The 72,089-nt window shown below is 39.5% G+C and overlaps 3 protein-coding genes and 2 long non-coding RNA genes across 5 annotated transcripts; 3 read left to right on the forward strand and 2 right to left on the reverse strand.

The window, feature by feature from the left end:
- The first annotated feature begins 15,746 nt into the window (after positions 1-15,746).
- LOC131322277 (probable envelope ADP,ATP carrier protein, chloroplastic) lies at positions 15,747-34,330 on the forward strand. Its single transcript, XM_058353543.1, has 10 exons — positions 15,747-16,251; positions 18,705-18,761; positions 20,122-20,184; positions 20,295-20,351; positions 20,448-20,531; positions 20,648-20,716; positions 20,793-20,905; positions 20,990-21,159; positions 33,199-33,277; positions 33,830-34,330. Exons 1-10 carry the CDS (start codon positions 15,877-15,879, stop codon positions 33,951-33,953), a joined length of 1,191 nt encoding a protein of 396 aa, XP_058209526.1. The 5' UTR covers positions 15,747-15,876; the 3' UTR covers positions 33,954-34,330.
- LOC131322280 (uncharacterized) lies at positions 32,290-32,910 on the reverse strand. The gene is made up of 2 exons (XR_009198796.1): positions 32,794-32,910; positions 32,290-32,728 (listed from the first exon to the last, which is right to left on the reverse strand). It is a non-coding gene; the product is annotated as an uncharacterized LOC131322280 (long non-coding RNA).
- A 1,789-nt stretch (positions 34,331-36,119) lies between the features above and the next one.
- Positions 36,120-38,915, forward strand: LOC131322279 (uncharacterized). The gene is made up of 2 exons (XR_009198795.1): positions 36,120-36,347; positions 38,625-38,915. It is a non-coding gene; the product is annotated as an uncharacterized LOC131322279 (long non-coding RNA).
- Positions 38,916-45,057: 6,142 nt separating this feature from the next.
- LOC131323840 (uncharacterized) lies at positions 45,058-45,924 on the forward strand. The gene has a single exon (XM_058355679.1). It carries the CDS (start codon positions 45,058-45,060, stop codon positions 45,922-45,924), a length of 867 nt encoding a protein of 288 aa, XP_058211662.1.
- Positions 45,925-46,301: 377 nt separating this feature from the next.
- Positions 46,302-47,759, reverse strand: LOC131322278 (glutathione S-transferase T2-like). The gene is made up of 2 exons (XM_058353544.1): positions 47,133-47,759; positions 46,302-47,057 (listed from the first exon to the last, which is right to left on the reverse strand). Exons 1-2 carry the CDS (start codon positions 47,598-47,600, stop codon positions 46,626-46,628), a joined length of 900 nt encoding a protein of 299 aa, XP_058209527.1. The 5' UTR covers positions 47,601-47,759; the 3' UTR covers positions 46,302-46,625.
- Positions 47,760-72,089: the final 24,330 nt, after the last annotated feature.

Consider the following 72,089-nt stretch of genomic DNA (forward strand, 5'->3'; position numbering starts at 1 on the left):
ATCAGCATCAAGTATAGGCATATTTCTAGACATGTGATTCATGTTCATATTCATGATGGATCTGCTCTAGAAAAATAAATTCTAACAGAACGAGCAGCCCGCTCTGATACCAATTGAAAAAACAGGGTTCCCTAACAATCCGTAAAAACCCTAACAATATGAATGCGAATCACAAAATAATACTACCAGCAAAAACTACGTAAGCATTCAAACCCGCAACGCAGAGATATACGTGGAAAACCCCAAAACGGGTAAAAACCACGGGAAGGAATCAAATCACTATCATCATTGTGCAGTTACAGATATACCTATCCAAACGTAGTAAATCCTCACAACATTCTAAGTACTACCTGCCGAGTCACATGTACACCGCACCCAGTGATCTTGATTGCCAACGGCCTTGAGTCCACAAGCCTTCTGAAAACTTAACAAAAATCTCCTTTGGAATATCAAATAAAACGTTGCTTCAACGTCATCACCTCCAGCCGCCGCATATATATAAACCTTGTATATAGTCTGTAGTCCTCTCTATTTTTCTTGCTGTGCATTTTCTTTTATAATGCTGTAGCTGTAGTCCAAAACCTAGGAGGTCAAATAAGGCAACTAATTGTATTAGTTATCATGTGTACACCTACCCATCAATACGCCTTAGTAGTCGGTAGTATTCGATGGATATCCGTTCCGATTTAGCTCCTTTCCATTCGTGAAGTCATTCTGCCTTTAGACGTTTGATTCACTCTCACTCAATTACAAATAAATAGATTCCTTCCACTTTAATCCTATACAGACTCACTAGCCAATTAAAAATAATAAAATTACAACTCAATAAAAATTATGTGTTTTGTCAAACGGAATTGCCAATACACAAAGACTCAGAAATTGGTCCTTACATAGAAGGTTAGCCTTCTTTTTTTTTTGGGAGGGAGGGAAGGAAATCACAGAGGACTACAATGTAAATAAATCTAAATTCAAAACAAAATTGCAAAATTAAATCTTGACCCAAAGTTAAACAATCCCGTGATAGATTGGACAATGGTGGAAGCTTTGCAATTGAAATAACCATTTAAGTTGAGAAAAATAATGGAGTCAACCTGGTTTCAAATTAGTTGCGATTGATAGTGTGTGTAGAGAGAGAGGAGGAGGAGGAGTCATTAATCTACCATTGGATTTGTGACCAAAACAGATCTAGAGAGAGTATTCATTCTCGAAGAAAATCATAGGGCTAATGAGGGGTGTTGGCTTCGGGAGCAGAGAGCCAGAAAGGGAACGTAGAAGAGAGAGAGAGAGAGAGAGAGAGAGAGAGAGAGAGATCTCAATTTTGAACGTAAGATCTGATTAGTAGCAATTGTGCAATTACCACTGTTTGATAGAGAGAAGGAGAAGGAGAGCCGTAGGATTTATGAGACGACGCGTTTTTGAACACGACTAAAATGAATGGTGTATAGGCTGAGTGGTGTCTCCGAACGATTGTTTCAATGGGAGAGATTCAGATTTGACATCATATCCGTTTTCCTAATAGCTAAAGCAGTAATCAAATCTTACCACTACACAAATAGCTATTAGGAGCTATAGACCATAATTTTTTAGTTCTAAAATCCAAAAAAGGAGCTATTAGCCTTGAACCCATTAATAATAAATCAAAAACCAGTTATTCAGATACCCATACCCAGCAATAAAAATTATGAGAAAACTAGTGCTTGCCCGTGCCTGAAGGGACAGCGCAACGCTTTCTAAACACAATTTAAATGAAGTATCAAACAACGGTTGTTTTTGGATAAAAAAATCACTTTTTTCGATTTTTTTTAGATACAACGGTTGTTTTTAACTCCATCTCATATTTCTATGTATATTTATGTTCCAACCCATATGAGAGGACGTTACAAATAACCGTTAAATGAAAACCTTTGATCTGGTTTCTCTCTTTGTAACATTAAAAATTTAAAAATAGCACAAAGAATGTAGAAGGTTGGTCTTTCTTTTTCTTTTTCTTTTTCTTTTTTTTTCGGGCGGGGGGGGGGGGGGGGGGGGGGGGGGGGAGAGGAGGAAATCACAGAGGACTACAATGTAAATAGATCTAAAATCAAAACAAAATTGCAAAATTAAACCTTGACCCAAAGTTAAACAATCCCGTGATAGATTGGACAATGGTGGAAGCTTTGCAATTGAAATAGCCATTTAAATTGAGAAAAAAAAATGTAGTAACCTGGTTTCAAATTGGTTGCATTGAGAGTGTGTGTAGAGAGAGAGAGGAGGAGGAGGAGTCATTAATCTACCATTGGATTTGTGACTAAAACTGATCTAGAGAGAGTATTCATTCTCGATGGAAATCATAGGGCTGATGGGGGGTGTTGGCTTTGGGAGTGGAGAGCCAGAAAGGGAACGTAGAAGAGAGAGAGAGAGAGAGATCTCAATTTTGAACGTAAGATCTGATTAGTGGCAATTGTGCAATTACCACTATTTGAGAGAGAGAGGGAGAAGGAGAGGGAGAGGGAGAGCCGTAGGATTTATGGGGCAATGCGTTTTTGAACACGACTAAAATGAATGGTGTCTGGGCTGAGTGGTGTCTCTGAACGATTGTTTCAATGGGAGAGATTCAGATTTTACATCATATCCGTTTTCCTAATAGCTAAAGCACTAATCAAATCTTACCACTACACAAATAGCTGTTAGGAGCTATAGACCTTAATTTTTCCATTCTAAAATCCAAAAAAGGAGCTATTAGCCCTGAACCCATTAATAAGAAATCGAAAACCAGCTATTCATATACCCATACCCAGCAATAAAAATTATGAGAAAATGTGGAAAATTGCTTGTGTATTGACCAATTCCAATTACAATCCAATCGCGTATAGGTACAGGTATATTAGCACTTTAGATTTTTTTTGAAAGAATGACTTCCCAAAAAATGGTCAACCGCTACAATCCAAACGCATTAAGTATTGTTCAATACTTTCGATACCGTTAGGTCGCGACCATTGTAGTTACATGTCTTAATACTGTTATTTAAAACCTTGCTCATAACGAAAACATTAATAAGAATCAATCATTTGGCTAATTGAAAATGCATAAGGTGAATGAAAAAGCGAACAAATCACAGTGATTTATCTTATCACAAAAAAGAACATAACATCTATTTACCCGATTTTCAAGTTCACTAAAAGAAAGAAAAGTAGAATTGTACCCCAAAGGAATTGCAGGTCGGACCTCTACGGAGTTGTTGCAGCCACTAAATAAGTGAAAATAAATTTTGGAATCATAACATAAGAAATTGATCACGTTGCTCATCCAATGGGACAACTAATATAAAACCCTAGATGCTTCAAGTTTCAAGAAACCCAATAAAACTAAATAAACCCTAAAAGTTCAAACCAAACAATAAAAATCAAACCAAAATACACTAGGGCTTTTCAACACCTGTAGTCAAGTAGTCAAGATTCCGAGAGAAATGTCAAATTTAAAAATACACATAATAATTAGCAAATCCCCAAATCGATGGAATAGATGGTTAGGATTTTTCAAAAGCCCCAAAAATAAAGACCAAAAGAAACACCTATACCCCGTCAATGATTTCACAAGATCTCTTCGAGAAGAGAGAGAGAGAGAGAGAGCCTATGATGGAAAAGGGGTGGCGTCAACGGTGGCATGGCGGGCGTTGTTGCCTTTGGTTTTCGAATCCGAAGTGTGAGAGAGAATCCGAAGTGTTACTGCAAAGGGAGAGACGTTTGGATTTGGGATGTGGGAGAGAGAGAATTGGCAGAGGAGAGCACTATTTGAGAGATAGAGGGAGAGCCATAAGATTTAAGAGGCAAATCAATAGTTAGAATTTATAGAGATGATAGAATTTAAAAACCCTTCTCTCTTATTATGAGGATATTCATTTGACTTCAGATTCTATCCACTCTTTCAGTTTTAATTGAAAGAAAATTATTTCTGGTTCTCACTAACCAGTACTAATAAGACCATTTGTGAGCTCTTTTAAGACGATAATCAAAAAAAAAAAAAAATTGGACCGAAGCATTCGCGAATTGTTCTAGACTCAAGTTGATAAAGACTCATATTGGATGCACATATTGAGCAACCAAAAATATATAAACGAGTCCCACAGGAAACTAATCCAATCCTCCTTCAATATATATATAGCGATGGAACATGTCCAAAGTGTATATCATACTAATCTTTGTAAATTTACGGGGATGGATAAGAGAAAAACCTAGAGGCAGATTCCAGCTTTCCACTCAAAACATAAGTATATTGCCTTGCGGTTAGGGGTGTAAAGAATCGAGCAACTCGGAAGCTTAGCTTGGCTCGGCTCATTTAGTAAACGAGCCGAGCTCGAGTTTTCGGCTCGTTTGACAAAAGCTTAATTCGTTAAGGGTGGTTTGGCTCAATTAAAGAGGCTCGTTTAGTAAATGACTCAACTCGGCTCGTTAAGGCTCGAGCTCGAATTTTGAGCTCATTTAGTAAACAAGCCGAGCTCGAGCTCGACAAAGCTCAGCTCATTTACGACCCTACTTGTGGTGGATGCATTGTTCGGAATCTTCTGTTGTACTACAATTATTGTATGAGTGATTTTAAAACTAGTGGCCTATCTTTGTGTAATGGTGTTGTTAGGAGACCACGTCGTTCCATGTAAAAAAAAAATTTATAAAAAATTGGAGTTAATTATTACTACGTAGAATAGTGGTCAAGACCGAGTGTCGATCCACTGGGACAGATTGGCTAAGTTGCTATAATTTCGATTACCTTCTAAATTAATTCGAAAAAGAAAAGATTGATTGATTGGATTATTTTGAAGAGCTAATTAAACTAAGAACAATTTAATTAAAAGATTTGGAAACAATGGAGAAAAGTATCTAAGATTTAGAATCCACTCCGACCGCATAACGACGACATGCATAGGCTAATTTAAATATTCGAATCAGGGGGATAATCACTAGGACTTGCAAATCCTTTCGATAATCATCAAGAAAATAAATGAGTTGTTAAAAGGTATAGATTACCCGCTCGTCTACCGGCACCGTCGGCACGATCTGTCTTATGAGCATAATATATCTCAGAACTCTAACCACAATCGAGCAAAACAATTGTGTAACTTGTATTTGAAAGCATGCATGCAAATACTCAATAGATTAAAACTATTAAAAATCATTCCATTCGATCGAAACAGAACGGGTTCTTAGTCATACAATCGATTCAAACAATAAACCAAAAACCTATGCATAAACAAAGTTACTTGATAAGGAGTTTCATTCTCCCCCTAGACAAGGGGTTTAGCCGGCCATCGAAGCCAAAGTCCTTCTTCGTTCACAGCACTGTTCCTGAATCGCACTCTGCTACGGAACCAGACGGGAGCCACCGACAGCTACGCGGGGCCCACTCCGGTCCCCGCATGGATGATCCGAACCATTCAAAAAAATTTAAAATAAATTTCGAGTGGGCCCCCCAGAGCTCAGCTCCATCTGATGTGTGTAGGTGCTCGATCCAATCATCCCATTTTTCAAAAATTAGAATGAGCATCGAAAAACAGGATGATTGGATCGAGCACTTACACACATCGGATGGAGCTGAGCTCTCACAGTCCCACTCGGAATTTTTTTTGAAAATTTTTAAACGGCTCTGATCATCTGTGCGGGGCCCACTCCAAGCCCCGCGTGCCATTTGTGGCCGTGGTCGGTGGCTCCGGTCGGTTTCTTTAGAGTTACCGATTTTTTATAGGGTTTTAACTTTTAAGGCATGAATTATACATAAAGGCCCTTTGAACTTTGGGTAATCATAGATTAACCATGCAACTTTGAGACAATCAGTACTTTGAACCCAAACTCCTTTTAACTCTTGTTTTTATCCCAAATTTTGGACAATTAGCTCGAACACCCTATAAGCAAAATAGAAGCAAATGAATATCAAGTAACAAATATAAATGACTAACAAGTGTAGTTTGGAGGGCCAAAATATCAATATTTTGGCATTTATCGTATGGAGAAGTAGGTGGAGATAATCCGAGCTAAAATTTAATTGCTGTTGAGGAAGTGTTATGTTGACTGTTGAGCTCTACTAGCTGTCTATTATTTTTCTTGTTTCCCCACCTTCTGTATGTATTATTCCTCGTTTTATTCATATTGACCTGGGTTTCTCGAATAATGTATGTGGTAAGCATGTCTAGTGCATGTGTCCTTGATATGATGTATCTATATGGCAAATGGGAATGACAAATTTCTTTAGGGTGTGTTTGGTAACCTTTTCAGTTTTTTATTTTTTATTTTTAAGAAACTAAAAGTCGAATCAGGTTTATGTTCTTATAAAAATAAAAACAAGAAACATGTTTGGTAATATTTTTTTGTAAACAGTAAAAAATGAAACCCTTTTTTTTTTTTTTTTTTGAAAAGGGAGAATAATCAGGGTAAAAGAAAAAAAAAAAGAGAAGGGGCAAGCTGTAAAATAATATGAAAAATGAGTTATGTCGTTCATTGATTTGGTAAATGTGTATATTGAGCCATCAAATTCAAACAGAAAGATAGATTTAAGAAGCTTGTTTTGAAAGGTGGAGTTTTATAACCCTGCCCATCTATGGGCTGAGTATATATAGTCACCTCCTATGACGACCACCTATCTTCCTAAGCACATCAAAAACCACAGGAAGGAAGGAGGGAGAGAGAGAGAGAGAGAGAGAGAGAGAGAGAGAGAGAGAGAGAGAGAGAGAGAGAGAGAGAGAGAGAGGAGCGTACTGGTACTGGAGAAGGAAATGATCAGGACAGGATGAAATAAAAATGATCGAGATCTCCTTGTTATGTTTGTGTTTCTCCAAAAAAAGAAAAGGGGAAAACACATTTTTATAGTTTCCATAATTTACAAAAACTCTAAAAATATTTATGAAAAACAAAAAAGTAGAAACATGTTACCAAACAAGTTTTCTTCATTAATTTTCAAAATAGTAAAAATAAAAACTGAAAATAAAATGGCTACCAAATACCCCCTTAGCAACCAGGTTTTGTTCATGATGATTGCATGAGTTGAGGTACCTCTGGCTAGATTAATTGGCTTTGGAGACTTCGACGAAGATGTTGGATATTTATAGTTGGTACTGTTGCCTCAACACTCGTGCACATCAAGGGTTATATATCATTTGAGCGATTTGTGTACGACTCGAGGCTTGGTTCATTTTCGATTCGGATTGGCTAGTTTGTTTAGCAAACCAGCCAAGTTCGAATATAATTTTTGGTTCATTAAGTAAACGAGTCAAGCTTGAGCTAGCTGTAGCTTGGCTCATGACTCAAGTAAATAAGCTTGGTTCATATGTATGGACTCCACACCTTTATTGAGGCTTGTTTATTACTCGAACTGAGCTTAAACTTTCAAATACTAATCAAGCTCAAGCTCAAGCTCAAACATATCGGCTCTATGCAAGCTTCAGCTTGAGCTAACTGAATTTCAAATAATTAAGCCAAGCTCGAACACTCTAAATCTTGGCTCTTTAAGTTCTAAGGAAAACAAAAAGAATAGTTTTGTTCACCCTCCTTTAGAGGGAGCAAATATTACCTTCCCTGTGATTGGTGAAAATTTTGTGGATCTTACCACAAACTAACTCATTATTATCAAAAAATATATTGATTTTGTGGACTCTACACAATTTTCACCAATCACAGGGATGGTCACCCTCTTTAAAAGACGGCGAACAAAATTATTCTCGGATTCATAGCATTCACAGTACACGTCTCAAAAAGTTGAAATACTAAAGCTATCTCCAATGACATAACCAAATTTGGACAATCAAAAGTTGCCACATCAGTTTTTAATTATCCATTTAAGAGATTGCTATGTTCTATGTTCATACTCTCTCCGTCCCTTTTTAAGTGTCCTGCTTCGTAATTCCAACTTATTAAAAAGACATCATCATTATTCCTTTCACATCAACTTTTTCTTCCACTTTCCCTACTTACCCATCATCATTACACTTTTACTCACTTACTTTTTAAAAAGAAATCTACTTTTAGGGATAAAATAGATAATACACCAACTTTTACCCACTAACTTTACAAAATTGACACTTATTAAGGGACAGCCCAAAATGGAATACTGAACTCTAAAAAAAGGACGGAGGGAGTAGTTTTTAGGGTTTTTTTTTTTTTTTTTTTGCAATTTGAAAAGGTGATGTGACAAGTTTGGCTATCCAATTTTGATTATGTCATTGTGGACCCCTACATTGCTAAGGGTATCCACAATGCTATAATCAAAAATTGATAACCAAAAGTTGCTACATCAGCTTTTGATTATTCATTTAAGAGATTGCTAAGGTTAGCGTTGTAAATGTCTACAATGGCATAATCAAAATTGAATAGCCAAAACTTGTCACATTATCTTTTCAAACTACAAAAAATAAAAAATTGTGAACAGTAGAAAATAGTTTTGAAACTAATAAAAACTATTTACTAGAAATAGAAAATAGTTTTCGAAATTTTTTTTTGGAAAAAAACTATTTCTTACAAAAAACAATTTTTTAGTAAAATATTTTTTTTTGAAAATATTGTTTGAAAAGAAAGAGAAAGAGATAGGAAAATAGAAGAGAGATAGAACATTTTTTTTATAATGATTGGTGTATTTGATTGAGAATATGTATGGTCTATTAAATTTGGTTATTATCAAAAGGTTGCTAGTTTTGATTATCTAAATCCCAAAATTTGATTATTTCTAAGGAGGTTGTTAAGTTTGATTATAGCATTGTGAGCCATATTTTGCACTATATTGTTAACTTTAAGGACCTTTTACTCTTTTTTTTTTTTGATAGGCAAAGAAGATATATTAGAAACTCGATAATGGGTACATCGAAAAGGATAGGGCAAGCATCATTGAAAGGAAAAACCAATCCAATCATGTGCTAGCCAACAATCCAAAAAGAAAACAAGAAAAGACCAACCAAGAGCTAGGAAAAAGAAGAAGAAGAGAATTACAAAAGGACTCAGATTTTATGTTTTCTAATGCCATCCAAATGGCTTCTGAAGTCTTCAACAGAATAGACTGTAAGATTGCATCTCCCTTTAACCCAAAAAGCCACTCTTAGTTAGATAAGGTCAACCACTTCCTCAACAGTAGGAATTGAATTGTTGAAGACAAGTTCATTTCTTGCTTTCCAAATAGACCAAAGACGGCATAAAGTGTGGATACTCTAACTGTAACGACCCGGATTTTTGACCCAATTTTTTTTTCCTAAATATAATATTATTTAGAATTATTTTCCTTAATGCAATTTTTTTTTTTAAATACAATCATGCATGTAATATATACATGTATTTTTTTTTAAATTTTCCTACACACAAATTACATGCATTCACAAATACAAACTCCTTCCGTCTCTCCGTCTCCTACTCAGTCTCTACTTCCTCCCTAACCCTAAAACCAAGCCAAATTCGTCCATTCTAAATCCCATGAACCCAACCCCATTAAATTCACTCTTATTCTCTTCCACCAAAATTCTCCTATAAATACCCCACCCCATTGATCCACGAAATTTACACCACAATATTCCCCACGCCTCACCAGTCCAAAAGAGAGAAAAACCAGAGAAAACCAAGTTTCAATCCATGGAGTTTTAGAGAGAGAAAGAGAGAGAGAAAAGTGGATTTTGTACCAAGACCCGACCGAAATCTAATTCGATCGTTCCAAACTCTTCCCACAACTCCTAGCATCACCAAGCATATGCGAATAGAGTTCACTTAGACGATGCTAGGTAATGGATGAATTGGAAACTTTTGTTTTCTTTAGAATGCCTGCAGGCAGGATTTTGAGATGTGATGAGTTGGATGTGATGGTTTGAAACTGGCAAAGTAAGCCCAGTGTTGATTGATGAATGATGATTGGCAAAGTAAGCCCAATGATGAATGATGTATTGATACTGGCAAAGTAAGCCCAGTGATGATTGTGAAGTGGTATATAAGATAAGCGAACCCTAGTTATGATTCGGGCATGATAAGCTTTCTTTTGTTGTAATGAGAGGGATACACGCTAGGTACATAACTGAAGTGCAATCCGCGACAACAAAAGAAAGTGAGCTCATGGGACAGGGCATAGCTAGCGGTTGGGAAGGAAAGATCTCGCGGAGAGATCTTAGATTTCATATTAGGTTATGGATAGTAATGAATTGGCTTATGTGGAGAATATTTGTTTGGCTTCTTCGATTCAATATTATCTTATTACCTGCTAATTGTAAAGTAAGAGGGGTGGTTGAGTTGGATTATTCTACTGGGTGATTTGTCACTCACGGATACGTCTGTATCCTGACAAATCGTTTGCTTCGGCGATCAATTTGCCAGCGGGCGCAGGATTCAATGGAAAGGATTCAAAGATGTTGCAGTTCAACACGGAAAGAATATCAAGAACGAAGATCGAGTATGTTTCGGATTTGTATCAAGCCTAGAGTCAGCTCTGAGATTAATGTATTTTGAATCAGTAAATTTATACTGTGACTGTAATAGCTAAACTTTATTTTCAAAAATTGTATTTATTTAGCAAATTTTCTTAAAATTTTATTTCTTTTTGCTTCCGAAAAGTCGGGGCGTTACACTAACCTTATGGTCCGTTTGATTAATGAGATAATGGTAGAAAGTGCAAGAAAGAAAGAAAAAATACTTTTTTGGTGCTCACTTAGCAAGAAAATCCTAGAAAGTGGTAGAAAATAAATTTTCCTGTACAATCCTCTAAAGCTAGAGAGCTTATTTTGCTTTTTCTCACAAAAATTGCAGGAAAATTTTATTTTTATTTTCTTGTGAGAATCAACAACAATTACTCTAATTACCTTATTATCTTGCAAAACGTTCATCCTAATCAAACAGATGCGAGTAAAAATATACATTTTCTTTTACTTCACTTTCTCTTATTTTTACTTTTCATTATATTTTTCTCGCTAATCAAACGAACTCTTAGCAATATCTTAAATGGATAATAGAAAGCTGATGTTCTAACTTTTGGTTATCCATTTTTTATTATAACATTGCGGATAGTGGATACCCTAATCTATCTATCTATTAATTAATTAATATCATATATAAATGTGTTTAAGCCTCACAAGCTTCCAAACTCTCATTCCTAATCTCTTAGATTTTTTATTTTCTTTTAATTTTTTAAAACTGGGAGAGAAAATGAGAGGGAGAGGGAGAGGGAGAGAGAGAGAGAGAGAGAGAGAGAGAGTGAGGGAGGACGTGTGTGTGTGTGTGAGAGAGAGAATATGTGTGTGAGAGAGATGGAGAATACCTTTTGCTTCACATTTGACCCCTATGTATCTTCGGCTTAGTATTTATTTTGCTTATATGTTTATGTCATGACTCCTTTGTATATGCCATGTGTGCATATAGTAGAATATAATGTTGGATAAAATGGAGTTTTAATTATTAAATTAAAAAAATCATTTGGGAGTGAATTAAAATTGACTCCATTACAATCACATGATATTTGGTTGAAGTTGGAAAGGTCTCACGTTGTTGATTAATATGGGAAATTAAGAATATATATATCCTAAGTGTGACTAAGGAAATTGGGCTTGTCCTATTAGAGCTATATTCTATTTATGGGAAATGATTTTGTATCAAATCATTAGTTCCTAATGGTAAAGAGGTGTGTCTACTCAAAGGGGTATACAACTTCAAAGTGGAAAAAAATGAGTCTTTTCACAGCCGGTTTTTCCGGAAGAATTGTTTATTCGAGTTGCAATGGTTGGCCATTCAGTGCCACCATTTCATCTTTAAGAGTCACCTCTTTTCTGTTTGGTTTCTCCGAACAGTTTCCATCCTTTCCGAATGGTCACATTGTGCACTATTTATAGGATTCAAGTGCATTCTTATTAACACCAGAAAAATTACAGAGCATACACATTGCATTCATATTGAGTTTGAGAGAGAGTACTGCACAAGTTTGCGTTTGCCCGTTGAACAGATTGTAGTGCTACTTCTGTTCTTTGAAAATCGGGTAGTCCTGGGAGGCAAACGTTCAAGAGACCCAAGAGCACCGGTGTGGGGGACGAATTTGCTTTAAGGATATAGTATTATTCATAAAAATACTAGCCTCGATTGCCAATTTTCGGACGCCTGAAATTGGTCCAGTAAGTTTCTAGTCTTGTTTAATTATTATTCTTTGATGTGTAGCGAATTTCCAGTGATAAACAAATCCAATTTTCCAACATATATATGCAATATGAATCAAAATCCGAGAAAATTACCAGCGTGTGCTTCCAAACCCCATTCCTAATTTTTTAGATTTTTCATTTTCTTTCAATTTTTTAAAATTGGGGGGGGGGGGGGGGGGAAGAGAGAGAGAGAGAGAGAGAGAGAGAGAGAGAGAGATTTTAGGTGAATATATAGCTTCCAAACCCCATTCCTAATTTCTTAGATTTTTCTTTTTCTTTTAATTTTTTAAAATTGGGAGAGAGAGAGAGAGAGAGAGAGAGAGAGAGAGAGAGAGAGAGAGAGAGAGAGAGAGAGAGAGATTTTAAGAAAATACTGTAGCTTCCAAACCCCATTCCTAATTTTTCAGATTTTTCATTTTCTTTCAATTTCTTAAAATTGGGAGAGAGAATGAGAGGGAGAGGGAGGGAGGACATGAGTGAAGGAAAAAGAACGTGTGTGAGGGACTCGGGGGAGGTGCTAGCCCTTCTGTGTTAGCCTCCGTGTTGTGCCCCAAAACGACGCCGTTGTGGGGCTGTTTTGAACACATCCTTTTAGTCCCCAAGGCCCCTGTTTGCCGCAAGCTTAATTCACGTTTCAGATTTTTTACTGATTCTGCAGAGAACAGAGAACATCTCTCCCTAATTAAGAGCAAAAAATACTAATAAACAGTACATATTTTAAGTAAATGATGAAAATTCAAAAAATATGGTTAAAAAAATTAAGTGTTCCAATTTTTTATCCATTTGAAATGGTGCGAAAATCTTATTTTTTTGATTATTTTATCCTAAAAAGTCATAATTAATATTTGTCTTTAGGGCTCTCATAATTAAGTTTCTACTCTAAAAGGTCCCAAATAAAGATCAAATACATAATTATAAGAGCTCTAGAGACAATTATTAATTATGACCCTTTAGAATAATAGGATTAGAAAAATAAGATTTTCGCATCAGTTCAAACGGATTAAAAACTGAAGTACTAATTTTTAGGGAGACTTAAATATTCATCCTTAGATCTCATCCCACTTAAGAATTCATTCCGGTCATTTTGAACAATTATGTTTTCATTCTTTCAGATGGTAAATTACCTATTTTACCCTTTTAATAATATATTCATATATATTTTATTAAATTGACATCCTAAATTAGTGAGATTCAACCATTTTTTAATTTAGTAGGATTCAACCATTTCTTAATTTAGTGGGATTCAATCTCAATAATTACAGGAGATAATTATGAAAGATGATTTCAAAACTTAAAAGATTCGTAATAACCAAATTTCATCGATTTACATTCGAAAACCATATTTTTTTTTCATTTATACCACGTATTATCATGAAATATTTTCGAACATGGTGGATTGACCTTTTTTTTTTTGCAAAATTCTCATAAAATATATTCAAAACATATACAATATTCGTACTGGACATATTTTTTATGGTTAATTTGTCATGAAAACAATAAACCAAAATCATGATTTCTCGATAGAACTTGAAAACCTATAACATTCCGGGAAAATAGCCCTTTTTTGAAACATGGTGGATTGACCATGTTTTTATTTTTTGCAAAATGATCTTAAGAAATATTTTGGAACATACACAATATTCAAACTGACCATGTTTTTCATGGTTAATTTATCATGAAAAACAATAAACCAAAATCATGATTTTCTGGGCGAAACTTGAAAACCCATAACATTTTGAAAAAATAGCATGAAAAACATGAATATAAAATGTTTTATTCATGAATATACACCACGAAAAAATATGAATATACAATGTTTTATTCATGAAAACTCAACAATATGAAAAATACATCATGTTTGAAACAAAAAACATAATGAAACGAAAAAGGTACAAAACTAAGCGGAGCTAACCAGCAAAGATGTCGAACACCACTCCAGATCTTTGCACCACTCTGTTTGCAATACTACCTGAACCCATTTTTCTTTATCCCAAACGCATCGTTTCTGAACCCGCCAATTCGGGCAGAAGCGAAGTTGAACGGCAACGACAATGGAGTGCCGTTCGTCGGCACGGAAGGCAACGAAAGGAGGTCGACGGGGGGAGAAGGGGATCTATTCAAAGCTCCTGAAGCTATTATTGAAGAACCAACAGTAGGCTTTGAGCCCATGACAGCTGCCATTTCAATGATCTCGTGCAAAAATGGACAAAAATGAAAATGGTGTTTCAAATTTTGGTAGGCTTTGATCCCATAATTACGGGATTTGGTTTATGGGGCAAACAAATTCCATTAATTATGGCATTTGATTTTTTGGTTGGTATCTCTAATAACGGTTAAAACCCTAGCTTTAAGATTTCATCCCAAATTATTTACTAATATATATATATATATATATATATATATAAGGGTAGTTTTGGAATTATTTTAAGAGGGGATGAAATCATAACTGTTTAAATTGCGTGAGATGAATTTTTACATGGCATGGATAAAGAGGATGGATATTTAAATATTAACCATATTTTTTGAGTTCTCATCATTTATAGCTTGAGACTTAAAAATATGTACCGTTAATTAGCAATTTTTGCTCTTAATAAAGGAGAGATGTTCGAGCAGAGTCGAAAAAAATCTGAAATGTGAATTAAGCTTGCAGCAAATAAGGCCCTTGAGGCTAAAAGGATGTGCCCAAAATAGCCCCAAAATAGCGTCGTTTTGGAGCACAACACGAAGGCTATCATGGAAGGACTAGCACCACCCTGAATCCGTGTATGAGAGAATAAGGAGAATATGGGTCAATACTTTTTTTATTTGCTTTGTTTATCTGATACAGTATGCTTTGTATTTGCATTTTAATTTGAACACCACGAGGCTCCTAATACGAAACTTCATTTCTAATTCTATGTTTTTTTTCTTAAATTATATTTTTCTGTCAACTAGCATTGTACTTGTTTTGATGCATGAGATTAAAAAATTTCACAATTTTTTCTTCTTAAGCTATATTTTCTATCAACTAGCATGCTTGTTTGATACACAAAAATGAAAAAACACTAATGTAATTTTTTGATCTCGTGCATCGAACAAGTACAATGGTGTAGGTGGTCTTTGGAACTGTAAAATGACAGACGACTTTTGGACCATGTTCGTTTTGGAATTTTGGAATTTGATTTGTAGGTAATGATTGTAGCAATAAATAGAGTAATGATTGGATATATGGGTAATGATTGTGGAGAGATAAAGAAAAAAATGAGAGTAATGATCAGAAATATGAGTAATGAGTGGAAAGAGAAATAGAATAATACTTCCTCCGGATTTAATAGTCCGTAGTTCAATTCCAACCGGATAAAAAATGAGTTATATCCATATTTGATAGTTCCTAGTTCAATTCTAACTGAATAAAAAATGAGTTATATCTTTCAATTAGTGATGAATTTTATATTCAATATGGATCTTGTAAGATAGATTTCAATTAATTTTATAAGATAATATTTTCAAAATTACATAATATATTATTTCAAAATTATATAAACATTATAAATTATAAAATATAATCGATCGAAAAATGACATGAATTCCTAAAAAAAACTAATAAATCCGGATGAAGGAGTAATTAGAATTCAAAATCCAAAACTCCCCGCAACAAGGTCTCACAGTTCTCGCATCCCGTGCGTGAGCACCTACGGAAACAGTATCACAGCTCCAATCTCGCCAACTACTTGCCATTTTTCACCTTATCTACTTCCCCAACAAACTGCACAGAAGGAAAGAAAGAAGCCATGGAGCTTCTCTCTGTTCAAATGCACCAAAGGAAAATCACTCTCCACACACCCGCTCTAGTGTTCCGAGACATTCCGGATCTCGAACCTTCTCATCCTCACAGTTGTGACTTAGTCGAACCAACCAACGCCCGACAACTATGGCGAAACAGGTGGCTCAGCAGTGGCGGCGGTTTCGCCTGCGTCTCGATGGAGGCGGCGGAGAGGAGAGAGGACAGAGAGTTCCTGCCGACGACTGCGCAGCTGTTGAAGCACCCGCTGGCCCTTGCCGGTTTGGTGCCCCGAGACGCCGCCCTCTTCACCGCCGGTGCTATTGCCGGAGCCGCCGCCAAAACCGTCACGGCGCCTCTTGACCGTATCAAGCTTCTTATGCAGGTGATGTTGTTTGTTTGCCTTCATAATATTATTTTCTACTTGAAATTTGGAATTAGGTCGCGACTTGTTTGCCTCATATAGTAGATCTTTGTATTGTAGGGATTGCCTTGTATCTTTGGGGTTTTCTGGAATTAGCGGCCGGTATGGAGTTGGGGAGCATGATTGTGGATGTGGTGATTTAGCCCTGAGAACGCATTATGCAAAAGAGGGCAATAAGAAAATCTTCAATTCAGATTAATCTCTCATGAAATCTGAGATGTGAAAGTAGAAATATTAGATGTTAAAGTAGAAAAGAGAGAAGAAAATTAGGATGACTGTTTTTATTTTTAATTTTATTGGCAGGGCCGCAGGTTCTTTAAACAGTTCAAAAGGTAGTTTAGGAAATTAAAATGTGAGCCAACCACAAACTGACGTTCACACCAAAAGCCAAAAGGGGTGTACCTTTTATTATAGTAAGTAATGGGTTGTTTGGATTGGTGTTTGAAATTTTTTTTGAAATAATAAGTGGAGAGAGAGATGTTGAAAGTAGGGTTAGGGGGAATTTTTTGAAAAATTCTTTTCGAAAAGGGAAGAGAACAAGGCATAAAGTATCTAACTCAAAACCAATTGGCAATGAGTGAAAAGGCCGTTCAGGCTCATATACTAGTTTAGTTTTGGAGGAGATAATTAACCTATGTGGGACGAACTCCAACACTCCCCCACACATGCGACCCTGACTTGCACGTGGTGAGGTAAACAAACCATCCAACACATACGACAACGATCAACGACAAACGAAGGGTGAACCAACCATCAACGACATAGAGTCTTGTCCAAAAGCCTTTGAAAGCCTAGCTCTGATAGAGCATGTTAAAGCATCCAACTCAAAAATAATTGACAATGAGTGAAGAGGCCGTCCAGGCTAATATACTAGTTTTGGAGGAGATAATTAACCGATGTGAGACAAACTCCAATACATATTATCGTACGGCAACCTTTCTATGTATGTGCAGTGGACAGAGTGGGGGGAGCCAAAATTTGGGTAAGTGGCTTAAATCTTGATGTGTGCAATATTTAGTACAGAATAGAAGGTCACACATATACTTACATGTGATTGTATACATTGAATGGGTATGGTTGAAGGGTTCTTAATTAAGCAAAAGTGATGGGCTAACATGAAATTAATGGCTAAAATATTGGGACAAAGACCAAATTTTAACGGGGGGGGGGGGGGGGGGGGGGGGTGGGGGGGGGGGGGGGGGGGGTTGGAGGGGCAAATAGGTAATGTTAGTGATCGACGAGAGCTGTTGCATGTTGTTGCAATCCGACCTCCTTATTGAGTCTAAAATGCTACGCCATGCAACCTTTTATTATGTGAGACAATTAACAGTATTAACCTTTGAAGTTGTGTACTTCATGATCTTTAACGCTCAAAGGTTATTATTTATATAACAAGCCCTAAATTAATTACTCTGGAAAGCGTATTATACCAAAAGAATTGTATACATTGGTTCATGCGAGGAACTTCATAGTTTGGAATTCTCTAGTGTTGAAGGGATACTTAACTACTATTTTATATTCCTAATTCCTTTATTAAAACTCTAGAGGTGACGATGCTATGTATACATTGGTTCATGCGAGGAACTTCATAGTTTGGAATTCTCTAGTGTTGAAGGGATACTTAACTACTATTTTATATTCCTAATTCCTTTATTAAAACTCTAGAGGTGATGATGCTATGTAGTTTGGCAGTAAATAAGAAAATACTATTAGAGTAATGGAGTTTCCCAATATAATTGTAGTGGTGGCCGTCACCACTATTTTTTGCTCCATCCTTTATATATGATCTTAGAGGGGTAAATTGATAGGTATTTTAAAAATCATAAAGTAAGCTATAATCACTGAAAAGTTTATTCTAGTTATGACACCCAATACTGGGGGTTTAACTGCTCGAAACTATTTTTTGCAGGCTGGGTAAAGGTGTATATTTGAATTGTGGTATGAGGTTACTGTCTAGCTCATCTTGAATATTGAGAAAACTGGCAATTTACTGCTGCTGTTTGCGTGCTAGATGAATTGTGAGTGAGCTTGCTCATACTTTTGGATTTCATGTTTTCTCTTGAAATAAAAGTTTTGTTGAACAGTTACTGAATTGCAGAAATTTGAGCGAGAGTGAAATGCATAAGTTTTGATGGTGGGGAGTCCAGAGAATCCTGCACTTTTTTCCCCTTTTCTCTGTTGAGAAGCTTGTTTTATCACTAGAGTACTGCTACTCTGGCTGCCTTTTTGGCTCCATAATATCAAAATTGTGACATTGGAGTTAAATGCACATGTTTGAGAGGTGGCCAGTACAGAGAATATTAGTTTGCTTTTATCCTTTTGCTAGAGACTTGTGTAATCAACAGGGTATCAGCTGCTTTGATTAGTGGTTGAGGTCCAATTCCATAGTCCTAATTAGTCTAATCTGTTTGCAGACTCATGGATTACGAGCTGGACAAGAAGGTGCTAAGAAAGCAATTGGGTTCGTTGAGGTTTGTTGTTGTCCCACTTACCACTTATGAGTTATGAGCACCACCTATTTGATTCGGTAATTGCTCCACATATGACCAGCTATGTTTGCTACTACATATGCTTCTGGTCATTTATGAGGATTCTAATGTAGTTGACATTATCAATACTGAAGCCTTTTTTACTCATTTCTCACATTCGTCGTCCAGACATTACCCCTTGTCAAGTTTGTAATTCATACTCATCTTTCTTGTGTTATAATGTGTGGAAAGGCAATTCCATAGGATGGAACGAGATGGAAGCCTGTTAGTTAGCAGGTATCGAATATTATTAAGATTGCTGTCATCAAATTTATAGGAGTCAATGTCCTAGCCGACCCCAAGTGATTGGGACATAAGGCTTGGTTTCGTTTGGTACTGTCCTATCTGTCTTATGGTGCTGGGATTTCCTCATATGCCTGTTCCGATGCTTAATGCCTTGTTTGGATCATAACTTGAAAATTTTTTCCAACTCAAAAAACACTTATTACCCCTACTTCCGATCATTACTCTCATTTCTCTCTCTACTCATTACTCCTATTTCCAATCATTTCTCTCATTTCTTTCTCTATCTCTCTCCACTCATTATCCCAAAAATTCTTTTCAAATTTTCCAAAGTTGTCATCCAAACACAGCATAATATATACTCACTCTGCTGCTTGTTTGCTTCAACATCCATGACAGCTAGCCTATTAGCTTTAGTATTCCATTAGCTTATTAGGTTAATCACTTTTCCTTTTCTAGCCTGTGATTCCTAGTATCCTCAATGAAGGAGCTTAGCCTCAATTTTCTACTATATGGCGCTCTAATGTCGTTGTCATAGCTGCTATTTGCATAACAGTATGACTTAATTTATATGGTCCGTGCTAGGCTTCTTCTCTCCATTTTTGCATCCACTTCTTCTCTGTTTCATCTATGGGCCACTGAAGAGAAGGGTAGTTTAGAAGATTGTTGTCCTTTGCGGAATCCCATGGAGGAGGAACACTTTAAATTCGATTATCTGCTACTTGAGTGCAAGATAAATCCACAAGATCGTTGAGATCTGGGGAAGCAAATATGCATAGCCACCTGTGGGTGAGAGAACACGCTTCAGTAGTATCGTGCTTCTAGTAAAGAGTCTAAAAGAATTTGTTCTTGCTCTTGTCAGCTAAATCAAACAATATTACAGGATCATTTGTCATTGCATTTACATGCAATGGATTGCTGCCATACCTTTCAAGTTAAGCAACTTATTTGTATGATGTATCATGTACCTGGCTGATGTAGAACAATCTGTGATGACTTATCTTTCATATGTTAATTTCCTAGTATTTGGTAATGGTGCCTATCTGGACATGAATTACAGGCTTTTGCATTGATAGGGAAGCAAGAAGGGGTTAAAGGGTACTGGAAAGGCAACCTTCCTCAGGTCCTTTGCATCTTTTGCTTTGAATTTGTTCATGGATAAGGTTTTTCTTATTAGGAAAATGCATTTTCTCCTTTTGTTAAGTCCACTTAACGTTTGCTTTCAAATTTCAGGTCATACGTGTCATACCTTATAGTGCAGTCCAGCTGTTTGCTTATGACACATACAAGGTAATAGAAAAAGTATTTTGAAAGAAAATAGGAAGTCTTAACTGGCTTAGATATATCTATAATTTTCATTGTCCAGTTTACCTCTTGCCTTTCTAGAAACTTTTTAGCGGGAAAGATGGCGAGCTCTCTGTTATTGGCAGACTCGCTGCTGGTGCTTGTGCTGGCATGACTTCAACTTTTGTAAGTAATATAGCAAATGAAATCGCTTATGATGGGTGATTATCTGCATTAGACTTTTTTTTTGTGGGTCTCTCCACGGATTAGATCTTAATGATTGACTATTTGTTTCTTTGTAGGTAACATACCCTCTAGATGTCTTAAGGTTAAGATTAGCTGTTGAGCCTGGGTGTAAAACGATGTCTGAGGTACTTTTGACCAGCTCTGTTTCATTGCCTTTTTTATGGCCGGAAGATCTCTTTGCGATTTTATTGGATTTTGCAGGTTGCCTTAAACATGCTAAGAGAGGAAGGAGTTGCATCATTTTATAAGGGTCTTGGACCTTCTCTTATTGGAATAGCACCTTATATTGCTGTGAACTTCTGCATTTTTGATTTGTGAGCCTACTCTTTAGCAATATTTCTTCTGCCACTTCTGGAGGCCAAGTAATATTTTCTCTCAAGGTTGGATCTATCTGTTAGGTTGAAGAAGTCTTTACCAGAGAAGTATCAAAAGAGGACAGAAACATCTCTAGTAACAGCTTTGGTATCAGCTACTCTCTCCACGCTTATGTGCTATCCTTTGGATACAACAAGAAGGCAAATGCAAATGAAGGGTACACCTTACAAGACTGTTTTGGATGCTCTTCCAGGTAACTCTATGCTTTTATTACCAACAGTTTTTGTAACACCCCGATTTTCCAAAGAATTTCGGAAGCATTAATTAGTGATTTCTTAGGAAAATATTAATTTAATCAAACATGATTCCATTAATCATGTACGAATATCTCAAAATAGGAATTCAATTTATTACAAACCCGAAATAAAAATACTAAGTTTTGACAAAATATTAAAGTATCTGTCACTTTATTTGACCAAAAATAGAGAAGACTCTAGTTCTAATATGAATCCCAAGCAAACTCTGGGTCGATCTCCACAGCCGAGTTCTCTCCTAGAAAATACTACTCACATCCGGGTCCTTACGCCCTCCTGGTTCTTTGCAAAATCTGGCATGGATGTCGGGTACTCTGTACCGTGAGTGATGAGGTTCACTCAATAGAGTAATCCCAACCCTACCAACCCCTTACTTTACAGCTTACAGTCATTCAATATAATAGTTGATATCAAAAGTAATGCAGCAGAAATACACCTCATTATTTTCTTACTATCTATTAATCTTATGTGTATTCTAAGATCTTTCTCTGCAAGATCCATTCCTCCCCAACCACTAGTTATGATTGTCCAATGGGTTAGCTCCCTCTTGTTTGTCCTGCACCGGTGTTCTAAGTGAATACACCAAAGTTACGTACCTAGCATGGATTCATCTACAACCATAACAACGGGGTAGCTTACCATACCATTCCATGACTAGTGCTCACGTAGCAATACTAATGTTCTCAATCTCATAGGGTACTGTACCGTATCCAAGGCCTTTTACCGTTCCCTAGATACTATACCCGGGGTCCTTTATCGTCCCCCAACACTTCAATCATCTCACACAGGGTACTGTACCGTATTTGAGGCCTTTTACCGTTCCGTAAATACTGTACCCGGGGTCCTTTACCGTCCCCCAACACACCAACCTATTTTACCAATTTATCCTTTACTTATCATAGTCTATGTGATCGCTACTCACAACCAACCCATGAACCTAAGTTCAATCCAGCACATACAATCGTAGCATAAAATCTCATAATTCAACAGTTCATGATCGTAGCATAATAATCAGGATAAAACATTGCATTTGATATGTACGATAAAGTAATCATGCAATGTAATCATAATTAAACAAATTCTAATGTAATCAAGTAACTTCACGTTGTGACCTTTAAATACTTTAAAGGTATTTTAGAATCTTATTAATTAGGTTTTAGCAAATTCATTCACTATTTGTTCTAAAATTTATAAACAATTATCTCATTAGAATTCATAAGGTGAAATAATAGTTGTAGATTTTAAGGACCTTTTAGTCTTTACTCAACATAGTATAATGCTTACTATATTTTTAAATAGATCAAGTAGTTTTTGGTAAATAAACTTTACTTTAACTTAAACAAACTAAACAACATAAACCTTTACTGTGGATATTAGTATGCTAAAAAGTAAATAACATTTTTTTTTATCAAAGGTAAGAAGTCTTTTGTCACACTAACTACTATTGTTAAAAATATATTTATTGATGTTATTCTAAGGTACCAACTGTTGGGAAACTGAATCCCCAAGACCCAGTAATGACGCGTACAGATTAGACAACAAAAATTGTAAAACCCTATAAAGCGGAATTAGGGTTCTACCTCAACTCCCTGCGACACGAACGCTGGTTGAACTTGTTATAGCACGTCTTGCTATAAACCACGAATACTGCTCGACCATACCTTACGATCTTCTATCGTATTCCCTGCACGTCTAGAGCACGAACCAAGTGTGGACTCTTTCGTGATCTGTTTGCTCTCTCTAAGCCTGCCTCTATTTACTGAATAATAGAAAAACATCATCCTGACCTAAAGAGCATAACGTGTATATATAAGGCTACGATAGGGACCTAAGGAGTAATAAGTCTGGGCTCCCAGTGTAAATAAGAAAACTTAATCCCACCAGGATTCTATTTCTTATTTCACTAATTATAATTCACCCCACTACAGAATTATAATTGTACTCCCGTCCTTATCTCAATTATATTACGAGCTCCATGATATTAAATACTCATTAATCTCCCCACGTTAAGATTACAGATACCTGTTGATTAAAATAAATTACTAACAATCTCCCACTTAATCAACATCTTAACTTGAGACTATCCGCTTAACTTATTCGATATGTCGGATACAAATATCCACCTGCAGGGTTTGACATAATCGAAACTTATAAGCTTACTCAAGGGGTATCATCAATCCCTATCGGGACGTGGATTCCATTAATAATTAATAGTTGTCATATACATAATGTTGCTACCCAATTCACCGAGACTATTGACCGTACAAAGATCTCACTATTTAATGAATCAAAGTCAACAACATTAAATATATACTTCTAATAATTATCTTTGAATTAAGAGCATAAGTATTCATAATAACCATGAGATTCCAATTGTCTTATAAAGTTAGTATAAAGACAATTACCTCAATACGGTCCCGTTCAATACACACAAAGTATACTAGCACAATGAGTTGGAATTAACACCATTCCCTGTAGTCAAGAAAAACCTACTAAAATATTGTGCTACAGTCCTACCGATGGTGTGTCAAATTCCATCTAAGACTGTGAACCATAACTTATATTCCACAAGAACCGATAATCCAATCTTCTGTGTGTAAGCCGTACTCTACACACTGGATTATCTACTATGTAGAATAAAAGACACACATGCACAACATACAAAATTATCATGCAAATATTGCCCATAAAAGATTCTCATCAAAAATGGATAAAACTGATTAATAATTAAATATTAATCCATCATATAAAAACATAACTTTTACATAATCTCCTAACAAACTCCCACTAAGACTCAAAACCATACTGCCATGCATCTCACTCCCATTCCTTCTACGTGACTATCAAAAGTCTTAGCTGGTAAGCTCTTAGAAAAAGGATCTGCCAGGTTATTCGCTGATGCAATCTTGGTCACAGCAACATCACCTCTCTGTACGATCTCTTGAATCAGATGATACTTACGCTCAATGTGTTTGCCCTTCTTGTGAGTCCTTGGCTCCTTCGAATTAGCAACTGCACCGCTATTGTCACAATAGAGTGTAATGGCTGATTGCACTGAAGGGACCACTTCCAGATCCAACAAAAAGTTTCTAAGCCAAACAGCCTCCTTGGCTGCTTCAGAAGCTGCCACATACTCTGCCTCCATGGTAGAATCAGCAATGCAAGATTGTTTGATACTCCTCCAACTTATAGCTCCACCTCCCAAGGTAAACACATATCCTGAGGTAGACTTTCTGGAATCCCTATCTGACATGAAGTCTGAGTCTGTGTACCCATGAGGTACCAGACTATCTGACTGGAACACCAACATATGATCTCTAGTTCTTTTCAGATACTTGAGTATATGTTTCACTGCAGTCCAATGTTCTTGCCCTGGATTAGACTGAAATCTGCTAACCATGCCAACGGCAAAGCAAATATCAGGTCTAGTACACAACATAGCATACATAAGGCTTCCTACTGCCGAGGCATAAGGAACTGCCTTCATTTTCTCCATCTCTTCAGGTGTTTTAGGACACTGATTCTTGGATAGATTGATTCCATGTCTAAAAGGGAGGAACCCTTTCTTGGAATCTTGCATGCTAAAACGGGCTAAAATGACATCGATATAAGTAGCTTGTGATAAGCCCAACATCCTATTCTTGCGATCTCGTATATGCTTAATCCCTAGGATGTGACCAGCTTCTCCCAAGTCCTTCATTTCGAATTGGCCGGATAACCACACTTTCACTGAAGATAACACTCCCACATCGTTTCTGATGAGCAGGATATCATCGACATATAGTACTAAAAACACTACAACTTTTCCGTTGCGCTTCTTGTACACACATGACTCATCCGGACATTGATCAAAACCAAAAAACTTGATTGCTTGATCAAAACGAATGTTCCAAGATCTAGATGCCTGCTTAAGCCCATAAATAGACTTCTTAAGCTTGCACAACATGTGCTCCTGACCTTTTGCTATGAATCCATCTGGTTGCACCATATAGATACACTCATCTAGATTTCCATTAAGGAACGCGGTCTTTACATCCATTTGCCAAATCTCGTAATCGAGATGAGCCGCAATGGATAAGAGAATCCGAATGGACTTAAGCATGGCTACTGGCGAAAAAGTTTCCTCATAATCGATCCCTTCTTTCTGAGTATACCCTTTCGCAACAAGCCTAGCTTTGAAGGTATGCACCTTCCCGTCCGCCCCTCTCTTCTTCTTATAGATCCACTTGCACCCAATGGGTTTAATCCCTTCAGGTGGTTCTACAAGATCCCAGACCCGATTAGAGTACATAGACTCCATCTCCGATTTCATAGCCTTTTGCCAAAGTTCCACATCTTTATCTTGAAGTGCCTCATTGTAGTTACAGGGTTCAGCATGTTGATCATCAGGGATCATTTCAAAAAACTCTCCCAACAACGTATACCGACTGGGTGGAACAGTAACCCTCCCACTACGACGAGGTACCGATGTGTCAATAGGTGCCTCTACAAATATCTCTTGTGGCATTTCCTCCTGCACTATTGGTGGTAAAGAAGTTTGTGCCGGTCTCTCTCCTCTCAATTCTTCTAGAACAATTTTACTTCTGGGTTTGTGGTCTATCACATAGTCCTCTTCTAAGAACCGGGTATTAGTGCTAACAATGACCTTCTTATCCGCAGGACTATAAAACAGTCCACCTCTCGTTCCTCTAGGGTACCCCACAAACAAGCAAACTTTTGTTCTCGATTCCAACTTATCTGCGTTCCCATTCAGCACATGTGCTGGACTACCCCAAACCCGAACATGCTGGAGACTAGGTTTGCGCCCAATCCATAGTTCTGTGGGTGTAGATGGTACTGACTTAGATGGTACCAAGTTAAGAATATACGCTGCTGTTTCTAGTGCATGTCCCCAAAACGAAATTGGTAAATCTGAATAACTCATCATTGATCTTACCATATCCATAAGAGTCCTATTCCTTCTCTCTGCTACACCATTTTGTTGTGGCATACCTGGAGCTGACAATTGGGATGTAATCCCTTCAGCTGACAAGTAGTCCCTAAACTCTCCCAAGAGGTATTCACCACCACGATCAGATCGTAGTGTCTTGAGACATTTACCCAAACGCTTTTCCGTTTCCGCCCTATACTCCCTGAATTTCTCAAAGCATTCGGACTTACGGTGCATCAAATAAATGTATCCATACCTTGAGTAATCGTCAATAAAAGTGACAAAGTACTCAAAACCACCTCTAGCTTGGATATTCATAGGCCCACACAAATCAGAGTGAACCAATTCTAACGGCTCTTTGGCTCTATATCCTTTTGTTGAAAAAGGCCTTTTGGTCATCTTACCTTCCAAACATGATTCACAGACTGGAAGTTCCTTAACTTCTAATGAACCTAAAGGTCCATCTTTAACCAGTTTAGAAATCCTATTCAGATTAATATGACCAAGACGTAAGTGCCAAAGATACGTTTGGTTCAATTTCGAAGGCTCTTTTCTCTTGCATGGTAAATTATTAGTGTTATTCAATTCATGCAGTTGCACTGTAGGAAATATAGGATTTATAATGTAGAGATCATCCACCAATGAACCAGAACAGATAAAACGTTTATTTAACTTAATAACCACAGAGTCACTAAAATAAACCAAATATCCATCCTTTATTAACTTAGAAACTGAAACCAAGTTTCTTCTAATAGTAGGAACATAAAGACAATCTCTCAAAATTAAACTCCTATTACTACTAAAATTTTAAAAAAATATTTCCTACTGCAACTGCTGCCACTCTCGTAGCATTTCCCATATGTAGATAAATCTCCCCATCACTGAGTCTTCTGGTTTCCTGGAACCCCTGCAATGAATTGCAAACATGATTAGTGGCTCCCGTATCTACACACCAGGTACTGGTAGATAACACCGCTAAACATGATTCAACAACTAGTGAAAAAGATTTACCTTGTTTGTTCACTTTATTGAGAAAAACCGGACATTCCTTCTTCCAGTGTCCTTTCTGCTTGCAGTGAAAACACTTGCCCGTAGGCTTTTTCACTCCACCTTGAGGCGCATGAACTGCCTCCACAACCTTTTTCTGAGACTTATTCTGCTTCTTCTTGCCTTTCGGCTTAGAAGTAGAAGCCTTCTCAGCCACTAGCATTGATGGTGGTTTCTTCGCAACCAAAAGACCCTCAGCTGCTTGGAGTTCCTTAAGCAGTTCCGCCAAAGATAAATGCATTTTGTTCATAGAATAAGTCAGGCGAAACTGCTTAAAACTCTCAGACTGCAGTGAGTTGAGAACGAAATCGATCTGGGTTTCCCCATCAATTTCAGCTCCAAGGATCTCTAGTTCATTAAGAAGAGCTATCATCTTTAGAACATGATCCCTAACCGGGGTCCCTTCAACATGGGTGATGCTCACCAATTCTTTCATAGCAACTAGCCTTGCTGCCCGATTCTGATCCCCAAGCATTTCTTTGAGGTTCAGCATCATATCAGAAGCAGTTTCCATAGCTTGATGCTGATGTTGCAATATATTCGACATAGAAGCCAAAATATAACACCGCGCCATCTCATCAGCCTTAACCCAATCTTTATAAGGCTTTGCTTCCTGTTCTGTGGCATTTTCTTCAGCAGTTAACACAATATTCAAGTTTCTTTTCCAGTCAACATAGTTTGGTCCAGTAAGTTTATTTTCTTTGAGAATAATGGCAAGTGGATTGAAAGAGCCCATTTTTGAATCTGAGAATCAAATAACATAACAATCAATTATGAAGGGCAATAAAAATTTTGAATTTCATTTTAATATTGGTTCCCTCTACCACATGTTAAAAGAAAAACATTGGCAACCCTACACACCGTGAAGAGCATGCCTCGATGGGAAGTCTCTACTCTTTATCATTCGTGTAGATAGGCACAACCTTTTAATTTTACTATCTAGACACTATACCGTGCCAAGCAAAATTAAATAGCCAATATAACTTCGGTCCTATAAATAATAATAGTGACTCAGATGGTGAGGATACTATTATTTACAGCTAAGTGTATACCATTACCTAGCCCCATGACCCATTGTTCCGTTATGAATTACCTCAGATGGTGTAGTAATTCACACAACAATCATTGTAGACCTATCCTTTAAGGAAGTCTGTACCGATGAGGGCATAATTAATTTTGCCCGATGGGGGGGAAGGTTCTAAAACCATCACACAAAATTAATTACATCATCTACATACTAGTAATGGAGACCGTGGGATTTATAAAAATAAACTCCCTCTCCCACTTAGTTATTTAAAAAAAAATTTGTGAGGGTTATCAAAAATTTTAAGTTTGCAAAAAACGTGATCTAGGTCAAAAGCCATATATTACCATGTTGTCCCAATATGGTAAACTATCACATATGCAAACAATCATAGAAACATGCATAAACATAATTTAGAAAACATAATAAAATATGCATCCCAACTATTATGGTCAAAGATGCAATCCTTGAGCAACAAGGAATCCTTCCAAACTTGAAATCCTTAAGCAATAAGAAGTCCTTCCAAACTTGAAATCCTTCGGCTATACTTGTGTAGAAGACTTAGATAGTTTGAATCAATCAAGAAAACCAAAATCCAACCGTGCTTAGGCAAAAAATTTCGGATTTAACATATTCCCGCGTAAACTGCACAGCTTTCAGTATTTTGGCCATATCTTCTTCATCTGACCTCCAATTGAAGTGATTCAAATTGGGTTGGATTCGAAATTCAATTATCTACAACTTTCGTGAAGAACAGATTTTCTGATTCCAATGTTTACTGGGTCGAAATAGCCCTGCAATCAGACCCTACGAATCTGGAAAAAAACTGTTGCGAGCCAAATAACTTGAATCTTTTGTATCTACCATCTTCGATCTCCGAATAACCGTCGAATGCTATTACAATCGAAGAAACATACAAATATCGATCTTATGCCTCCATTGGAGTTCACATGCTACATTAATTATTACAACCACGAAAAATAATCGTGGCAACCAATAAATAACACATGCTACGTTAATTATTACAACCACGAAAAATAATCGTGGTACCCAATAAATAATAATAACCACGAAAAAATTATCGTGGGATCCAATCACATAAAACCAATAAAAATCATGTGACCATAATAGCTGGGTAAGAACGCTGCAAAACAAGGGTTAGCACAGTTCTACGTTCTACCTTCTATAACCTACGGACAACATGGCCTGTTTAATCCATACGCGTGATTACAGCCTGCTCTGATACCACTGTTGGGAAACTGAATCCCCAAGACCCAGTAATGACGCGTACAGATTAGACAACAAAAATTGTAAAACCCTATAAAGCGGAATTAGGGTTCTACCTCAACTCCCTGCAACACGAACGCTGGTTGAACTTGTTATAGCACGTCTTGCTATAAACCACGAATACTGCTCGACCGTACCTTACGATCTTCTATCGTATTCCCTGCACGTCTAGAGCACGAACCAAGTGTGGACTCTTTCGTGATTTGTTTGCTCTCTCTAAGCCTGCCTCTATTTACTGAATAATAGAAAAACATCATCCTGACCTAAAGAGCATAACGTGTATATATGGGCTACGATAGGGACCTAAGGAGTAATAAGTCTGGGCTCCCAGTGTAAATAAGAAAACTTAATCCCACCAGGATTCTATTTCTTATTTCACTAATTATAATTCACCCCACTACAGAATTATAATTGTACTCCCGTCCTTATCTCAATTATATTACGAGCTCCATGATATTAAATACTCATTAATCTCCCCACGTTAAGATTACAGATACCCGTTGATTAAAATAAATTACTAACACCAATAACATATCTATACATGTTATATAGTTACTTTCACAACCTCAAAGCAGCATCCATCTAATCAATGTAATTAATCCCAGAGTGTATTTGTTAACACATTGGTAATAGGAAATAATAAATAAATCATATAACATGTAGGGCCGATTTGTAAACTAGTGGAATTTGAAGGTGTAAAGTGTAATTCTAGCAAAATGTTTTAAACCCATTTTCGTGGGTGCCACTGACGGCCTAAAGAAACAGAGTAATAGCTTGGTCGGCTGGTTCATATTTTGATTGATTTTTTCCACTTTCCACTTTGGAACGTTCAAAATTAATACACAAACACTTAATATACTTAGGAGAGAATAGGAAAGCGATTAATCTACCTCAGGTTCCGGCCAAAAAAAGCGGGTAACGGGTTTGGACAATTTCGAAAAAATTGGAAAAGACAACGTGGGGGCTGACTTCGGGTGATTGGGGATTGGTTCGGAGGTGCTTGGAGTCGTGCTGAGTTCGGGTAGCTCGGATTGGTGTTCGGATGTGTGCGGGTTCGTTTTCTCTCTAGACTTCCATGGACGAAATTTGAAGCTCTCCCTCTAACAACAAATGGAAAATGGAATGAGGTGGGGTGAGATTGGCGTGCCAAATGGCAATGGGTGAGGGAGTATTTATAAGAAAATGGTGCTCTCTCTCTCTCTCTCTCTCTCTCTCTCTCTCTCTCTCTCTCTCTCTCATCTCTATATCTCTTGCACTCCAAGTTTCCTCTCCATTGAAAGCTTGTAGGGCTACATGATAGGATAGCATAGGTCGAACCTTATCCCCTTACCCACTCTCTTTCTCTTGGCTAGCTATCTCTACATATACATACATATGTTTATAGGGGACGGTTCAAGGGACACCCAAAAAAACACCTAAAAAAAACACCCAAAATCTCAATCTCATATTTTCCGATCAAATTTTTATGATCTGAGCCGCTTAATGTGTGCAGAACGTGATTTTAAAGGTGTTTGCGAGAAATCGGCAAAAAAAATTACCGGAAAGTGCTTGTTTTGAGCAGTTTTTAATTGAACCGTTCATTAAATCTAAGCTAAAAACTGCTCAGATCAAGTCTTTCCCGTTCATTTTTTTTGCTAATTTCTCTCGAGTACCCTTAAAATCACATTTTGATCACATTGAGCGGCTCGGATCATCAAAACTTGATTGGGAACTATGGGGTATTTTTTTAGGTGTTTTTTTGGATGTTCCTTGAACTGCCCCCTTATTTATAGATTTATACATATATAGGTGGGTAATGATTTCTAGGACTAGGTTGTAATGGGTAGGGCTAGGGTTTCCTAGAAAGGGTAGGTTTAGGTTTAAAATAATAAATCTTTAATTTTATTCGGGAAAAAATTTGACTGAAAATTTCGGGTCAACCAACAGTAGCAACCACAAACTGTGGTTGTATCATAATGGAAATGGGTTGATTCATAAATATAGCATCTCCAAAAAATTGTTGTACACAAAGAATCACTAATACGGACATGGGGCATGGCAATCCTGAAAGAATGGGACAAAATGACAACGGGGGGCACAACAAAGGCGTGTAGTTTTGAATAGTTTGATATACATTGTTGGGCCATTTCTTAACAACTTAAGCTTTTGAGATAATTTAGTAACATGGTATTAGAGGTCGAGAGAGGTGTTGGGTTCAAGTCTCGGCCTTTGCATTTGCATTTGCTCATTGCTTGTTACTTTCGTATTTTGTTTGGCTCTATCTATGAATATTTTCATCTCCGCGTGCAAAATGAGGTTGCATGTAGGGTAGTGTGTTGAATAGTTTGATATTTATTGTTGGGCCCATCTCACAACAGCTTAAGCTTTTGAGATAATCGGTAGCCTAATATATATTATTTTTACAAGACTTGGTTATTTGTCTATATATTGTATTCAGAAACATCCAAATCTTATTTCATGCATTACAGTCCCTACCTTTTACTTTTTCAATATTATAAATTAAGCAAGGGCTACATCATGTTGAAATTTTATTTTGTAATTTTTACCTTACATCGTTATAGTACCATAATTTAAGCCTTGAAATAAGTTTTCGAACTTGTAAATTGACTCTTGCCGTGCCCCCAACTGTGTCAAACTTGAGATGTGTCTCCGTTTTGTCTCCTATTTAAAATCTATACAATTAATTGGACATGTCTCCTGGAGTGTCTTGCACATGGCCCGACATGTCCAATACAGGTGCGGTGACGAACTAGCCGTGTTTCATAGGTTGTGATCGTATACTTGGACATTAACCTGTCCTTAGAAACGGAGGCCTTTTGTTCTCAAGCTTGGGATCAGTTAATAAAGGTATCTGGTGCATATCTTGAGAAACCGAATACGTCTTAGGCTGGGGACCTAAAGATTGATTGTCGCCATCTCTGTCACATGTTAGATTAGAAACTAAATCTTATATTCTTCAGTTATTCTTGTCTATTTTTCTGTGAGTAGATAATTTGGTAGATAATTATGCAGTTACCCCTAGGCCCTACCCTCAAAGTCTCATGACTTAGTTGCCTTATTCGTGGAGATTTACATTCTATTTTTGTTTATAATGTCCCTACTACCAGATTTATTTTAATGAAAATCAATTGTTTTTGGTCGTCTACGTTATAAGTCAGGCACTTGGAGCTTCATTCTCATTATTTACTGTCTGGTGGCTACTATTTGATCGACTTATTTTCTTCATATTAGATGTCTATTTGCAGAAGTCTGGCATCATGGGTTGGAAATGTATGCAGAGCTCACAACACTTTTGCTTAAGACAAAAAATAAGAGTCCTTTCCAGACTTGCAATGTCGTATTGTCTCTTGTTACATGGACTTTGCTGTTGATTTTTAGTTGCGAGTCTTGTGAGTTCTGACTGTTCTCAACATTCTATTGATTTTGCTTATTCAGAAAAAAAAACATTCCATTGATTTTAGTCTTGGTATTTTAAGGGAGTACTTATGTATATTCTCATTCAGTTAGCTACAGTGAATAAACATGAAGTAATAGCTTGCTTCATCTTATATCTTTCGTGAGGGTAATTTCAAGTTATTGCTTTTAGTCTTTTATGATGTATCCATCATTATACATAGGGTAGTTGAGTTTCTGAAGTCCTAGTTAATATTTACTAATTGCAAAAGGTATGCTTTGCTCCTGCTGATGCAGGTATAGTGGCACGTGATGGTTTGATTGGCTTGTACAGAGGTTTTGTTCCCAATGCACTGAAGAATCTACCAAACAGCAGGTTTCTGTTGCAATCTTCCTACTGTTTATCATATACTCTCTTCTCTTGTAACATATACTTCAGTTTTCAATTAAATGAGTTCCAGGTTTTCATCTCGAGTTTTTAGTGGTTAGCTATCTCATGATTTTATATTCAGTTAGTTGATCGTAAGAAAAGGGGCTATCAGGAAACGAATATCGTGCTATTCAGCTCATGATGCCCTCTAGTTTGAATGGAGGATTCATTCTCATTGGTGACAAAACACTGGTGTTTTGAGTTTCTTCTTAATATGCGATGATGACACTATTATGTAGGAGGGATTTCTGTCTTCATATTAGGAATGCATTTAGGAAGATAATTTACATTGGATCCAACAGCTCAAATCAATCGCTTGAACCTCTATGTTCTCACTGATACCAGATACTGAGTTGAATTGGGCCTTAAAAAGAATTGCACCTTTCCACTTCCAGTTGTGTTCTTTTTATTAGTAAATTGTAATGATTTTACCTTTGCTACTTATCTTTGTTTGCTTATCTTTTCCTTTATTCAGCGTTTTATTTCTATCTTTTGCAGCATTAGGCTTACCACATTCGACACTGTTAAAAATATAATAGCAGCCGGTGAGAAAGAGTTGCAAAGAATTGTGGAGGAAAATCGGAAGAAACAAACACAAAGCAATAGCGCTTCAACAGACTAGGTTTTCGCTGCTAGATGTTTTCACTACTAGATTTTTCTGCTGAGAGATCACTATTCAAGTCCAATGCAGGATATCTGTATTTTGGGTGCCAAAAGCACATGTTGGTAGCTGGACTTCTTGGGCTATCAGGAATTCATTTTCCTTCAGCTGTCAGTGCGATTATTTCTCATTTTTGTTTTTTGTTGAATGATGGCAAGTCATTGTTGATGTTGAAATACCACAGTTAGTCTTGTAAGTTATAGTTTACTCATGTGGGAATTCGAGTTGTGTGAACTAGAGCTTTCTGCCCTCGTCTCCTCGTACCAACAGCAGAAAGTGGGATGTTGGATCTTACTCATCTTAGTAGTGTTAATAAAAAAGGAAGATGTTTAGTAGTAGATGAACTAGTCTTTTGAACATCGGGTTGATCTCTCTCTCTCTGAGATTTTCTTAAGTTTGTGTCATGCCCAATGTTTCATTTTCGGGTCATTGGGTGAATTTTGGCCCAAGGTTATGAATCTTGGATTCATACTAGTATTGTCCAAACCCAGTACCCTACACCTCTAATTTTGTTTCGGCTCAGATACCGATCGGTATAGGCCAATACTGGATTACTTTTAAATTTATTTCTTTTTATTTTTAATTATTTTTGATAAATGTGTATATTATACTAATAAATTATCTTACGTGAGAAAATAGCACTAATTGTGATAAATTTGAAACAGTATTCGGTATCTTACCAATATCGGTACATATCGTACTAGTAGAAAAATCGTTACTTTAGCCTGTATGGTATACAGAACAATGGCGAAGTACAAACAAGGATAGTTGGGCTATAGTCCAGGTGAAGTTCAAAAAATGCAAATGATTTATATGCAAAATTTTAGCCGAGTAAATTTTCCCACCTCATTTTCTTTTTGTAGTCTAACTTATCATATATGATTATCTTTTGGGAAAATTTCACTCGGACCCCATGAGGTATTTGACAATGACAGGCAGTACTCGTGAGTTTTGAAAAATGACAGGGACCTCCTTTGATTCACGCTTTGGGTTTCCTCTGTTAGTGAGAGGGACGGAAAAGGCGTAAGAGGGACGGAAAAGGATGTTAGCAACCTCTTAAATTTCATGATTATAAAAAAAAGAGCATCTTAAATTCCATTTAGTTCTACGACTCTCTTAGGATCTTCATTGAAAGCTTTAGAGTCAAAAATTAAGTATGACCCTCTAGAATAAAATGATCAGAAAAATAAGATCTTCACACTGATTCAAAATTGAAGCACTTAAATATATGCTTTTCATTTGGTTTTACGACTTTCTTAGGGCTCTCATTGAAAGTCTTAAAGCCAAAAGCTAATTATGATCATTTAGAATAAAATGATAAAAAAAATACCTTCGCACTAATTTAAACGGATTAAAAATTGGAGCACTTGAGTATTTACTCTTCATTTTGTTCTACAGTAGGCTGTACAAATGACAAGCAGATATTTACGTGTTTCAATTTTTAATTCGTTTGAATCGGTACGATGATCTTATTTTTTCTGGCTATTTTATCATAAAGATTCATAATTGACTTTTGACTCTAGGGCTTTCAATAAAAGCCCTAAGAGAGCCATAGGCCTATATGCAAAACACATACTTAAGTGCTCTAATTTTTAATTCGTTTGAATTGTAGAGATCCGTATTTTATTTCCATAATCCTTTATGTTTTATGAAGGCATGAGTTGGGATATAAAATGGAGAATGAGTTTGGATGTTGAATGTGCTAGAATTTAGAAGTTCAGGATGCAAGTGTAATATGCAGGGGTGTATAAGTGCAAGTGTGTGTAGGGGATATTTTTTCCCCATCTATATTTCTTGGGCGCCGCTATTCGTAGCCCTCTATTTACTCCCGTAGCCCACTAAATTTTGGTAAATGATTGTTGAAAATCATAAATAACATTTCGGTAAATTGCTGTTGAAAACAAGATTATATTTCGGTAACTACATGTCGAAAATATGTTCAACTTTCGATAAACAACTGCCGAACATACATTTTCGGTAAACATCTGTTGAAAAAAATATTATATTTCGGTAATTGGATGCTGAAAATATATCTCAATTTCGGTAGCTAACTGTCGAGTATAATTGAAAATTTTTAACGAGCTATGGGAGTAAATAGAGGACTGCGAATAGCAGCGCCCTATTTCTTTTCTTTTCCAGGCCACACACATTTTTCTCTCTCTCTTCTCCGGCCGACTCTCTCACCTCTCCTTCAAACTTCTCTCTTCGATTTCATCGCCTTAGAAGGAGATTTTGGAAAAATCCCAAGTACTAAAGTTGTTCTACGCGACGAGAGCTTCCTATCCATTCGAGAAAATTCATGATCGGAGCACTTCGAAGTTTCCTCCATGTTCAGGCATGCTTCTAACCTTCGAGGTAGGGATCTCCTGCCTTCTTTATATGTGTTAAGTGTTGGTTTGATGTGCAAAGATTAAGTTTGATCATCTATTTTGAGTCTTGAATAAATCTAGTGTATGCTGAAAATTTCGTGGGTTCTGGTAATCTGTCTTTTTGGGGCCCTTCTGCTAGGAATTAATTTTTGGTATCTTCATAACTGTTAAAGTATGTTTCAATACGAAGATTTAGGTACCAAGATCATGCAAAACCGATAATCACAAAATTAGTTATGAATTTTTGAATACTGGCTGTTTGCTGGATGTGCGAATCTGTGCGTGGCTGTCTTCTTTTAACCTTCTGGGCATGATGAACATTTTGGGTGGCTTTGGGTCTTTTACAGGAGCTGCATATTTAAGTTAAGAAGAGATTGGCGTTGGAATCAAGTAATTTGGTTAAGTATACAATTTTTGGTGAATTTCTAAAGCAGGGTTGGTTGACTGGTGCGAAAATGGTTGCGAATCGGTTTTTCTTTTGATTGTTGGGTTAACCTTCTCTCGTTTCTGAACCTGGAATTTTTACTGAGTGTAGGGCTTGTAGTGGTGCAACTTTTGGCATTGGTTTCGATATTTTTGGGTTTAAGGTGAAAGAGTTATGATTTTTCAATCAATTTTACTTATTCCCGCGTAGAATTTGACAGCACCGGCGAACTTTGGTAAAATGGCCATAACTCCTAGCTCGGGACTTGAAACGACACGCTGTTTGTTTTGGTAGAAACTAGACACAGAGCTTTCCAACGACACATCCCATGCATCATGGGTATGTCCGAGCGATAACAGATTTGCAACCAAAGTTGACCCAAATTCTGTCTTTGTACCAGGTTTTACTGTTATGTTGAAGCTATAATTGAAAGGCCATAGTTAAGTTACCCGAACTCCGTTTTTGATGTATGATCTATGGATTCAAAGGAGAAGTCTACTTTTCAATGGTTTAAGGGTCGTCCTTGAATTCATGTTGTTTAATTGGATATGGTCAAATGTAAATGATTAATTTCTCCAATTTGATATGAGGGGATATGATGAGTTGATCTAGGTGACTAAGTGTTGGTTAAAGAGAACTAGAAAGGATAAAAGTTGATGTTTTCATTTGAGATATGATGATGTGGTAGGATATATGGATTTCAAGGAAAGGTTTGGGAATAAAATGGAATATGAATAGTGAAATGAATGGTCCGCTTAGGCTTTGATTGTTTGACTTGCTTCCATGAGAATGAGGTCTTATAGGATTGATTAACACGTCGGGTTACGTATTGACTAATGATTAGTTTGTTAATGAAATAGAAAATGAGAAGTGTAACAGTTGCTATGTAGATAAGTATATTGAAACAAAGAATACGTGAAAACTTGTGGTGTATAAGGGATATACATTATTGGTGTATTGATATGTGAGAAAATGACTTGACTTTGATGTTAATTGATACTAAGAGAAAAATGAACAGTTTTTCCTCTTTATGTGTTGTATCCATGGGTGGGTTTAGTATGTGTCTTGCTATGTGTGGGAAGTGGAGAAGTGTAGGATAATGAAATTACTTGCTCAATGAGAATATGTGACGCTATGAGTGGCATGGTGGATAATTGAATGGTAATAAGAAAGCCACGGATCTACCGAAAGGTGAGATGCCGGAATGAAAGCCACGGATCTATCGAAAGGTGTGATGCTGGAATGAATATGGGACGCATGGGGTCCTTAATGCCCGAAAGTGCACAAGAAAGCCACGGATCTACCGAAAGGTGTGATGCCGGAATGAATATGGGACGCACGGGGTCCTTAATGCCCGGAAGTGCACAAGAAAGCCACGGATCCACTGAAAGGTGTGATGCCGGAATGAACATAGGACGCCCGGGGTCCTTAATGCCCGAAAATGAAATCGAAACAAGTGACATAGTGAAAACGGAGAATCTTGTTATTATATAGCATCATACTAAGATTGAAATGTCAGTTTGAGTTGGTAATTTAGATCGTCTAAGATGTTGAAACTAGCTTGTTTTTCCTTCTCATAGACTTCTCAAATCATTGAAGCTCATTGCCCTAATATCGGTTTGAGTAAAAGACATGCGTGTGTAGGTGGGAACGTTGGTATTTGATAAATGGAGTTAAATATTTTTCAGCATGAGTATGATATTTTGAGTTCCACTTTTTGGCAAAACAAATATGTTCTTTTTTTGGAAAATATTTTTCCTTGGGATCTGTCTTCACCTTTACATGTAATTTAGGTAAGGATATCTCTACGAGCTAGTATAGCTCACCCTATCCTTTCAGGTACTCGCCATGGCACTTAGCTTGGATTGCATGGAATGCATATTGAGACGTCTCTTGAGAGCTTCATTGAAAACACTAAGGAGGTGTTTTTCATCTAGTTTAATTCATGTTGTGTACTTTACTCACAATTGAAGGTTATACCTTTTGGTTAGAACATATGCAAAGCTATGTATAAATTCCTCCCCTTGATTATTGTGAAGCCTCTTTTTTTGTGGAAGACGTCTGGGAGACTTTATGTAAGAAAAAAAAAATTTAGAGAGAAGAAGAAGTTTGATTCTTTGTTTGGATTGACATGACATTTAAGGGTAAATAATAGTTGAGAGAGATTTTTGTTTGTAGAAAATGTATTACTATTTTGTTGAAAATTGAGGACGTGACCTGAATCGATGTGAATATCTTATTTTTCTGATCATTTTATCTTAAAGAGTCATAATTAATTTTTGGCTTTAGAGCTTTCAATAAAAGCCCTAAGAGAGCCGTAAAACTAAATGAAGAGTAGATGCAAAAGTGCTCTAATTTTTAATCCGTTTGAATCAGTGTGAAGATATTATTTTTGTCATTTTATCCTAGAGGGTCGTAATTAATTTTTGGCTTTAGGGCTTTCGATGAGAGCTCTAAGAGAGCCATAGAAGCAAATGAATCAGCTCATGTCCTTTTCCGTCCGTCTCATGCCTTTTCTCACTAAAAGAGGAAACCCGAAGTGTGAAACAAGGAAGCTCTTTGTCATTTTTTAAAATTGAGGGGTATTGTCTGTCATTATTAGATACCTCAGGGGGTTTGAGTGAAATTTGCCCATAGCTTTATTGAAAGAAAACTTGTTGAAGAAATTGACTCAGATTTAACAATAATGATTTCTACTCTCTAAAACAACGTAGGGTACAACTTTATTAGGATACAACTTCAATAGTATTGTGTTTTTTTGTTAAAAAAAATAGTGCACACTTTTTTGTACTTTCCTTTTGTTTATTTTGAATGTTTACGTATTTTTGTACAAGTTTGTTGGACATTAATTATAAAACCTTTTTTGGTTCATAACATATATACAATATATAATATATATGTATATTAGTTTACTAATTTTTGGGTTTGCCCAGGGCAGATTAAATTTCCTGATTCCGCCCTTGATTCAGAACCTTGTCTCGTCCATCGTGTTCGAACCAATCATTTTAAGTTAGTTTGATTGTTGGGATATTATTTGTTCTTAATACATGAATATAACCTTTCCTTAATTTCCGTTTGACAAAAAAAAAAAAAAAACCTTCCCTCCGTTCTTTTAACCTTCTCTCTCTCTCTCTCTCTCTCTCTCTCTCTCTCTCTCTCATTAAGTTCCTGCTTAAAACTGTGCTTAACAAGAAGTTCCTGCTGAGCATGGGAGAAAGAGTGATTTCTCTCTCATCTTTTTCGGATTTACTCCATATAGAAAGAAAAAGAAAAATGTCCAATGCTTTTTTTTTTTTTTTTTTAACAAAGAAATGTAAGATTATTCTTAATGGTGCTAGATAATTAACAACCTACGTTATGCCAAGATCTAGAACTATCATGATAATCACAATACAATCATTAAGCGGAAGTTAAATAATCAAGAAAGGCGTATCCGGATCCAGTAATGCTGAACTTGAGCGATCCAGTGATTAATTGAACTGACTCTTTGATATTGCTAGAGCATTAAGCCCTAGGTGGAAAGCAGGTTTCTCTCTTTTGCATTTCTTTCTAGCGGTTTAGTATATTAGTTAATTTGATGGAACCTTAAACGCTCTTTTATAGACAGAGAGAGGACCGGTTTCCTTGATGAACATTATACTCACTTCCCATCAAAGTAGAGTCTATTTAAGAAACAACTTCTCTATTTGACCAATACAATAAATAAAGATATGTAGAATCCTATTAAACTCATAATCAATATGTGCCATATAAAATATGTGAGCCACCAAAATGACTAAATTAAACAAAAAAGACTTGATTTCATTTATTTTTATAAGGGCAATGTAATATCATGAAAACTAAGTAAGCAATTCATTTTTTTCTTTGTTTTATCGGCGAAGAAATTTCATTATCATAAATATAAAAACTAGAATCATCACAATAAGGAAAAAAAGCTTTGGGAGAGAGCTTCGAAGAGACCTCTGCATTAGAACCTCTGCAATACAATAGCAACTAGCAAAAATGTAATGCCCCAATTTTCGGACACGTTAATTAAATCATTTCTAACTGATTTAATAATTCATAAAATTGATATATAAGAAATAAAATTTTATTAAACAGAGTTTAGCAGCGAAAATATCAAATACCAAATTCAAACCTACTTAATTGTCCTACGAACCAACAAAATAAAATAGAGTTTGACAATTGCGATATCACTTATGAAAATTTAATTAAAAGTACGTCAAATCAACCGAGTTTCTAAGGGTAGGGCATTCAAGGCTCAACAAACTCCCATTCCTCAGCTGAGAGGTCTTCACCCTGGAACTAATCATCTTGCAGCGGAATTTGCCCTTCGGTTTCTTAATTACCTGGCATGAAACGCCAGCCCAACGGCACTATAATGAGTTTTGAAACTCAGTAGATAAATCTTACCCATTAACTCTTACTCTATAAATAATCACATTTATAATAAAAGGAGGCAAGAATCGAAGAGCACAAAACTTATTTCATTATATATAACCATCAACTTAAGTAAATCCAGAATCTCAACTTCTATAATCATTCCAACACCGCAATATTCACCACATTCCAAACTCAGAATTTCATTGGACATACTTTACAGGTCCTACTAGGCTACCCTCAACATCCCGAGGTTCTAGTAGGTTACTTTCACAATTTTAGGTCCATTAAGCTGCCCTCAAGGTCCTGCTAGGCTATCCTCAATACCTGAGGTCTCACCAGGCTACCCCTGAGGTCCTGCTTGGCCACCCTCACAATTCTAGGTCCATCAGGCTGCCCCCAAAGTCCTGCTAGGCTACCCTCAATACCTGAGGTCCTGCCAGGCTACCCCTGAGGTCCTGTTTGGCCACCCTAGCTACACTGAGTCTTTCAGGCTGCCCTCAAGGTCCTACCAGGCTACCCCCAATCACACGAGGTCCTGTCAGGCTACCCCTGAGGTCCTGCTAAGGCCACAACCTTTCATCTGTTACCTTTTTCCATTAACCAAAACAACGTCTACATAATTTCTCCAAGTCCACAACTCCTCCCATGTCCACAATGTCCTTTCTACGTTCTTGGTTCAATCGACAAAACAATCATTTCAAATAACGAGTAAAGCAGATCATAATATCGCCGCATATACAGGATAACTGAACCACCGTACACCCATCTCCAGTGAGCTTACTTCCAAACTAACTTCACAACAATCTTGATACGTTTTCATAATAGAGTAATTGCAAGTTGATCGATAATAATAACAATTCATAAGCGTCAATGAAACATAAAATTATTAATAGTTCAAAAGACAAAAGAATTTCACAAAAAGTATTCTTGTTACTTTTGGATTTTGCACCTACGGTTCATTTTAGTAATTTAAGTTCAACAGTTAAAAGAAAAAAAAATGGTGTCATAGACTTTTTACCCTTCTAGAAATTATAATAGTCTATAGGTATCACTAGATTGCCTAACATATTTTTCGGTAAAAATAAAATACATAAATATTGGTGTAACTTATTTTGTACCTTGTTTTATCATAAAAATACAATCCATTAATCATCATTCTAAAATAATCATTACTTTATTATAGTAAGGTTCAGTGAATGTTTACTTAAACATATTAAAATTTACATGTAGCATGCACAGTTAGTATACAATCATTCTCAACATTTTTACATCACAACAGTAGCAAAAGAAACAAGTCAAAACATAGTCTAGGGCCAAATCCAAATCCAAAACTAAATACTTACAGGGGTCAAAGTGTTATTTTAACAAAATATGTCAAATCCTACTTAGTGGGTCTATCGTTCACTGCCGAGGAAAACAAAGGAAAAAGGCTGATCTCGACCGTGACATCAATATCGATTTCTTTCATTCCAAATCATAAAATCAATAACATAATCACATAATATACTTAGAGTTAAAGGGTAATAAGATATCTACCTTGATCCTTAGAGTTCTAGCTAGGATTTTAAAAAGAATGGAGGTGATCGGCGGCGGCAACAGAACGGTCTTCTTCTTCTTCTTCTTTCTTCTTTCTTCTTTCTTCTTTTTTCTTTTTCTCTTCCTCCAACAAGCTCTCTCTCTCGGCAAAAATAAAAAAAAATAAAAAAAAAGTTGGTGGAGGATGATGGTGATGACCACACACACACTCTCTCTCTCTATCTCACAAGTGGGAGAGGCTTTGATTTCTTTTCTTTTTTTTTTTTTTGCCAGGCAGGCTTTGATTTCTTTTAGAGGAGTAACATAGAGAGGTGGGAGTGTGGGAGAATAAGGGTGGAGGTGATGGAGTGTGGGAGGGAAGTGGAGGTTTAGTTCCAATAGGATTCTAGTTAGGGTTTAGATAGGAAGGATAAGGGATGAATGTATATCTCTAAAGATAATATATTTCGTATACGATTTTCTAAGTAATATCAATTATACACATAATAATGTATTGTAATTAATTAATCTAACTAATTATTGAATTAGTATTTAACATTTCAAATTTGTATTTAAAAAAAATAGGGCAAAAATCCGGATCGTTACAAAAAACCCGTAGTATGCACACATAGCACAGCTTGGTAGTATTACATGATTTTGCTAACTCTAGAATTCTCATTCAAGAAAAATTATAAACTTCACAATTATGTGCTAAAATGAACCAAGTAGAGAGAATTTTCACTAGAGGGTTCCCCTAGTTATTTACTTTAAGGCTTCAAAATTAGTTGAGGTACGCGCAAGTTGTTCGGATATCTACTTATCAAAAAAAGAAAAGTAGAGAGAATTTATGATTGGAAAATTTTCGAAATGGCACGTAAACTTTGGACTCAAAACCTTATAAACACTTGACCTTAATTTTATTTCATTAGACACATGTGCTTTAAAAAATCCCTTTTTAAGGCACCTGGCCGGCTGGCCCCATATTGCGTCCATTTTGTGACGAAAATTGCTGATGTGGCAACTTTCTCCTATTAACTTGCCCATGGGCTAAATTGGAGGGCAAACCACATTTGGAAATGAATTTGGAGGGAAAACCGTATCCCAAAGGATTTGGAGGAAAAATCCTGGAACCTTCTTTTTATTTCCCTCAAATTATAAGAACACCCCTGCAATTCTTTTCCATTGCCACCCCTGCCCTTCTTTTGCATTCTCCCTCACTCCATCACACTCTCTAACCCCAGGACCCTACGGTACCCTTCTTCCCCTTTCTCCCTCACTTCACAAAGACATTTCACCATGAACAGCAGCAGTCAGAGTTCAAGCATGGATGACAGCTACATGGATGACAAAGTCTGTATTCTCCACGCGCGGCAATCAATGAGTTGTTCTAACCTCATGGACTGATAGCAATACAGGTCGACGGTTTGCTAGTTGTTCCAAGGACTGCAAGGAGGGGTTCAATTAGGTGGGACCCTCCAATGTGTCATAGGTCTACGCAGATCATACCTGGGCTTCTAAGCCCCATTTCAGAACACTTTCTTAAAAAATAAGTACTCCCCCCGTCCCAAAAAAAAAAATGACAATTTTTGAAATTCGTGTCATTTTTCATCGCTTATATCTTTCAATCTATAATGTTTTTCATGAGTTTGAAAACATTGTATAATAGAATTAATCGAGAACTATCAAATAAGATCCACATTGCATATTTTTTGAGATTTATATTGAAAGATATAAGAGCATCCACAATGGGTGTGTTATATTTGTGTATCAAAATGTTTGTTAAGGTATGTGTTAGGATAAAAAATAGGTCTCACAAATGTGTGTTAACTTAAGAGTGTGTTAGTATATATATGAGTACCTCAATGGATTAGTTAGGAGTGTGTTAACTCTTTAAAATAATGTCAAAACAACGGCTATAATAAAAACATTTATAACGGCTATATCACCAATGTCATTTTTCTGTAATAAAGGAAAGGCCAACGGTCATGTTCCTCCCACTCCACATCCCATTTATAAGAATTATGTTAAGAGCATGAAATCTCATTGCCTTCTCTATTTTGCCTAAATTCTGTCAGCTTCTGCCTTTTTCATTGCATATAATTCTATTATTGATCATGAATTCAGTTATTCCTTCAAGTTCTTCCAGTAAAAGTTCATCTGATGACAATCAAATTACTGTTTCCCAGCCTATACACGACTAATGCAAAAGATGTTGAATTTAGTTGTTCCAATACACATGCTTGCAAAACTCGTACTTCCGATTCGAAGGAGATACATAAAGCGAGATCGAGAGGGAAGCCATCGACAAATATGGCAAGACTATGTTGCTGCGAATTGTACCTATCCGCCAGACTACTTTCGCAGATGATATCGGATGCGACGAGAGTTGTTTCTTCGCATTTTGAAGGATGTGGAAGCCTATGATGCATATTTTGTCCGAAGGAAAGATTGCATCGGACACTTAGGCTGCTCTTCTATACAAAAGATGACAGCTGCAATACGTATACTAGCATATGGATTTTCGGCTGATCATTGTGATGAGTACCCTAAGATTGGTGAGAGTACTGCGGTTGAGAGCTTAAAGCGCTTTTGTGATGCCATCATTGTGTTGTACGAGGGACAATATCTCCGCTCACCTAACGAACATGACATTGCATGGCTGCTTCATGAAGGTGAGGAGAGAGGTTTTCCAGGAATGCTTGGGTCTTTAGATTGTATGCATTGGGTATGGAAAAATTGTTCTGTAGCATGGCATGGCATGCATAGGGGGCATCACAATAAACCTACTCTTATATTAGAGGCAATAGCATCAAGGGACCTTTGGATATGGCATGCTTTTTTTGGAATGGTAGGCTCCCATAATGATGTGAATGTCCTAGATCATGCCCAAAATTTTGACAACTTCATCCATGGAAGAATGCCTCCGGTTAACTATGTGGTGAATGGGCACCAGTATACATTGGGATATTACCTCGCGAATGGTATATATCCGCAATGGGCAACCTTAATCCAATCCATTCAACACCCGACAACGGTAAAAAAGAGGTTATTTTCTCAAAAACAAGAGGTGGCGAGGAAGGATGTTGAACGAGCATTTGGCGTGTTGCAGTCCAGATGGGGCATAACACAAGGATCAGTCCGTTATTGGAAAAAAGATGACCTTTGCAAAATAATGAAAACTTGCATAACACTACACAATATGATCATCGAAGACAAGGGTGGCATTGATATTGAAAGCTAGAGAGCTCCGCCAGATGAGGCTATCTCCCCTCCGGAATACACTTGAAACCCCTAGGTTTTGGCCACACATGTCTTTTCTCGCCTTCGTAGAATCCGCAATAGAGAGACAAATGCAATACTTAATGTCGATCTCATGGAATATTTGTGGAATCATTTTGGTGATCAAGCTATTTAAAATGTTACTGTATTTCTCTATTTGACATTCAAGCTTAAGCAAAATGTTTTGGTGATCACGCAATTCAAAATGTTAGTCCATTTCAATATGTTTATTCAACACTTTGTTTAGCTGTGATAAAATGCTAAAGACTTTGATTAGTAGCCAAAATATAGAGAAGACTCTCCACTAGATCAGAATGGTTCTCAACAATTTAACCATAATTTTTCAACGTTTGACCTCAACAAAATATAATGACCCATGAAATCTAAGTTTTGATAGTGCAGATTAAAGCCTCTTCCTAAACAAAAGGTAGTGTAGATTAAACATTGCCACTTGAGCCATCTCCAATGCCGCCTCCTCGATTCACACGAGCCCAAATAGCCTTTTGTTGTGCAATTACCCAAGCTCTCCCCTCTTCTGTGGTGACCATGCTTGGATCTTTCAACATGATCTCTCTCTCAAAATTAATTTGATCTTGTTCACGTTTTGCTGCAGTCTTCATGCGCTCTTGCTCTAATTTAGCTTGAATTTTCATTCGTTCTCGTTCAGCCGCCATAAAAATCTTTTGTTGAACAAGTTCTTTCTGCTCCTTCCTCATGTTGCTGAATTCTGAGAAGATAAAAACCTTCCGACTGATCGCCCTTCTTCATTCGGCGTGGATTCTTTGCTTCTTTACGACCAGTGGGTCTTAGTAAATTATTTGGTCCATCATTGAGTGGTGATATGTTATCATCAAGGCTAATTGGTGCACCAACCGAAGATGGTGTTACCAGAGTAGAAGGATTAGAGGGACATACAATTTCATCAACATCAAGAGTACCTTCACGTTTCTTCCGCTGTGCAATTTTTTCCTTTCTGCGTTCTTGTTCTTGCATGTGATGAAACCATTTTGAGGTATCTTTAAGAATTAGCCAACACCCATACCACTTAAACTGATGACCATTTGTTCTATAATACAAATCTTTTGCAGCCTCAATCTGGAGAAATAAAAATAAGACTTGAAATTAATCTCCTTTCGATTAAATGCATAACTATCACTACAGAAAACTTACAGATTGTTCAGCATTACAGCCGCTAGTTGGATTCCTCTCGATTGATCGTTCGCAACTAGAATATTTGTTAACGTGTTGCTGAATGATCGCCCAACGGTGCATCAATCCCTTGCTAATTCTTCCCTTCTCATAACCCAATATGTTATTAAACTTGGCGCAGACACCGTCCCATAACTTTGCTCTTGCTTGGTCTGTACCAATAGCCGCATTTTCGGAGACGTGCAACCATGCCTTACAAAGAGCTTCATCTTCCTCCTTGCTCCAATTTTGTTTCCTTGCGGTTTGGACTTGAGCCTTGTTCTTCTTTTGTGATGTTGGAGATTGTAAATCACTACTGGAGGATTGATGAGGAGGGATTTGAGATGATTCAGAAAGAAACTGGTGGTATGGAACAAAGATAAAAGATGAGTTTAGTTCATATGGTTGGGACTCAAAGTGATCGAAATTATTCAGGTGAGTGGGATCCATTGATGGGAGGGATGGTTTTTAGCCTTTGGTGTTCAACACATATATAAAAAAACAATGAAAAATGCAACGGTAAATCAAGCTAACGGCAAGTTTTCAAAAAAGAAAGTAGTGTGCGCATTTATGTTTTATGGTTGAAGTTTGAATTTATAGGGATAGGACCCACTTATTGTTTGTTAACTTCTTTGTTAAACTTGTGTAGACACCCCAATCCGAACCTCGGAGGTTCTTTGAACACCTCGATGATGAAATAAAGGAAACGGTACCTTTGCAAGCTTGAATAAAGAACTCCCTCAAAACCCAAAAATAAAGAGCCCAGAAGCCCCAAGAGCCCAAGAAAGTCCAAAAGCCCTGGACTGGACCTGGAATACCGCGCGGAACACACCTGCAACGTGCGGCGTACTAAAACTTGTTACACTGCGCGACACTTATAGGTCAACCACATAGCATTTTAGGTAAAGTTCTGACTAGCTCAGAAAGCTGTCGGCCACACCCATTTAAGCCATAGCTACAAAATGGCTTAGCCAAAAATGCATTTTTGGCCCGCCCAGAAAATATCTCCACCATTTGAAATTCAAAATCCTTGGCTCTTTGCCTATAAATACACCCCTCCACTCAAGAGAAAGGGGCTTTTCTTTGGCCTTTGGCATTTTGCTCCATAAGCCTCTCTCTCTCTCCTCTTGTTTTTACACCCATTCTCCACTTCCAAGTCTTGAGAGTGTCATTCCCAAAATACATTCTCAAGACACTTTGCTCCATTTTTCTCTTCATCATCAAAGTTAATCCCTCACTAACTTTGAGATCCTACCTACTAAAACATCCAACAACCACTCACACCCACACTCATCTTTCCTCGCCCGATCTAGTTCATCCACATCCCCTCATCATCCACCTTCATCCATCATCATCCATCCTTGTTCAAGCTCGAGATCAAAGGTAAAAATCAAGTTTCCTTGGGTTAGGTCCTGTCCTGGCCCGGAGGGGACTCTTCTTTCGTCAGGCTTAACCCCCCTTTTTGGTTAAGTTTTGACTCAAAAATCATTTTCAAAAAATAAAACAGCTTCTGTACTAAATACACCACACCGCGCGGCACTTTGTTGCGTCGCGTGGCATAGTGTTTTCAGGCGCACGACGTCTCATTAGTTACTATTTTATTGTCCTAACTGCCTAGATCATGGTTGTCATTTGTCAGGCCTATTTTTGGTTATTGAGGTATTGACGTCAGATGCTTTCAGAACAAGACCATATCTACAAGCCATGTTTTACTTCTTAAATAACCTTTCTTAGATCATCTGGAGTGATCAGACGTATCAAAAGTTGTTTCATGACCACGGCTTGAGAGGTTCCGAAGTGATTCAATGGTTCTACATCTTCTGAAGTTTCATATAAATGTCGTACGTGATTTTCAATATGCTGGGCGACGTTCTGAAAGCTGATGATGATCTGATAACAGGAGAGGTCCTCCGAACGGTATAATGTAAAGCCGTGCGCAGCATTACATTATGCCGTGTAGGAGCTGGCTATGGTCCAGGCAGTTTGTCGGTGTAGCTTTTTTTTTTTTTTGTTTATTTCATCATCCTTATCATTTCTGTACAGGAAGCACCACAAGCACGTTAATGTGATATATTTCCCATGTCCCTTCCCCTCTTATTTGTTTATTAAAGAGTTTCATTTTTCAAAAGATGTATGAAATTTTTCCCCTTTGAAAATGTCTAGTAGAGACCAGTTTTACCGGGCGAGTGGGGTGCTTTATCAACAAAACCTTCGCCATTCGTAACATGGCTCCCGAACTCAAAGTCTCAACGTTTTTCGCTAGACCAAAAGCCTTTTCAAATGAGTTCTCGGTTTCTCGGATCATTCATCTCAAAAATCCGAGTGGCGACTCTTCTAGCGCGTGCTGGGCGAGGAGCCCAAGTGGCGACTCTGCTGGGGACGATTATTAATCAAAACTTGGGAATTAATACATAAATGAAAAATCTTGCAATAGTCTGTCAAAACAGCATGCTCCACGCTGCTGAAGAACGGAATGGTAACGTAACAGGATTTCGCATCCTACCAATTGAAATTGGGACTTTTACTATTGTTCACTTGTGTAGTTTTTTTTGAAGTATTGATTAATAGAGTGAGCCAAGCTTGAAAAATGTTTTCAAAGGGGAACTTTTGGTATCTTTTGGAAAATGAAATTCCTTTATCCTGTACACTCTGCACTGCACAAGCCTCGCCAGTGTGTTTCAGTAATCTTGCTCGGTTTACTGGTGACAAGCTCTCCCGAGACACCTTTCAACCCTCGACGATGATGAGTCATCATACTGTTCGACCACTGTCTTGCAATACACTTGACATGGGGAGTACATCTTGGCTCTAGTCCAGGGAACCCTGTTGAGACCCAAACCGGCCTTTGCACTTATACATAACCATAGAACCATCCCAACTAAGATAGGAACCTGTGGTTAGGACTTATGTGATATATCCTGTTTATGTGCTTTTTATTCCTGTACATACATATCATTCATGCATCATTGCATTCTGCAGGCTAGAGGGTAGGGCTCCCTTAGGATTTGATCAGTCTAGGAGACTTTAAATCCATGGAGTTTGAAATACCTTTGGTGTTTGCCATGCTCGAACGGCTCCTTTGGTCCAAGACTAACCTTAAGTGTGTACGTATTTGGATTCTGGCAATCATATTGCTCTGCCTCGGATGGTTAAGTAAGGAGATTGGCTGTGGTTCCGAAATATTCAGAATTTAACCTGCCTGACAGCACCTACCCGGATTGTCGAAAATCTTCTGTGCAAACACCTTAAGTGAGGTCCGGATCACGGTAGGTCTTAGGCCTAGTTTCTAGAGGGCACGAGGAAGGGTAGACTAAGTATCTGTGATGAGTCATGAGTTTTCCCTCTTGCTTTACTGCCAGTTCTAAAACATTGGTCGCCTACGAGAAGAAACTGTACCCAATTGGTTTCGCCTCCTCCAAAGACTGGTTCGCAAAGGCACCCTGGAAGGCACTCAGTTATTTGAGGTTCAGGTAGTACAGGAAGAGCAACCGTCAATAGAAACACCACAAGAACCGTTAGCAGAGATACCACTTGAAAACCCCTTACCAATGGCTAACCAAGGAGATGGGGTAGAGGAGTTTAGGCAAAACATGGCAACCTTAGATACTCAGTTTAAACAGTCCATTGCCAATATCGATGCACAGCTCAAGGCTACCGTCGTGTCCATGAAGAATGACATAATCATGGTGATGGAGGCCATGTAAGAAATAAGTGATAAGCTTCAAACCAAACCTCGTCCATAACCCGAGCTGGCCAAAGAAGAAACGCCAGCTATGGATCCTAAGCTGGCCGCTCTCGTTGCCAAGATTAGCAAGCTAGAGGAGTCCGTTCAAGAAACCAGGCGACTTGGGAAAGGAGAGGTCGACATGAACAAACTATGCTTATTCCCGAATGCCAAATTACCAGAAAAGTTCAAAGGTGTGGACTTTGCAAAGTTCGACGGCACCGGTGATCCAAAGGCGCACCTTCAGGGGTATGCTGGATCCCTTACCACGCGAGGAATTGAAAAGGAAGCCATGGCACAGCTATTCCATGAGTCTCTGTCCGGTCCAGCCTTGCAATGGTTCCTTACTCTCGAGGCATCTAAGAAAAGGACTTGGGAAGATATTGGGACAGCCTTCGTAGCTCAATATGATTTCAATGTTGATCTAAAAATGACCACGAGAGAGCTGGAGAGTACTAAGATGGGTGAGAAAGAAAGCTTTTTCGATTTTGCGAAACGCTAGAGAGCCAAGGCTGTCCAAATGCAAAACAAACCGGATCTTAAGGAGCAGATACGAATCATAATAAAGAACTTGCCAAGTTCATTTGCCCCATGCATGGTTCTTTCCCAAGCCGCGCCAAATCAGCACCCCCAGATCTACTTTACTCAAGAAACTCGCAGAAGTCGGGGTACTGAAACCGCTCTCGCCACCACAAACTATTCTAACAAACCTAAACCAAAGTGTTTATTGTGAATTTCATCATATGTCTGGCCATACCACCGACAACTGCATTCGCCTTTGTCATGAGATCCAAAACCTCATCGACAATAAGGTGATTGAAACCCCTCCTCCAAATAAACCAAATACCGTCTCAAACCCCTTACCACAACATAATACCCCTTTTCGTATTAACCAAATCACCTTAACCCCAAAAAAAACCACCCAAGATTTTAACCCAACCTTTTTCATTACCCCCGATACCGAACCAAAGCCGGCTGTGAAAATTCCTGAAGAAATTGCTCGCTACTTCCTAGGGGAATGGGAAAACACATGGGGAGATCTCATTTCTGATTGGGAGGAATTCGAAGCAGCCAGCTTCCGGACGGATGCTGAACCACCATTCGGGCCTGCATGAGAAGTTGATTGGCAGAATGTTTATGCTGACCCCCTTGATGGGTTTTCTCTATACATGATGTTCGAAGGGCAAAACGACGACTATTAGATCCCTCAAGAAGTTCCAGAGTGGGGATGGGATCCAACCCCGAGTGAGTATCAACTTTTAAACATGGATGACCCGCTGGACTTGTTTTCTCTACTCGCAATGTTCGCTAAGGAATACCAACCTGAGATGCCAGCCTATGGTTGGCTGGGGCCTGTCCCCCTTTACCCAAGCTTTTACAATGAACCTCCAAAACCTGAGGAAGAGGTGGCTAGTAGTGAGTTTAACCCCATGGATTACATCGTGGAAGAAGCAGAATCAGAACCCTCGGTCACCTTCCCGAAAGACGTCGATGTCGCCATGATGAACTTATGGGAAGACGAACTAGGAGCCAAACCATGGGCCAGCTCTGAAGTTATCAACATAAAAGTGGAAAATGAGGAATGGACTGTGAACAGAGCAATAATGGAAGCTGAACAATGGAAACCAGAAGATCTTTGGGAAGATTTGGTTATCGTCGATTTAGCATCCAACCTTCAAGAAACATCCATCGGAACCAAGCGCAAGGCCCCAATCGACTTATGGAGTGAAGAATCAAAGTACCGCCTGATCGATCAATTGACTAGGAGTGGCCGTTTCTATCAACCTCCTAACCTCCAAATTGGAGAATCCTCTAACCCCGCAGCTCCACCAGTCAAAGAGCCCTCAAACCCTTTCACTCCCCCGACCAAAAACACTTTCCAACCTTCCGCCCACCAGCCAAAGAACCTTCCCGTCCTGAGAAAAACCTTGAAGGGATGGTCAAGCAACAGCTCAAACAGACTCAAGCTAAAATGTCTGTTTGGGATGTGCTTGTTCATTTCACTCGACATCGAGAAGGACTCATCCAAGCCCTCTCCCACTTGAAAGTTCCCTCCAATATAACCCCAGATGAGCTTGTGGCACTCATTAAAACCATACCCATCAAGCATGCCATAATCTTTACCGACCGAGATCTGCCTGCCGAAGGGACAGATCACAATAAGCCACTCCATGTCACTATAAAATGCCATGGCAAATGGGTCCCAGTGATTTTAATTGACAATGGTTTAGCCATCAACGTTTGCCCACTCCGTGTTGCTTACTACTTGGGGTACAAAAATAAGGACTTCTCTTCATCAGAAGTCAATGTCCGAGCATATGACAACACTCGTTGCGATGTGGTTGGAACCCTCACGCTCCTTATGACTTTTGGATCCTATCAAACTGAGGTGGAATTTCATGTGGTAAGTATCCCCGCTTCTTTCAATTTGTTGCTAGGAAGGCCTTGGCTGCATCGACCAGACATTGTGGTTGTACCCTTCACTCTTCACCATAAAATCAGTTTAGGACTTGAGACCGGAATGCTCACCATTCACGAAGACTCTGGGATCCGCGCACCTATTGAAGACAATGCCCCACTTTTGGAAATCCAGCATGGGGAAGAAGACATTGCTCTGGCCGGTTTCTCGTTGGATACTTCCAATACTGTCTTTTCAGTCAGGATCGATGATGATCTCGTCATTAGCAATGTTGCCATAAAGATAATGAAAGAGATGTCCTACATGCCAGGTCTAGGATTGGGAAAGAACCTGGAAGGGCCCGCGAAGTTTGAGGCCCGCGGAATACCCATGCGCACTACCGGTCTTGGTTATTCGCCCTCAAATGACAGTAAGACAAACAAGGGAGATAGATTGGAAGACTATTTTGTTAAAGAGAAAGCAAAACAGGTCTATCAAGGTCAGCCAGAACCATTTTAGGATAAGGAAACTAATACTCTGCTGCCAGGGTTTGAGATATTCGCCAACGATGTTTGGCCAGAAAGCGAGGAAGAATTTAAGGCTAAAAATGTACCAGGGAAGCCAACTGATTGGATTAAGGTCTTTAACATGGGGAGTCTAGCGGTCCTGTTCAAGGAGGACGAGCCAATGGGTACAGTCATAGAAGCTGAAGTGTTAATGCTGGGATAGGAGGTCCCCGAAGACCCAACTTCGCTCATCATGGATGCCGCAAGAGATTACAAGAATTGGACTTTCATACCAAGTGTAATATGCCAAGGGTCTGACGCTCAGTCCAAATCTGAGTCCGAGTCTTTCGAGTCTGTTGAGTCAGAGTTGGTGCCTCTTGGCCCCACTCCTCATGGTCTGTACTTTGAATTTGAGTCTACCTGTGTGTATGGTGCCCCAGAGGCTTTCGCTAGTGATGAAATAAATGAATCTGATTCCACTTACTTCTCTGACTTTAGAATAAATTGTGTCAACCCTGATGATTAAGAGATCGATTTCGATGGGGATGTCCCTAAAGAAATCTGATCCCTAATCGAAAGGGAAGAGGAAAGGCATGCTCAGCCTGTAAAAGAAGAAATTATTTTAATAAATTTGAGGGACATGGGGGATTTCTGAATGGTTCTGATTGGTTCCGCGTTGTCTGCCGAAGAGCGTCAAGCTCTCACAAGTTTGTTGAAAGAATTCGAAGATGTTTTCGCGTGGTCACATGCGGACATGCCCAGAATCGATCCCGAAATTGTGGAGCATCAGATTCCCCTTTACCCCCATGCAAAACCCGTAAAGCAGAAACTGAGACGTATAAGACCTGATTGGGTGCTTGAGATAAAGGAAGAAGTCACTAAACAGATCAATGCAGGGTTTCTAATGGTAACTGAATACCCTCAATGGGTCGCAAACATTGTACCCATCCCTAAAAAGGATGGTAGGATTAGGGTCTGTGTTGATTTCAGGGACCTCAACAAAGAAAGGCCGAAAGATGACTTCCCATTACCACACAATGATGTACTGGTTGACAACACTGCTGGGCATGCCTTGCTTTCCTTCATGGATGGCTTTTCAGGGTACAACCAGATCCTAATGGCCCCAAAAGATCGGGAGAAAACCATGTTTGTCACTAAATGGGGAACCTACTGCTATCGGGTGATGCCTTTCGGACTATAGAACGTTGGATCCACCTATCAGCGAGCCACCACGACCTTGTTGCACGACATGACTCACAAGGAAGTGGAGGTCTATGTTGATGACATGATCGTTAAGGCCAAGGAATGAGAAGGGCACCTACTTGTGCTCAGAAAGTTCTTTGAAAGAATCAGAAAGTACAGGATGCGCCTTAACCCAGCTAAATGCACGTTTGGAGTCACAGCCGAAAAAATGCTCGGATTCATGATTACCACCCGCGGTATCGAGATTGACCCGTCAAAAATCAAGGCGATTCTGGAGATGAAGCCGCCACGCTCCAAAAAGGATGTGAGGAGTTTTCTCAGCAAGGTACAATTTATCAATCAGTTCATTGCCAAACTAACTTCGACCTGTGAGCCAATCTTTCACCTGCTCAAGAAGGGTGTGCCATTCAAATGGGACGATAAGTGCCAAAAAGCTTTCGAAGCAATCCGAGCTTATTTACGAAGTCCTCTAGTGTTGACGCCCTCTGTGTCGGGAAAATCTTTGATCCTATACCTGTCAGTCACTCCCTCCTCTATGGGGTGTATGCTGGCACAGGAAGGAGACGATGGGGTTGAAAGGGCTGTCTACTATCTGAGTAAAAAGATGGTGGGATGTGAAGAGCGTTATACTCCATTGGAGAAAACGTGCTGGTCACTCGTTTGGGCTTCTAAAAAGTTAAGACATTATATGCTAGCCTACCCAGTAAAGCTGATTTCTCGAATGGACCCTCTCAAGTACTTGTTTGAGAAATCAGCTCTCACCGGGAGGATGGCACGATGGTTACTAATGCTAGCGGAATTCGTATTAAGGTATGTCACTAGGAAATCCGTAAAAGGAAGAGCTGTTGCTGAATTCCTGGCCGACTGCCTAGTCGAAGGAGGTGAAGATGCCGAGTTTCAGTTTCCCGATGAAGACATAATGACTCTAGCTGATGATGTTTGGAAGTTATACTTCGATGGCGCTGCGAATCAAAAAGGGTTTGGAATTGGCGTGTTGTTAATAGCACCCGACGGGTCTCACATCCAGCTCGCCTTCAAGCAAAATTTTGAGGTCACCAACAATCAAGCAGAATATGAGGCTTGCATTGTAGTTATAGAAGCAGCAATCGAAATTGGTATAGAGAAATTGGAAGTGGTGGGAGATTCTAACTTGATAGTGTCATAGGCCAACGGAGACTGGAAAGTCAAGGAGGAAAAACTGAAGCCATACCATCAGGACCTCGAAGACCTCATCCCCCATTTCAACAAGGTGACTTACTGAGGCTTGAAAATCGATTTGTAGATGCCTTGGCAACTTTGGCATCCATGGTCGAAATCCCTCTCGGTGTGAAGCTAAGGCCAATTGTGATCGAACAAAGGGAGACATCAGTATACCAGCATGTCATGGCTGTGGATGAGCCCGATGATGGTCACCCTTGGTATTACGACATTTGAAGATTCGTGGAAAGAGGAGAATACCCCATTGAAGCAAGCAAGAAAGACAAAATCACCCTCCAGAGGATGGTAGATCAATACATCATCTGCGGAGGAAATCTATATCGAAGGTCGCACTGCAGCATGCATAAGTTATGCATCCACGGCGCGGAGGCGAGAAGGGTGATGGAAGAAATCCACGAAGGTGTGTGTGGCCTCACATGAATGGCATAATGCTTGCCAAGAAGATCGTTTGGCAGGGATATTTCTGGTCTACCATGGAGACAGAATGTGTGGAATACGTACGACGATGTCACAAATGCCAGATCCATGCCAACCTCACGCATGTCCCGTCATCCGAACTATATCAAATGACCTCACCATGGCCTTTTTCAGTATGGGGAATCAATGTCATTGGAAGGATTGTACCAGCAGCATCTAACGGTCATAAATTCATCTTGGTGGCCGTCGATTACTTCACGAAATGAGTAGAAGCTGCTTCTTACGCCATGTTGACCGCCGTTCAAGTTGCGCACTTTATCAAACAAAACATCATCTACTGATACGGAGTCCATCAGGCGTTTGTATCTGACAATGGGGTTCATTTGAACGGAAGAGCCAGGGAAGATTTGGATGAGTTTCAGATTCAAGTACACAAGTCAACCACCTATCGGCCGCAGACCAACAGAGCCGTAGAAGTGGCTAATAAAACAATCAAGGCCATCCTGGAAAAGACCATTCAATTCGCAAGAGACTGGCATGTGCAGTTGCCGCTAGTTTTGTGGGGATATCGCACATTCGTACGTACACCAACAGGGGTAACCCCTTACTCTTTGGTCTACGGTATGAAGGTTGTACTTTCCATTGAGTTGGAAGTTCCATCTCTTCGAACTATGATCGAGTGTGAGGTCCAGGAGGCAGAGTGGTTAAGCAATCGATTTAAAGAGCTCATGTTGTTCAATGAACGCTGGTTGAGGGCTCTCTATTATATTCAAGGGTATCAGAGGGGAATTGTATGCGCATTCAATAAAAAGGTGAAGCCTAAGGACTTGTCAGAAGGTGATATGGTTTTAAAGGAAATCCGGGCACCACTTTACGATCAGTGTGGAAAGTTCCGACCGAAGTGGTCCGGGCCATACATTATCAAGACCATCCTATCCGGAGGAGCTACGCAGCTCATTGACTTGGGCGGAAACGAATTTTCAACTTTGGTCAACCTGGATCAACTCAAGCGCTATTATCCCTGAGAGAAGCTTGCTGGGCTAAAAATCGCAAGGGCGGGCAGACCCAGGCAAAAGTTAGAGCAAAAGCCTGCTAGGATGAAAACCCGTAAGGGCATCCTAGGCAAAAATTAAGGCATGCAATAAATGAGTTCGCTAGACCGAAAACCCGAAAGGGCGGTACTAGGCAAAATTTAGAGCACAAAAGGAGAGTGTTAAGACCAGAGCGAACCTTAACCTGAACTACGTTATGACCTTATTCCTTTGCCATAAGGATACGTAGGCAGCCTTACTCTGAGACCCAGTGGTCAATCAAAATAAAAATTCAGGTTGCGAGAATTCAAAACACTGAATCAAAGAGGGAGAAACCCTCCACGACTCATTTTATTACAATGATTGCTTCTAATACATAAGGCTGAGCATGATTTTCAAGAACAAAAAGCACAACATGATGAAGATAGGGTCCGCAATTTATTCCATAGTCAGGGTAGTAGGATTGAGTCAGTTTCTTTGAGCTCTAGCCCTCGCGGCAATATCTCTCCTAAGCCACTTTCGGTAGCTCCCGCGAACCATCACGGACGGATAAAGGTGTGCATCGGTCACTTCACGAGTTCTCCAGAACCACTGATAGTTACAAACAATGGAATGGCAAAACAAGGGCAGAACAACATCGACCATAACCTCTGCAGGTGTAACGACTCTAATTTTTATTAAATAAAATTTCATTTTTAATGTTGTTATTTCCTTTTATTAATTGACATTACTTTAAATATTTCTTTTAATTCCATTAATTCGTCATAATTAAGTTTTAGTCCTTTTAAAATTCTTTCTTTTGATTAAAAGCCTTACTTGACTAGTAGAGTTAATTTCCAACCGACTAGTTGGACAAACCAAACTACCATTTCTCCTAGTTACACTTCCCGAACCCTAATTGGACCTTTTTGACCGTCTTGGAGCCTTTTGAACCCCCCGAAACCCTAATTGTACCCTTAGACTTTTAGGGGTAATCATTATACCCCATGACAAGTCATTTCAAACCCTAATTATAACCCATATTCATTTACCCTTTGGTCCATAAATGCTAGGGAATTTTTCGACCATTGGTCATTGTTTATCAAGTTGCCAATAAGGCTTTGATTTGACCATACAAAATTATGGGCCAAGGAAGCTCATCATTTTACTTCCAAAACTAGTTAACCTAGCCATGCATGCATGCAACCCTAGGATTTTAGCCTTAAAAACCTATTAAACCTAGACTTACTTTCCTAGACACACATATATTTACATGTACACATATATACATATATATATGTACCAGAGAGAGAGAGAGAGAGAGAGAGAGAGAGAGAGAGAGAATCCGAAGGAGAGAGAGAGGAGGGAGGCCGGATGGGGAGAGAGAGGGAGAGTGTGTGTGTGTGCAAACTTTGGACACTTACACAAGCTACCACTTGACAACCCTTGACTAGACCACTTTAAGTATAATCCTAGCCAATGATGTTATTCTTTCTTACAAGCCAACCCATTCTAGGATTTGACAAGCCATGGAACCTTCATTATAACCTAGGATTTGGCCTATTATTGGATTGACATGTGAGGAAAGGCTAGGACTTTGACTAAGGTCTTGAAATGACAAGACTATGAAGCAAATCCATGGGGAAAAGAGAGGAGAGGGAGGCCGGCCATATGGAGGGGGAAGGGAGCCAAGACTTATGCCTATAAATAGCAAGCTCACTTCAAGTTCAACTCACACCTTCACTCCCTTGCTTTCATTCCTCTCCAAAAACCATTTCCATTTCCAGACAGCTTACTGTCCTCCCACAAATCTTCCTTTTTCTCCTGCTTAAAGTAGTGTTTGGAACCAACTCCCTTCGGAAAAGTTGTAGAACACTTCGAAACCTTCAAGTTAGACCCAAGAACCATCCAAATCGGTGAAGAAATGACAAAGATATTGGCATCCGAAGTTCAGTAAAAATCTCGGATTCCTATTTCCAGACAGCATACTGTCTTCTCCTTTCTCACCATTTTTCTCCTGCCTAAAGTAGTTTCTAGGATCAACTTCCTTCACGAAAGTCGTAGAGCAATTCGAGAGCTTCAACTTCGACCCAAGAACGATCGTATTCGGCCAAATATTGACCAAGTTACTGCCATCCAAAGTTCGGTCCAGATTTGCAAGTTTCACCGCCCGTAGAAAATCTTCCAACTAGCTTATTCGGCCCCGACTAAGTTTCGGATCAAGGTAGATTTTCTCTACTCACTTCCCTAAGTATACGTAGAACCCTAGTCCAATAACTCTACGTATAGTATAGAATCTACGTTAGAAAGTAGCATGTTCTTGATTCAAAGTATCAATATCGTAGATAAGATTATCTATTGTTTGGTTTCAAGTAAATAAGCTTATCGTTTAAAATGCATGATTGTCAATAAGTTTATCTCACTAATGGAGGTATGAACATGTTGGATAAATGACTTTGTCTTAAATAAACATATGTTGTATTGAATTTCTCAAAAAGTAAGATATAACGATTTTCGAAAGATAAGATTTTAACGCTTGATTTGAAGTATTCATATTTTGATCTTTTCGAGCATACTTAGCAATATAGAATTGGATGATCTTGTTAGATTACAATGAATGATTTATGGTTGCGTATGTGAAAAGTCCTACCGCGGAGTCTATGCACGAGAACGAGACACGGAAATCGAGAAAATAAAAACATGACACCTAGGGTGTGGTTAACAAGAAAAATGTGTTTCGAAGGAGGAAATATTTTTGAAACTACATAATGACCGATTTTGATGGCATTATGTGAGATGTGTGTGTGAATGTGTGCCAATGGGAACCCGGGACGGCGGAACCATTGTGAGCATACTCGGGAACCCAGAACAGCGGAACCGAGGTTGGGTGTGTGGCTTGGTTATCCGCGGAGAGGAGCCAATGCAAATGTGTGCCAATGGGAACCCGGGACGGCGGAACCATTGTGAGGATACTCGGGAACCTGGAACGGCGGAACCGAGGTTGGGTGTGTGGCTTGGTTATCCGCGGAGAGGAGCCAATGCAAATGTGTGCCAATGGGAACCCGGTGCGGCGGAACCATTGTGAGGATACTCGGGAACCCAGAACGGCGGAACCGAGGTTGGGTGTGTTAAAAACGGATTTTGAAAATGTTGATTTGGTGATGAAAAGTGAAAATGGAGACACGGTCTACGATGAGTTGCGTAGGAGAAACACAGAAAAACATGGACACCAACGATACTTGAATAGTGAATGTGGATGTGTGATTGTTACTATTCGTCGTATATGATTTACTGTTTGTAAGTTATGAGTTAGTGGGTAGGGTTTACTCTATTGAGCTTTTGTAAGCGCATGGTGTTACCTTTGGTGACCCTGACATATTATATTGGTGGCGACTCCGGTATAATGTGTCAGACCTCATAGATGAACAGGGTGAACATTATACCTTGGAAGCTTTCGGAGCCGAGGAGCTGGCCAGAATGGAAGAAGAGGCGGAGTAGTAGATAGGAACCCTAGTCTACCCTCCTTTTGTTTAATAAAGTACTCTTGGGAGAATTATGTTATAATATTGAGCCAGACTCTATTTAGTTTTTCAATGAAATTGCTTCTTTAACGTACCCAAAATTGGGGGCGTTAGTTTTTCAATGAAATTGCTTCTTTAACGTACCCAAAATTGGGGGCGTTACAGCAGGGGTCTCCTGTCTAAGGCCGAGCTAACGCTAAATCCAATATGGGATATAGAAAGTAAAGGCCTCCAAACCAGCAAGGATGACCCACTGGGGGCCCATGCAAGTGCACAGTCATAGGAGGGAGATCTAGCCACAAACACCTCCACGAAATGGTCTCAGCTCGTAAACGCCTAAGGAAGTTGACCCACTCAGGAACTCACCTGTCCGCGAACTCAAAGCATCGGAGGGATAACAACCTACCCTCATATGCCCAATTGCCAGGAGGAATGGTTAGCACATTCACCTTATCACAAAGTCAGATCTACAAAAGAGAGAAAAACAAGTAAGAAACCATAGGAAGCTGAACCGAGCGTTGAGGTAAAATGAGATCGTGAGAAAGACTCGAAAAAGGAGAGTTGAGTGAGAAGCCAACCTGTAGGAGGAGAGGACTACCCCCGAAAGTCTTAGTCTCTCCAGAATGAACTTTATCCAAACCTATTAATGTCTCAGCCAAAACCATCGGAATCACGTCCTTTCGAGCCTCGATTTGAATGGCAATGCTGACCAGAGCTGAGCCAACATGACCAGTGGAGGGTATCAAAAGGTAGGCCGCAAGCAGGCACATGCAGAGGGTAGCCATGTGCCGAGTTTGATAAGTTATGTCCGAAAGATCACCGGGGGGAGAAAACATCTCAATAAGTCACATCACGTTGAGGCGACCATCATTAACTAAGTAGTGGGCAGCGCCGCTACTCAATCCATGGGCCGCGGATAAAACCTTGTGGATGCTCTTACGAATAGGAGAGATAATGACTTCTCCGGAGCCGAAACCGCCGAGGTACGCATGAAACTCCTCCATGGTGGGTCAAAGTTCTTGCTCGCTATAACGAAACACATGGACCTCGAGGTCCCAAAGACTCGCAACTGCCCTCAAAAGCTCGGGGCAAAGACGGATGTTGCGAAGGTACCTCATGGAGTAGAGGCCATGAGCCCAGAAGTTGAGCCAATCAACGTCCTCCATCGAAACCAACCATGGGCGGAGTGAACCAGTGAGCGAAAAGGCCATTGGGAGGAAGAGTGAGCTTTAGAAGAGTGAGACTTAAATGGGGTGGAAAGAATTTGGAGTTAAAGGTCTGAATTTATAGGAAGGATGGAGGAAGCAACTTCAACTTTCAAAGAGCCTTGGGTTTCAAAAGTGCAAATTTTCCATAAGTTTTGCATGGGAAAAGGCTTGGTCATAGCATGGAAGTACAATGCAGACATGCATTGGCTTTGAAATGCCTTTTCATAGGTCAAACTTCAACCTTCGTGCAAAATGCCTTGGGAAACAACAAAAAGCAGAGTGTCAGGAAGATAACCCCACGTGGCGTAGTGGAGCCACGCGCGGTATATTTAAACTAGAAAATCAGCACGGTGTAACATTGATATACCGCGGAATCTTATGACACAACGCACGGTATTCTGAAGACCTGCACGGTGTATCATGTCTGCATTTCTGCAGTTTTTGACAACAGGCACAAGGAATGGATTTGAAGCATCTCGGGGCATCCTCAACCACCAGAACACATTCCAACAAGTATTTGGGACTTTAGAGTCATTTCGTTTTGAGTCAACTCCCGAGATTCAAGGTCGTGGTACAAAAAGTCGATATAATCTCATTCTTAAGTCGTGTCAAAGCATCAAATTGCATTTTAAGCCGTTTCAAGTCACTTTCTTGAGTCACACAAGTCATATTGGTCGAAAGTGACTTAGTCCAAGTTTCAGCTCGAGCCCCGGGTCAAAATTCGAAGTCGTCACCTTCCAGAGTCAACTTTTTCCTAGTTTTCAAGCGTATTCCAAGCATAAGGTCAAACTTTTAGGTTACATATCAAGTTTCGAAGTCTGTCATAGTCGTATTCAAACCCGTGGCAAGGGCATTTATGAAAATTCTTGAGTAAAGTATCAATATTATCAAGTTCGTTCAATTACTTCTTCGATTTCTACTTCTATGTCAATCACTGCAAACCACGCATTGGACTCAGTTTTATGATCTATGGCTAGTTGTACATTTTGGTGAGTGTCTTAGTTATCCTATTCTCGTTCAATAGTAGCAATAAAAGAGATTGAATGATAAGGACATTGAAAGAACGATTTCTATGCATAAATTCCCAAGCATCCATGAGTCGAAATACATAAGTAAAATAAGGCTTGTAAGCTTGATGCACAAAATCCTATCTACCAAGGGTAAACAGGCACCCTACAAAGGGAAGCACGCAGGCTCCGTCAAAAGACAAAAAGCAAAAAAAGAGAAAACTCAGTCATCATCCTCATCTCTATCCTCACCCTTCTCCTCGTCCTCCTCAGAGACCTCGGAGCTGACAACCTCCTGAGTGCGAGTTACCCTGGGCACGGTACTACCGAAGGTGTCCTCTAGATCAATGTCTATAGGCTCCTCGGTCTCATCTGAAACGGTAATAGGCTCCTCCTCGGTGCCACCAGAGTGTCGCTGTCTCTTCGATGGATGCTGCTCCTGAGAGCCAGCAGAGGAAGCCTATTGCATAGGCATGCGAATAGACTTCGCCTATGCAACAGGCTTCCGGCATAGCCCTCGTGAAGCACCTCCTCTAGCCTGCAATAGCATTCATATAGCATACACATCATAATCCTGAATTAGAATAAGAGTAAGTAATAAAAACTCAAAGGGTTTACCATTGTCCCTCAAACGCGAGTCAGTATTGCCAGGGGATGGCGCATGGCATATTGACGCACCAGCTACTCCAGGCCTATCATGGTCGCTGCCATTTCCCTGGTGTACTCCTGAGTCACCTATGCGTTGAAAGGAAAAATCAGAACGTGCAGTGACAATAGCAAAACGTCCGAAGGGAACAAAAATAGGACATACCTGAGCAAGGAATTCTGGAGGCTCGACTGTAGGACGTGGCACCTCCACTAGGCTAGGGACTCCCTGAGCGGTCACCACGTCCACTGTCCAGGAAAGCGTAGGTAACCTAGCCTCGCTTTGACCCGCGCCGTCACCACGGCCTCCACCTCTTCTACCTCGATCTCCTCTCCTGCTACCTCTTCCCCTTCTTCCACTTCTACCGCCTCTGCTGCCTCGCGTCGGCTGCGTCGCCTCCAAGCGACACATATCCCAAGGCTCTGCATTAGGTACCGAGCCTGGTACTCGGTGTAGTTAGCAGTACAACCAGCACCCGCCTGAAAGAACGGCTTCAGCTTGGGGTCTGGTCTAGTGAGCCGCTCAACCTCTCCCCGAGTGTACTGACTCGTCCTCTGCACCAGAGGAGGGAGTGGCCCAGGGACTCAAAAAGCGTCCAGCCTCAGCGACTGACGTGATACCCGGTCACTCAGGTACCACTGCTAGCCGTAAGGGGACTTGAGAAGCACTTTCCCCCTTGTCACCTCCCTGCTTCGCGCGACGTAAGGGACCTCGAAGTGATCCCAGATCCGCCAATAGACCTGCCATAAAAAAAAGGAGCAACATCGGCATACTTTACGAATTGAAATGGGTATGGATGTAAAGGTGTGTTCGTACCTAGTCAGGACGCAGCTCGTCTAGAAAGAGACGGAAGGCATTCAGATTGTCCTTCCCCTTCTTCACCCTTTTATACTCCTTCGACCAGCGCAAGGCTCGAGGGAGTATCGTGTCATCCGGGCACGTGGTCTTAGAAGGGTACATGCCTAGTACCTCGTACGTCCAAAGCTGCAAGTCAAGGCATCAAAAGTTAGTAAAAGACAGAAATATGTAATGGAAAGCTGACTATTCAAAGGAAAGAGATTGAGATATACCTCCCAGACCCTCAAGTACCCACTAAGGCTCACTCCTGCCCCTCGGGAGAGAGATCCCATGAAGGCATAGCACATCCCCAGTGCTGCACCTCCCCAACCAAAACAAGCAATCTCCCCAACATCCCTCAAGGCCGGCAAGAGCGAAAGGTGTACTCGGTTGCGCCTGTTGGGAAACAAGGATGCACCGAGCATGTATAGCAAAAAACACCTCGCCATCTGCTCCTCCTGTGCCCTGTCCGTCAGGAGCTCCTCCATCTAAAACCCCAAAAGCTGTGCGTACTGAGCATCATCCGTCTCCGCCCTAAGTACATACCCCAGCATCCGCCTCTAGAACTCCGCACTCCTCCCCATCGTGGTGTCAAAGGGGATAGGGTCACCTTTGACCCTCAGACCGGTGATCGCCGCAAAGTCCAATGGCGTCACCATCATCTCGCCAAAAGAGAAGTGGAACAAGCTCGTCGTATCCCACCACCTCTCGGCAAGTGCCCTCACCACCTAACGATTGTTGCTCGCCCTTGTTAAAACCCCAACGAACTCCCCGAAGCCCGCCCGCCTCACTATCTCCCTCACCGCCTCGGGAAGCCTCTCCCAAAACTTTGGCATATCTGTCGCACCACTATAGCACGAGATCGGGATCGCCTGCTACAATAAAATGGCCATGGTCAGCAAACAGGCATAGCATGTAAGACAAATACAATATTCAAAGCGAGGAAATGAAAGTACGATGCATTGGAATTTGAAATGCAAATATTTAAAGTATACCTCGTCTCGCTGCAGAGTAAGGTGCCATTGAGAGTCCCTTAAAACCAGAGCCTCATCATACGCAGGCCTCTCCGACCTGTAAGCGTCCAAAAGAGAAGGCACCACTACGTGCTGGAAGGGCACGTAGGGAGCCTCGCCGTAAGCTCCTCACCCCTGTAAGGCCTCGGTCGCCTCATCTATGATGCTCCTACGAGGGATAGCCTCCTCAGCCTGTGGCTCCCTGTTAGCCCCAGTCTCAAGCTCAGCCCGAAGCTCCGACTCACGAGACACAAGCAAAGCCTCAGCGAGCCCAGGTACCCCTCACAAAGTCTCCCCCAGGTCCGCGAGGGACGCTGTCTCTAAACAGTCCCCTGCACCAATGTGCCGCGACGACCCTGCACCCGCTCCACTACCTAGGAACATGGCCGGTGTCTCCCGTTCCCCGACTGGCTCCTCCTCGACAACAGGGGCCTTCCCCAAGTCGGCCCGAGGCACCCTCATGGGAGAGGCCTTAGCCTCCTCTATCCGGTCCAAACCGCCACCACCCTCGGCCTCTGCGCCCCTCTCTTCCAAACCAATCGCACCCTCTGATCGGCCCGCAACCTCCTTTTCATTCCCTCGCGCCATTGCACCCGAACTCTCCGTGCTCTGGCCATAGCCGGCCAACACCCTACTGCCACCACCGTCGCCAGCCACCACAGTGGCCGAGGCCGTGGCATCCTTGGGCAATGCTGTCCGAACCGAGACCCCCAAGGTCTCTAGAGCACCCCCGATCGTTGTATCGCACTCTGGAGCGATCGGAGGTGGTGTAATCTCGACCCTCGATGGATGGTCACCACCGGGTACTTCCATGATCAATGTGAGAGGGTGAGAGTGATCAGGAGAGAGAGAGAGAGAGAGAGAGAGAGAGAGAGAGAGAGAGAGAGAGAGAGAGAGAGAGGGAAATTTGAACGGTGGGGCGTACTATGTACGCCTAACCTATATATACCTCCCCCGTGAACCAGTCCGTCTGGAATAAAACCCGGACCGGGTTCATAGCCTATACGCCTCACAACATTTTGGCTGAAGCGCCTGGCGTAGTGATCAAACATGCAGAATTCTTTGCTTTGTTACCTCGAGCGACCCTCTACAAGCTACGCGCGGCATTATGGGTTATTTTGACAGTTCGAGTCCTGGACAATTTCTGGACGTTCAAAACTCTGTTATTTGGGTTTGCTTGAGTTCGTTTGAGGACAGAAGAAAGATAACAAACAGTAAGAAGAGAAAGGGGACTTTTCATTTATAAATCCGGGGTTACCCCTGGGATTTTTCATTACATTCAAAAAAAATAAAAAACAAAAAGAAGAAAAGAAGGAAAATCCTACTACCCCCTGCTTTTTCTTCTTCGTCCTCCTTCTCAATTGCTGCCCCCACCGGACACATCGTTCGCTCCATCCAAATGGTCATCAGAACCATTCGGATTCCTCTCGGAGTCCTCCGCAGTATCATCAGACTCGCGCTCCGGTGCGTACTCTAGATCGTGCTTGTTATCCAGTTGGTTGAAGGCAAAGTCTTAAAGGTTGGAGACCGCACGGCGAAGGGTGCGGATGGTGGAAATCAACCTCGCAATTTGCACATTGAGTTGCTCGATCTCTTCCCAGTACGAGGCCGTTTTGGCCTCGAGGGCAATGACACGTGCAATAAGACCGGAATCCGCCATTAGACTTGTAACGCCCCTGAATTTTGGTCAATAAAAATTTCGTTAAATATTTGAATTTTATTTGAATAACTTATTTTCTCTTGAGTGGCTATATGATTTCTTGTTAGTTTTCGTCGTAGTTAGATTTTGGTCTCAACTAGAAATCCTACTTGACCCATATAGTTAGTTTCTAACCAACTACTTGGAGGAACCGAGCAACCAACTCACCTAGTTGCTAGATGAACCTTTTGGACCTTTTGAACCTTTGCCTTTACCCATTGGTCCATAATGGTTAGGGTAATCTTTGTCCATTGGACAATAAGCTTTTCATTATAATATTTGACTAAAAGTACATGTAGTCTTTTCAAAATCTTATTTTAAGTATAAAAGTACTTGTACTTCTTTTATCCTTTGGTCATTAACCGTTAGGGGAATTATTATTCATTGGGTAATAGCCCTAATCTTCCAACATGGTACAAAGTTCTATTTTTATAATCAAGATTTAGGTTCCCATGTACTTTTATGCATTAAACTATTGGGGTATATCTAAACCCTAGATTTCTAAAGTACTTTATTGATTAAACTAGTACTTGTACTCTATTATAAACTAATGGGGAGAATCCTAGCCTTTTTATTTAATTGGGGTACTTGGTACCACACCTATATTTAAATATAGGGCTTTTGTCACATGCTTTAAAGGACTTTGATTATTTTAATATAAAAGTTTCCTTTTAACTTTTGTCCATTGGACAATAAAAGTTAGGGAATTTATTATCCATTGGGTAAAAGGTTTAATCATTCAAACAAGTACATGAGTTTATTAAACTAGTCATTTTTCCTAAATTGCCCATGTGATAAAGTACATATATTTTATTATTAAAGTACTTATTAGCCTTAATAGCCTTTAAGGCCTACGATTCTCCTAAGTACTTTTTTATTATTTTATATTGGGGTTTTGTACCCAATTGGATTAATTTATTGGGGAGTTGATCTTCCTAGAGTACATTAGTACACTAGTTTATTTTATTTAAAGAGACATGTGCCTAAATGTAATTCTTTATTGGGTATTTGATTTTGTGAATCTTGTACTTTGTACCTTTCTTATTCTTTCTTGCATTTATATTACATAAGTGTACTTGAGAGAGAGAGAGAGAGAGAGAGAGAGAGAGAGAGAGAGAGAGAATGCCGAGAGAGAGGGAGAGAGAGAGAGAGAAGGAAGAAAGAGGAAGATTTGATTGTACCACTCTTGATTCCCATGATCTTCCTACATCTTTCAAATCCATGGGTGAACCTTCCTTCCTAGCTAAGAAACTAACCCTCCATTGTCCTCCATTGTATTTCTATGATTTGTTTAAACACCAAATCTTGTACAACTATTCTTCTTGCCCACCAAATCTTCCTTAAACCCATCCAAGGTACACAATCTAGCCATGCAAGCCTACCATTTAGCCTTTGATCTTCCAAGCAACCTATTGATGGGCCATTATGACACAATCCTAGCCTTTGTTAGCCTAAGATTTGACTACAAGCTAGACCTAGGTTATAATTACCTAGAAAGGCTAAAAGATCTTATTGATTTCATAGCCTTACACCTAAGATTTGGCCTAAGATTGGAGAGAAGGCTATGACTTGATTGAAAGGTTGGACTGACAACTTAATGGAGCAAATCCATGGGAGATATAGAAAAAGAGGGGGGCCGGCCTTTAGAGAGAGAGAGGGAGTCCAATTTTGGCTATAAATAGCACCCCATGTTTCTCATTCAACTCACACCTTCACCTAGCAACTTCTCTCTCTAGAAAAATCTTGTTCTTTCTTTGTTCTTTCTTTTGTTCTTGAGTTCTTCAAGAAACTCAACCTAAACCGCCACTAAACCGCCACCCGACCACCATTCGATCCATAAAGTAGAGTAGTGTTAGTCAAAAAGAAGTTTCGAGAGAAACTATTCTCTTTCGAAGCCCCCGAAGGCATACCGTAGGAAGTTACTCCGTCCGACCGCCGATTACCGTCTGTAAGCCGTTACTACCGCCTAGAAGAACGGTAAGGAAATCCTTACTTACTTCCTACCTACTTACTTACTCAAGTATAACGTTGTTGTTTTGAATTGCTAAGAAAGAACGGTAGATTCTCTCTATCTACTACTCCTAATTTTATGTAGTGCATCCTTACGTACTTATCTCAAAGTATTTGTATTTTTGATATTTAAGATGGTTATGAGTATGCATATATGAGTTGCTTGTATTACTTGTGGTGTGATAAAGCATAAGTGATTTCACTCCAAAGGCGTCCGTACATGTGGCGTTGTGCTTTGAATAAAGCATAAGTGATACACTCCAAGGGCGTCGTCCGTACATGTGGCGTTGTGCTATAAGTAGTGATTGAGCGTGATAAGTAATATAGAATTGGATGATCTTGTTAGAATGATTCATGATTATTTTGTCCTACCGCGGAGTCTTTGCATGTAACGAGACACGAGAATCGAGAAAGTAGAAACATGGCACCAAGGGTGTGATTAATGAAAGAAAATGTTTTCCGAGGAAGGAAATATTTTGAAACTACATAATGACCGGTTTTGGGTGGCATTATGTGAGTTGTGTGCGTATGTAAAAGTAAGATTTGTGAAAAACCCAATGAGAACCCGGAGCGGCGGAATCATTGTGGGGATACTCGGGAACCCGGAGCAGCGGAACCGAGGGTTTAGTTTTTTTCGAAAACCAATGAGAACCCGGAGTGGCGGAACCATTGTGGGATACTCGGGAACCCGGAGCGGCGGAACCGAGGGTTTAGTTTTTTCGAAAACCCCAAATGGGAACCCGGAGCGGCGGAACCAAGGGTTTTGAATTGTGGCTTGGTTATCCGCGGTATGGAGCCAATGCAATTGTGTGCCAATGGGAACCTGGCGCGGCGGAACCATTGTGAGGATACTCGGTAGACCGGCGCAGCGGAACCGAGGTTGGGTGTGTTTAACAAAGTGGTTTTTAAAGGTTGGGTGTGTAGCTTGGTTATCTGCGGTACGGAGCCAATGCAAATGATTTTGAAAGGTTGGGTGTGTAGCTTGGTTATCCGTGGTACGGAGCCAATGCAAATGATTTTGAAAGGTTGAAATGTTGATGCGGTCTACGATGAGTCGCGTAGGAGAAATCCGGAAATCTTGGACACCAACGATAGATGATTAATGAATGTGGATGTGTCATTGTTAACTATGTATATACGTATCATGTGGAAATTGATGTTTTATTATAGCCTCTTTTGTAAGTTAAGGTTGGTGGGTAAGAATTTCCCTATTGAGCGTTGTAGCTCACGGTGTTGCCTTTTGGTGACCCTGACATATTATATTGGTGGTGACGCCGGTATAATGTGTCAGACCTTGTAGATGTTCAAGACGAACAGTTCACCGTGGAGGCTTTTGGAGCAGAGGAGCTTGCTAGGATGGAAGAGCAAGTAGAATAGTATTAGGAACCCTAGTTTCCTTCCTTGTTGAATAAATGTACCCTTTTCTTATGATGTATTTATGATGTAATAATGAGCCAGACTCTCTTTATTATATAAATGCCTCATTAACGTATCCAAAATTCGGGGGCGTTACAAGACTGCTTCGGAAGTTGGATTCAACGCGTTCTTTGAAAAGATAGAAGAATGTGGAGAGAATTGTAAAACTTTTGATGGTGGTGCGTAGAATGAGGCACCACCATCCTTACAAAGAGGCTCCAGTCGATGAAAGGGCATGCCTGCATTAAAGGGCACTCTTAAACCAGTTGACTGCTCTCGAAAATCGAAGAGTTGCATGGAAAATTGAAATACCGCGTGGTACCCCTATAAACCGCACGACATTCTGGCTCCAGAGGATTAAATTGTTCTTCTCGAAAATTGTTTAACCCAGCCACCAAAATCCCTTGGGAATCAAATATTCCAGCCGTTTTGCAGAAAAGTCTATTTAGAATGTTGTGCTTGGATTAAAGGGTTCTCTGAGACTCGTAGAATTTTTTGTCCCCCAAGGAATCGCCATATTCGCATTTTTCGCTATATTCGTTCTCTGGGGCTCGTCATAATAACCCCAGGATTTTACCAAAACTTTTCGCCTCTCGAGGGCTCGTCTCAAAATTTCACCTGTTAAAGGCTCGTCTCAAAATTTCGCCTTTTGAGGGCTCGTCTCAAATTTTTGCCTCCCGAGAGCTCGTCTCAAATTTTCGCCTCCCGAGGGCTTGTCTCAAATTTTCGCCTTTTGAGGGCTCGTCTCAAAATTTCGCCTATTGAGGGCTCGTCTCAAATTTTCGCCTTTCGAGGGCTCGTCTCAAATTTTCGCCTTTCGAGGGCTCGTCTCCAAATTTCGCCTTTCGAGGGCTCGTCTCGAATTTTAATCCCCTGAGGGCCTGTCACAATTTTAATCTCCCAAGGACTCATCTCATTTGTCTCATGAATTTTGCGACACTCAACACTACAGGCACCCAATCTTTTCAAGTTGGTTGCATATTTTACAATTCGTCCTCCGGGACTCATTGTATTTGCATTGTCCCAATTAAACTACGTTGGTCTGATCCCTGCATATAGGGTATGTAGGCAGCTCCTTGAGCGCGACCACCGTCATCATTTGATTG

This window comes from Rhododendron vialii, chromosome 4a, assembly GCF_030253575.1.
Source record: "Rhododendron vialii isolate Sample 1 chromosome 4a, ASM3025357v1".
NCBI lineage: Eukaryota > Viridiplantae > Streptophyta > Magnoliopsida > Ericales > Ericaceae > Rhododendron > Rhododendron vialii.

Coding starts and splice junctions, on each gene's coding strand:
- LOC131322277 (XM_058353543.1), top strand. CDS start 15,877: ATGGAGCTTCTCTCTGTTCAAATGCACCAAAGGAAAATCACTCTCCAC. Junction 16,252..18,704: donor GTATCAAGCTTCTTATGCAG/GTGATGTTGTTT, acceptor ATCTGTTTGCAG/ACTCATGGATTACGAGCTGG. Junction 20,717..20,792: donor GGTGTAAAACGATGTCTGAG/GTACTTTTGACC, acceptor TGGATTTTGCAG/GTTGCCTTAAACATGCTAAG.
- LOC131323840 (XM_058355679.1), top strand. CDS start 45,058: ATGCGACGAGAGTTGTTTCTTCGCATTTTGAAGGATGTGGAAGCCTAT.
- LOC131322278 (XM_058353544.1), bottom strand. CDS start 47,600: ATGGATCCCACTCACCTGAATAATTTCGATCACTTTGAGTCCCAACCA. Junction 47,058..47,132: donor GCTGTAATGCTGAACAATCT/GTAAGTTTTCTG, acceptor TTATTTCTCCAG/ATTGAGGCTGCAAAAGATTT.